The sequence below is a fragment of the Coregonus lavaretus genome (assembly GCF_964263955.1).
Source record: "Coregonus lavaretus genome assembly, chromosome: 2".
NCBI classification, from domain to species: domain Eukaryota; kingdom Metazoa; phylum Chordata; class Actinopteri; order Salmoniformes; family Salmonidae; genus Coregonus; species Coregonus lavaretus.
Window position 1 is genome coordinate 49,652,162 of NC_139989.1, and position 72,089 is coordinate 49,724,250.

The 72,089-nt window shown below is 42.6% G+C and overlaps 2 protein-coding genes across 2 annotated transcripts; both read right to left on the reverse strand.

The window, feature by feature from the left end:
- Positions 1 to 22,245: 22,245 nt before the first annotated feature.
- On the reverse strand, positions 22,246 to 45,838 carry LOC311150107 (forkhead box protein K2-like). The gene is made up of 9 exons (XM_084187393.1): positions 45,351 to 45,838; positions 39,631 to 39,819; positions 35,609 to 35,759; positions 30,753 to 30,899; positions 28,820 to 29,013; positions 26,244 to 26,440; positions 25,826 to 26,125; positions 24,339 to 24,536; positions 22,246 to 23,196 (listed from the first exon to the last, which is right to left on the reverse strand). The coding sequence occupies exons 1-9, from the start codon at positions 45,641 to 45,643 to the stop codon at positions 22,979 to 22,981; spliced, it is 1,887 nt and encodes a 628-aa protein (XP_084043519.1). The 5' UTR covers positions 45,644 to 45,838; the 3' UTR covers positions 22,246 to 22,978.
- Positions 45,839 to 61,608: 15,770 nt separating this feature from the next.
- LOC311146804 (phosphoinositide-interacting protein-like) lies at positions 61,609 to 62,013 on the reverse strand (the record flags this gene model as incomplete). Its single annotated transcript, XM_084183402.1, has 1 exon — positions 61,609 to 62,013. One exon carries the CDS (start codon positions 62,011 to 62,013, stop codon positions 61,609 to 61,611), a length of 405 nt encoding a protein of 134 aa, XP_084039528.1.
- Positions 62,014 to 72,089: the final 10,076 nt, after the last annotated feature.

Here is a 72,089-nt window from a genome sequence, read left to right on the forward strand (position 1 = left end):
ACAAGCAATCAATTTGAGATCAAAGGACAGTTCAAGCTGTCACTCCACTGTGCATCGACCTAGTTCCGTTATGTTGTCACATCACCCACTGCTTCCTTCACAGTGGATCACCTACTAATTAGTTTGCTTCTCCTCTGGCTTCCCTAGATGGAAGGCTGCTCTGACCCCGCATCTCCTTCTGAGGGATATTAGCCATGGCAACAGTCTGAATCTACGCTCTACATCCAGCTGAACCTCCAGTTTAACCCACAGTAGTCTTCTCACATTATTCATTAGGCTAACACTAGAAAAAAGGAAAATATGAGTGTTGTGGAACTTATCATTGATTCGCCATTGTTTTGGGGGGGGATTTCTGTTGTGGCACAAGGCTCAAAGGGGCATCGTTTGTACAGTAGCCTATAGTGCATCTCGTTAGTGTCTCTTTAAGGGCTGAGTGGAGGACCCAGGGCACACAGCAGATGGCGGCTGGCTGCAGGTTCAGAGCTATGCCCAGGTTTAACCTAGTGACATGTCAGCACTGTATGCCTGCCTGCCTGCAGTACAGTACAACACACGCTGCAGTGAAGTGTTGTTGGTGGTGGTGGTAGTGGGCCCATCACGTCCCTTTGCTATGTCTACAGTACAGAGACAGGGTGACAGTATGGGCCATGATGACCTCTGTGAATGATATGTGTGACAAAACAACGTTTGTAGTCATGGATGATATGGTTTATGTACATACACTGCTCAAAAAAATAAAGGGAACACTAAAATAACACATCCTAGATCTGAATGAATGAAATAATCTTATTAAATACTTTTTTCTTTACATAGTTGAATGTGCTGACAACAAAACCACACAAAAATTATCAATGGAAATCAAATGTATCAACCCATGGAGGTCTGGATTTGGAGTCACCCTCAAAATTAAAGTGGAAAACCACACTACAGGCTGATCCAACTTTGATGTAATGTCCTTAAAACAAGTCAAAATGAGGCTCAGTAGTGTGTGTGGCCTCCACGTGCCTGTATGACCTCCCTACAACGCCTGGGCATGCTCCTGATGAGGTGGCAGATGGTCTCCTGAGGGATCTCCTCCCAGACCTGGACTAAAGCATCTGCCAACTCCTGGACAGTCTGTGGTGCAACGTGGCGTTGGTGGATGGAGCGAGACATGATGTCCCAGATGTGCTCAATTGGATTCAGGTCTGGGGAACGGGCGGGCCAGTCCATAGCATCAATGTCTTCCTCTTGCAGGAACTGCTGACACACTCCAGCCACATGAGGTCTAGCATTGTCTTGCATTAGGAGGAACCCAGGGCCAACCGCACCAGCATATGGTCTCACAAGGGGTCTGAGGATCTCATCTCGGTACCTAATGGCAGTCAGGCTACCTCTGGCGAGCACATGGAGGGCTGTGCGGCCCCCCAAAGAAATGCCACCCCACACCATGACTGACCCACCGCCAAACCGGTCATGCTGGAGGATGTTGCAGGCAGCAGAACGTTCTCCACGGCGTCTCCAGACTCTGTCACGTCTGTCACATGTGCTCAGTGTGAACCTGCTTTCATCTGTGAAGAGCACAGGGCGCCAGTGGCGAATTTGCCAATCTTGGTGTTCTCTGGCAAATGCCAAACGTCCTGCACGGTGTTGGGCTGTAAGCACAACCCCCACCTGTGGACGTCGGGCCCTCATACCACCCTCATGGAGTCTGTTTCTGACCGTTTGAGCAGACACATGCACATTTGTGGCCTGCTGGAGGTCATTTTGCAGGGCTCTGGCAGTGCTCCTCCTGCTCCACCTTGCACAAAGGCGGAGGTAGCAGTCCTGCTGCTGGGTTGTTGCCCTCCTACGGCCTCCTCCACGTCTCCTGATGTACTGGCCTGTCTCCTGGTAGCGCCTCCATGCTCTGGACACTACGCTGACAGACACAGCAAACCTTCTTGCCACAGCTCGCATTGATGTGCCATCCTGGATGAGCTGCACTACCTGAGCCACTTGTGTGGGTTGTAGACTCCGTCTCATGCTCCCACTAGAGTGAAAGCACCGCCAGCATTCAAAAGTGACCAAAACATCAGCCAGGAAGCATAGGAACTGAGAAGTGGTCTGTGGTCACCACCTGCAAAACCAGTCCTTTATTGGGGGTGTCTTGCTAATTGCCTGTAATTTCCACCTGTTGTCTATTCCATTTGCACAACAGCATGTGAAATGTATTGTCAATCAGTGTTGCTTCCTAAGTGGACAGTTTGATTTCACAGAAGTGTGATTGACTTGGAGTTACAGCTAGTAATGCAGGTGCTTCTACACCTGCATTACTAGCTGTTTGGGGTTTTAGGCTGGGTTTCTGTACAGCACTTCGAGATATTAGCTGATGTAAGAAGGGCTATATAAAATAAAATTGATTGATTGATTGATTTAAGTGTTCCCTTTATTTTTTTGAGCAGTGTATATTTAGCAAAGAATTACAGAAAATGAGTGACTGGCTCTGCAAAAAAAATAGTTAAATGTATTGAAAATGGAAGCTGGTTAGGTCATTGTAAATTCCCAGGCCATTTGCTGTTAAACTTTTTATATGTCACCAATGCTCAAAAATATAAACAATAGATTGATTTCAGAGAGATCTATGTTGAAATGGAATGTAGGTAGCGAAACTTGGAATGTTGTGTTGCCAGGAGTGCCCTCACCCTCCCACACTGCAGGATGCTAGCCTGTTCCCTGTGGAGGCAGAGGCAGCAGTGTCTATAGATAAACCCACTCCAGGCAGCAGAGAGGATGAGCGAGTGGTGGAGCATAACAAAAGCTAGAGGGGGCTGTGTAGGCAGGTGCTCCTGAGAGGGTTGGAAAGGATCAACACCCTTTTGGATCCCAAAATTTTAAAGTGTGTTTAATTTAAACTTTTGCTGTATGCTGAAAGCTATTTTTCTATTGAGAAGCTGAAGGGAGGTTGGTTGGTTGGGATATGCCATAGATGGATTTAGAGACATATAAGGTTTCCTCTTGCAAAGATAGGTTAAAAGGATGAATGATGAGTCAAAGCTGAACTAATTTCTCAAAAAACGTGGTAGGGTTTAATCAATTCTTCACTGAGAAAGGGGTTTCCAGCCTTAGCCTAGGTTCTTGGGTGTGCTATAACATGTTAAGCCTATACAACTGAGTGTTCTAAAGAAGTTCCTCTATCACATATTATGGCGAGACTTTGCCTTGTTATCACTTTATGAAAACACTACAAGCTGACCTAGGTATTATAGAAAAGGGAAGTGCATCTCAGTTGCTAACGGTGGTGAGAAAATAATCTGCCTTTACCCTATGGAAACTGGAAGTACTCAACATAACTGTCACGATCGTTTACTGATGAGACGGACCAAGGCGCAGCGTGATAAGCGTACATTTTATTAAGTACTTAACTCACGACACAAAACAACAAACAAACGAAACGTGAAGTCCTAGGTTACACAAAACAAACCTTAACGGAACAAGATCCCACACCGACTAGTGCCAAACAGGCTGCCTAAGTATGGTCCCCAATCAGAGACAACGAGATACAGCTGCCTCTGATTGGGAACCATCCTGGCCAACATAGATCAACACGATCTAGAAAACACAACATAGAAAATATGACATAGAAACTCCACACCCTGGCTCAACATTTAAGAGTCCCCAGAGCCAGGGCGTGACAATAACCACACTCTGCTGGCACCTAATTGTAATTCAAACATGTGTACTGTCCAGGAGAAGCTCCAAATAAGTCATCTCATTAAGATAAACCCAATCTCAGCTGCAGTAGTTGGAATGAGACATGACAGCCTGTTGATTGATGTTGATAAGGTGTTGACAGACAGGAACGTTGAATTGTTAATGAGGAAAGGAAAAGGTTATCAGAAAGCTGGAATGAACAGGGAAATTATATCCTCATATGCAGACCTATTCTTGGCAGCACCTTCCATGTTAAACCTGGCAGTGTGGATGTGAATGTATCATCTCCAGAGTAGATGTACCATCTAATGGAGACAGTATCAGACCAATGGTACGTCCTGATCAGATGTAGTTGATTTCAATAATCTTTCATCTATTCAAACATCAAATGATTTTAGGATCTGGTTGATCGTGATCGTGTATATCAGAAAGAAAATAGTCTCTGCATTTGTCCACCCTGAGTTGAGATATAAAAAAACATTCTACAATAGCTATATGCAAGCTGAACACTAGAGAGAGAGATTGCCATTGGTAACAAGTCTCTGGCCACATCTCCATATTTTCTGCATTGCATTCATGATATAACCTGCTCACATCAGAAGGTTATGCTACATGTGAACATGTGATGCCTGGAGGATCATTAGGATGCTTGGGTTAAAACATCTCCTGCCACTGTATTCTGCTAAAGAAGAAATAACATTGACATTTTAGTCATTTAGCAGACACTGAGCGACCTACCTGAGCAATTAGAGTTAAGTGTCTTGCTCAAGGGCACAAATAAAGAAGATTATACATTTTCAGTTTAAAATTTGACATACGGAGAGAAAAAGAGAGAGAGATAGAAAGAGAGAGAGGGGAGGAGAAAAGCTAGGGAAAGAGACGTTAAGTCAGAGATAACAGCAAAACAGCTGTTATAACACAATGTTGAAGAGTGTGTGAAAAATATGGCTAGGTTGTAGATTCGAAAGACCATTAAAATAGGGGAAAACTTAGGTGCTGGTATTAGGCCGGTAGTAACCACTACATAATGTCTGTCCAGAACAATGAGGAGTCAGAATGTCCAGGTAAGGGGGTTTAATTGACAGAAAGGATCCACAAACACACGCACACACACACACACACACACACACACACACACACACACACATACAGACACACGGCTGACATCAATGAATAACTTTAGATAGTCGTTCTTCTACAAGGGTAGAAGAGAAAGGACAAATTATAGTACACAATAACATGTAAAAGGGGTAAGGATATACATAAATACACGTTGACTTAACTGAATGATAATGCAGCATATAAGAATATGAATGACAATAGCATGATAAAGCTGCAGTCTTTACTGCTACATAATACAGATCCAATATGCTCACATAGACTGTAAAGTATAATGTTGCCCGAGAGTACACGTGACCACCGCATGGTGAGAAAACTGGGTCACTAAACCAAGTAATGGCGGACAGAGCGAGAGCGCTCACCAAACCCACTCAACATGCTACACATGGCTAATAAGCTGCTGCAGACTGTACTGTACAACACAAACTCTGCACAGAATGTAACTACTATAACAAAGCTATGACTATTATACTTATAGGCATAACGTAGCTGAAATACATTGTGTGCATGACTCAGGGAAAGGTAGCTAGTGAGTCTGGCTAACTGGCTACTTAGCTAGCAATGACGATACACATATTTATCTTACAAAGTTCTATACAAACACCCACATAAACTTTATCCCCCCGACAGAGTATAATATACATCACGCATATACAGTTGAAGTCGGAAGTTTACATACACCTTAGCCAAATACATTTAAACTCAGCTTTTCACAATTCCTGACATTTAATCCTAGTAAAAATTCCCTGTTTTAGGTCAGTTAGGATCACCACTTTATTTTGAGAATGTGAAATGTCAGAATAATAGCAGAGATAATGATTTCTTTCATCTTTTATTTCTTTCATCACATTCCCAGTGAGTCGGAAGTTTACAAACACTCAATTAGTATTTGGTAGCATTGCCTTTAAATTGTTTAACTTGGGTCAAACATTTCGGGTAGCCTTCCACAAGCTTCCCACAATAAGTTGGGTGAATTTTGGCCCATTCCTCCTGACAGAGCTGGTGTAACTGAGTCAGGTTTGTAGGCCTCCTTGCTCACACACGCTTTTCAGTTCTGCCCACAATTTTCTATAGGATTGAGGTCAGGGCTTTGTGATGGCTGCTCCAATGCCTTGACTTTGTTGTCCTTAAGCCATTTTGCCACAACTTTGGAAGTATGCTTGGGGTCATTGTCCATTTGGAAGACCCATTTGCGACCAAGCTTTAACTTCCTGACTGATGTCTTGAGATGTTGCTTCAATATATCCACATAATTTTCCTTCCTCATGATGCCATCTATTTTGATAAGTGCACCAGTCCCTCCTGCAGCAAAGCACCCCCACAGCATGATGTTGCCACCCCAGTGCTTCACAGTTGGGATGGTGTTCTTCGGCTTGCAAGCAGCCCCCTTTTTCCTCCAAACATAACGATGGTCATTCTGGCCAAACAGTTCTATTTTTATTTCATCAGACCAGAGGACATTTCTCAAAAAAGTACGATCTTTGTCCCCATGTGCAGTTGCAAACCGTAGTCTGGCTTTTTTATGGCAGTTTTGGAGCAATGGCTTCTTCCTTGCTGAGCGGCCTTTCAGGTTATGTCGATATAGGACTCGTTTTACTGTAGATATAGATATTTTTGTACCTGTTTCCTCCTGCTAATTAACAAGGTCCTTCGCTGTTGTTCTGGGATTTATTTGCACTTTTCGCACCAAAGTACGTTCATCTCTAGGAGACAGAACGCATCTCCTTCCTGAGTGGTATGACGGCTGCGTGGTCCCATGGTGTTTATACTTGCGTACTATTGTTTGTACAGATGAATGTGGTACCTTCAGGCGTTTGGAAATTGCTCCCAAGGATGAACCAGACTTGTGGAGGTAAAAAAAGAAAATCCTGAGGTCTTGGCTGATTTCTTTTGATTTTCCCATGATGTCAAGCAAAGAGGAACTGAGTTTGAAGGCAGGCCTTGAAATACATCCACAGGTACACCTCCAATTGACTCACATGATGTCAATTGGCCTATCAGAAGCTTCTAAAGCCATGACATCATTTTCTGAAATTTTCCAAGCTGTTTAAAGGCACAGTCAATTTAGTGCATGTAAACTTCTGACCCACTGGAATTGTGATACAGTGAATTATAAGTGAAATAATCTGTCTGTAAACAATTGTTGGAAAAATGACTTTGTGTCATGCACAAAGTAGATGTCCTAACCAACTTGCCAAAACCATAGTTTGTTAACAAGACATTTGTGGAGTGGTTGAAAAACAAGTTTTAATGACTCCAACCTAAGTGCATGTAAACTTCCGACTTCAACTGTAATACTCACTTCTTATATGCACGCACGAATACAGCTAAACATGGTGCAACTTGTAACTTGTCTTCAGAGGAGAACTCACGAACTGTCCACTTGTCTTCACCGCAACACACTGGCTGGAGGCGGGACTTACAACGAGCAAGTGATAGAGAATGTCTCTTATTGGTAAGAAACGCAAGGGTGATTGACTGAGGAGCTGTCAGGGATTCTAACTAATGGGACAAACTAAGGGTGCATAGAGACATACCATAACTGACTGTGTGGACGTTTATTTTACAGTTTGAACGTTACAGAGAGGTGAAGACACTGGGTGTAAAGACATCCAGATGTGTGAAAGCTACCATAGGGAACCTGTAGCACGCTGTGGTCACTCTTTGAATGGGTGGAAACAGGATTCTTACGGATGTCTCTGAATCAGTAACAGGTTATTGCATATCATTCTGTTTTATTACGCACAAAGCCTGGCCAACAAATCAATTGTATCACTTGCTGACCAACTACAAAGGGACATTGCTGTGTCGTTCTCCAACAGTTAACATCAATAGTAGCTACCTACTGAGCTCTGTTTAGACCGGAGGGAGACATCATGTTTAAAGGGGAAAAACACACTGGTCATGACAAGTTTGTTCCATGGTTGTTGATCTGATCACAAGTGAAGGCCCACAATGACTCATGTTCAACCAGAAACAGCCAGACCACAGACAGATGCTGATGGAGCAGCCAGTGCAGTAACTGTTTCTGGTGGAGCCATGCCAAAGGGCCTGTCACGATAAAGCCCTAAACCAGAGTTAATCTGGGGACCTTCAAGTTGTGTAATACCTTTCCAATCGAGGATGATAGCAGGGCCAATTGGCACTGTTCACTGCAATGTAAATGCATGCACGCGCACGCACGCGCACGCACACACGCACACACACACACACACACACACACACACACACACACACACACACACACACACACACACACACACACACACACACACACACACACACACACACACACACACAAAGTACACACAAAGTACACACACAAAGTACACACAAAGTACACACCCATTGTTTTATTGATGTTCAGCATCCAATGCAGAGATGAACTTGATGTGACACCTGACCTTTTCTTTGTACTACAACGTGTGTGGTTGACTCTGTGAAACAGTTCCCTTTTCATATCCTCCTTTCCTGTGAACACATCGAGATGACATGACCCCTGCTTAGCCGCTGTGACTGTTCAGTTCACCACCTCAGCAAAGAACAGAACATTGCTCCCAATTATCTATCATATCTTTATTTCTTCTCATTTAGGATGCATCTAATTTTGCTCTTCTGACACATTTTATTTTATTTTATCCAGTAGCCCAAAGTGAATGTTTGTTTGTTTCTGTTCTGTGTACATACCCCATTCCCACAATAATATTTCAGCCCCTCTTCCTGTTTCCCTCCCATCAACAGAGGCCTGTATTATACATCATGGGAGGAGAGGAACATGAGGCAATTACACATTAGAACATAGTGGGGAGGGCCTGGCAGGCTGAAGGGCAGGAGGTCACATCAGGGTACGGCCAAGTTGTTTATAGCAGGGAAACAGAGTGAGGCCGCTCTAACACCAAATGTCAACCATTATATTAGCAGCCCGGTGAGCTGTCAGAGGCCCTAATGAGCCACCAGGTTGCTGTCTCCTTCTCGCAGCCCTGTACACACACCACAGCCTGGCCTGGCCACACCTCACCCAGATCACAGGCTGGAGCATGGAGCACTTGCTGCTCAATCATTCCAGTTGCTGAATAATACAAAGCAAACAGTGACCTACTTTTTCAAGCAGGGAACATGAGAGAGAGAAAACACGGAGCGGAGTCTGGGGCAAGGAGCTGAATTGAGGAAGTGGAGAGAGGACCTAGAGGGAGAGGGCAGGTTTGCTGTGTTGGCGCTGACAGGCTGGTTCAGTAGAGGGTGTGAAAGGCTTAGTATACACCCTCTGTCTAAATTGAGCCCACCAGGCGGGGTCTACACCAGGAGCTCCCCTGAGAAGTGTGACTCCGGTCCAGAAGGCTGTTGTGACCAAGCCACAGCTTGTTGGCTTCTGTAATGTGATTAAACACACAGGCACAATAATACCACAACTAGCCCCTATCCTGGAAGCCTCCAGGCACAAGAAATGCAGTTCATAGAAAGAGGGCCTCACACATCACATCATCAATCTGGTCAATGTAGGCCAACGCCTTCTGATCCTACTCTTTCGCAGAATGTTCTATCTGTTTTCCCTTTTGTTTTTGTTTCATTTGACCCCTGTTTTGTGGTCTTCAGTTGTCTTCTATTTTCCACTTGTTGCCAGGGTGTACACTGTGACGTGAAATGACAAGCAGATGCATGTCAAAGTGTTCCAACAAAGATACCTGGTAACTATAACCACACAGATACACACACATCATGCACGCTCTCACACAAACTCATACAGGAAATCTCAAAACCAAACATGGCATGGTTGTTGTTAAACAACAAACAGATTTGAAAAGGATATAACAAGCAAATCAAGAGCTCATGACTGGAGCTATTTAGAAATCTTGAGTATTTATTGCCGAGTGGTAAGGTATGAATCAAGGTTTTACTCATACATCACTGTAAAGCCCATGATTTATTTTTCCGCACTTGATCTTCATTTTATGCTCTCTCCCACTCAGTTCGACTTAAGTGGCTTGTGGAAACTAGACATGAAAAATGCACATTTAGCATAACTAAATGTAGGCCAGACCATGTCCCTGCTGTTGTGATCCCTGTTCTGAGGTCTCACTCGGTATAAAAATACAGTGAATGTACACACTGAATGTGGAGTGGGTGAACTGTGAAAGGCCACTGTGCCATCGGTCAAATCCCCCTGCTACTGTCCTCATAGTAAAGGGAAACCCGAGTAGGCCTATCCCTAACCTCCTCAAATGTAATACTATATCAGGGTCGGGAGTTTTTCCTGTTCTTGACTCATGTCACATACGAGAGATACTGTATCTGCTAGAGATACTGTAACTGGTATAATAAGTAGGCTAAAAATCATTTGATCCTGTACAAATCATTTGATCACAAAAAGGTAGATCCTGTACAAATGTATGTTCTGACCTGACGAAGAACAGTCCTCAGACATCTTCCCAGGTGGTATTACAAACGTTACAGTGTGCCAGCTTTTTTGTCTTACAAAGATCTAAGACACCTCAGACTATAGACTGGAGATGATCCTCTGAACTCACTAACTAAGGGACCAGCTGCTGAATAAGATGACCACCGGACTAGGTCTGAACCATTGAGGAATAGGGCCTAGTGTGTCACTGAGGGAAACACAAGTCAAGGAAACAGGGTGTGTGGTGGGAGCTCAAGGGCTAAGTGGGGCAGACTGTGAATATCATTCAAATACACTCAGAGTGGAATGCTCCCCAATGATGAAAGGGGTGCATGAGTGAAAAGGTTTGGGAACCACTGACCTAACGCACTGTAACGTTAATTAACATAATTGCACAAATTGAAGCAAAGTGCATGGTACAAAGCACAAGTTCTAAGAAGTCCACTCAACACTGTGCACACCTGCTGTTCAGTGCTGTTCATTCACATCCCTGGTGGCAAACACATTGATCCTGATACATTGCCACATGTAATCTCATTATGGGATTTTATAATGCACCCAAAGTGAATATTGCAAGGTTCTCTGATAAGGCTATTGAGAGGGTAACATTATTCAATGGCACCTGGTTGTTTACAGTTAGGCACAGCCAGGTGTGGTCTAAACTCTCCTGCTATAAAAGGTGCAGTGATATTATATGGCTTTACTGAGATAAGGGTGGGTAGCCCTGGAGACATGATGGAGTGCGACCATGTCACCTTGGAGTGAACAAGTCAACTGAGGAAAAATAGGACGTATTCTGTGTGGGAAAAGCCTCTACCTTCTCCATGCAGTGTTCTGAATCAGTTCATGGCGGGCATTGATTCTACACTGAACAAAAATATAAATGCAACATGCAACAATTTTGAAGATTTTACTGAGTTACAGTTCATAGAAGGAAATCAGTCAATTGAAATAAATAAATTAGGTGCTAATCTATGGATTTCACATGACTGGAAATATAGATATGCATCTGTTGGTCACAGATTTCTTTTTTTTTTAAAGGCAGGGGCGTGGATCAGAAAACCTGTCAATATCTGGTGTGACCACCATTTGCCTCATGCAGCGTGACACATCTCCTTCGCATAGAGTTGATCAGGCTGTTGATTGTGGCCTGTGGAATGTTGTCCCACTCCTCTTCAATGGCTGTGCGAAGTTGCTGGCGGGAACTGGAACACGCTGTCGTACATGTCGATCCAGAGCATCGCAAACATACTCAATGGGTGACATGTCTGGTGAGTATGCAGGCCATGGAAGAACTGGGACATTTTCAGCTTCTAGGAATTGTGTACACACCATTGAGACATGGGGCTGTGCATTATCATGCTGAAACGAGGTGATGGTGGCGGATGAATGACACGACAATGGGCCTCAAGATCTCGTCACGGTATTTCTGTGCATTTAAATTGCCATCGATAAAATGCAATTGTGTTGGTTGTCCGTAGCTTATGCCTGCACATACCATAACCCCACTGCCACCATGGGGCACTCTGTTCACAATGTTGACATCAGCAAACCGCTTGCCCACACAACGCCATATACACTATCTACCATCTGCCCGGTACAGTTAAAACCGGGATTTATCCGTGAAGAGCACACTTATCCAGCATGCTAGTGGACATCGAAGGTGAGCATTTGCCTACTGAAGTCGGTTACGACGTTGAACTGCAGTCAGGTCAAGACCCTGGTGAGGACGACCAGCACGCAGATGAGCTTCCCTGAGACGGTTTCTGACAGTTTGTGCAGAAATTGTTTGGTTGTGCAAACCCACAGTTTCATCAGCTGTCCGGGTGGCTGGTCTCAGATGATCCCGCAGGTGAAGAAGCTGGATGTGGAGGTCCTGGGCTGGCGTGGTTACAAGTGGTCTGCAGTTATCAGGCCGGTCGGACATATTGCCAAATTCTCTAAAACGACATTGGAGGCGGCTTATGTTAGAGAAATTAACATGAAATTATCTGGCAACAGCTCTGGTGGACATTCCTGCAGATTTGGGATTTTCTTTGGAGAGAAATACGCTTTTTGTGCATATGGAACATTTCGGGGAACTTTTATTTCAGAGTTTATATTTTTGTTCAGTATATTTGCTATCTGGCAGATTGTTATCAATATCATTCACCAACCAGCTAGAGTGTAGAACAACGGTTTTTCCAGCTCCACCTCATCTACAGTGTGAAACATGGGAGACTAAGAGTGCTACCTTGGCGTTAGCTCCAAGAGGCTGTTGCAGTGTAAAATAGGTCTTACTGTTTCCTTGGGAACAGTAGACAGGCTTTCCATCTGTAAGGCCTGTCAGGAGCAGAGTGGTGGGGGAATAAAACTGATGACCAATTAGAACACTGGAGGACTGGTGGCTTTATGCCTCTCAGACGCCCTGCGCAAATTACCCAGCAGAGCCTTTTCAATCACTTCACTGAAGAATGCAATTAAAACGCATGTAGAGAATTAGACAGGAAATATTAACCATTGGAGCTTTTGACAGCTTTTATCATGCACAAGCATATCCAAATATTTCAGTACCACTTTCTTTGAACCACCTGTGCATAATGAATGCTTTAGTGTATTCTATCACCTCATGCATACTTGCCATAATAATTCACTGCAACTCATGGCTCCTTGAACCAGCCTCTATGAAGGGGATGCAACAACTGCAGTACATTTACCCACAGGTTGAGTTGAACATTACAAAACTCGCTATGAGCATACGTAACAGTTTATAATCGCATTTTATTTTATTTTATTTTTATTTCACCTTTATTTAACCAGGTAAACCAGTTGAGAACAAGTTCTCATTTACAACTGCGACCTGGCCAAGATAAAGCAAAGCAGTGCGATAAAAACAACAACAGAGAGTTACATATGGGGTAAAACAAAACAAAGTCAAAAATACAACAGAAATACATATAATATACAGTGTGTGCAAATTTAGCAAGTTATGGAGGTAAGGCAATAAAATAGGCTATAGTGCAAAATAATTACAATTAGTATTAACACTGGAATGATAGATGTGCAAGAGATGATGTGCAAATAGAGATACTGGGGTACAAATGAGCAAAATAAATAACAATATAGGGATGAGGTAGTTGGGCGGGCTAATTTCAGATGGGCTGTGTACAGGTGCAGTGATCGGTAAGGTGCTCTGACAACTGATGCTTAAAGTTAGTGAGGGAGATAAGTGTCTCCAGCTTCAGAGATTTTTGCAATTTGTTCCAGTCATTGGCAGCAGAGAACTGGAAGGAATTGCGGCCAAAGGAGGTGTTGGCTTTGGGGATGACCAGTGAGATATACCCGCTGGAGCGCAGACTACGGGTGGGTGTTGCTATGGTGACCAATGAGCTAAGATAAGGCGGGGATTTGCCTAGCAGTGATTTATAGATGGCCTGGAGCCAGTGGGTTTGGCGACGAATATGTAGTGAGGACCAGCCAACAAGAGCGTACAGGTCACAGTGGTGGGTATTATATGGGGCTTTGGAGACAAAACGGCATTACACACAGGTGGCTCATAAAACAGCTACCAATATTTCTCTAGTCTACAGAGACACAATTTGCATGTCCAGGTAAAACAATACTAAAAGTACAATGACGTATTTTGGAAATATTCTAATGAGAGTAGCTACTGTAGTTGAAAGATAGCCTAACAAACAACACAGAGACAGTTATGAGACAGTTCTGAAAGCATCTTCCAGCAATTAACCCATCAGGAAACAGCTCTCACACAGGAGTGGAGGCACAATCAGCAATATCTCCTACTGCTCTTTTTGTGTTGTGTGTCTTTATGTCGTTTTAACCAGAAGCAATTACAGCTAATGAGATCTGGCATCCCCTTCCACCAAACAGTCAGTCTTTCATTGAGTCATTAGAAAAAGCATCCACAAATATCCAACTGTATTTTGGTCAGGTTCTTGATTTGAAGTGAAATACATTCGATGGATCAGGATGCATGGGCAAATTCTTCAACATTACTGACAATACAAAAACTGACTAGCAGGAACCTCTTGTTAACTTTGGCATAACGTGTCTCTACCTGCATGGTGAGACATTGCTGTCCTCAGTGCACCAACACAGGCTTTCACCCACAGCACCTTGCACCTTGCACCTGCAGCAACTGTCAGGAGTCATTTACTCTGTCAAAACACCACCTCCTAACCTTGGTATACACTGTACTGTTCTGATGGTACAGATGCCAGCCTGTTCTTGTGCATGGGCAAATACACTGAGTGTACAAAATATGAAGGACACCTGCTCTTTCCATGACATAGACTGACCAGGTGAATCCAGGTAAAAGCTATGATCTCTTTTTGAAGTCACTTGTTAAATCTGTGTAAATGAAGAGGAGGACAATTGAGACATGCATTGTGTATATGTACCATTCAGAGGGTGAATGGGCAAGACAAAAGTTTTAAGTGTCTTTGAATGCGGTATGGTAGTAGGTGCCAGGTGCACTGGATTGTGTCAAGAACTGCAACTCTGCTGGGTTCTTCACACTCTACAGTTTGCCGTGTGTTTCAAGAATGGTCCACCACACAAAGGACATCCAGCCAACTTGACACAACTGTGGAAAGCATTGGTATCAACATGGGCCAGCATCCCTGTGGAACGCATTCAAAACCTTGTAGAGTCCATGCCCTGACGAATTGAGGCTTTTCTGAGGGCAAAAGGGGGGTTGCAAATCAATATTAGGAAGGTGTTTTGTACACTCAGTGTATTTGTGAATGGGCCAAGACATGGGGTGCTGCTAGTTAGTGGTCAGTTTTGATGTTATGAAAGGGATATTTCTGGCCGCAGGGGACCATGTGTCCCCTCCCTCCAACATTCCTCTTTGGCTGTTGCCTGTAGTTCTCATGCCGTGCCTAGAGGAGTGGACACAGACCCTATGCTTCTGCCCGACCCAGAGATGTAAGCTCCAGGCCTTTCTGCAGTATACACACACTGAGGGCTTGGTGTGCATGTGTGTGTGTGTGTGTGTGTATGTGGTGGTGAGACATGTGTAAGGAGCTAACATGACTGAGAGTAGTGAGAAACTAAATGGTGGGGAATAGCAGGGATTAAGGCATTCTAAACCACTTCCTCACCCATGACACGGTTCTTTCTCTCTAAAAGAAAACTAATATTTTAAAAGGGTTTTGTGTGACATAGTGCTATAATTCAAATTACTCAAAACAAACGGAGTAGTGATACTTTGAATTGACATGGTTATGGTTCACAAAAGTAAATAGAAAAAGGATGTTTTATTCTCACATACACGGGATAGGTACAGAGACATTTGTTGTTTTACAGGGTCAGCCATAGTAGTACGGCGCCCCTGGAGTAAATTAGGGGACACTGGAAAACCTTTCACAAGGTAATTATACTGAACAAAAATATAAACGCAACATGTAAAGTGTTGGTCCCATGTTTCATGAGGTGAAATAAAAGATCCCAGAAATGTTCCATACGTACCCAAAAAATATAATAATTTTGTGCACACATTCGTTTACATCCCTGTTAGTGAGCATTTCTCCTTTGCCAAGATAATCCATCCACCTGACAGATGTGGCATATCAAGAAGCTGATTAGACAGCATGTACACAATTCCTGGAAGCCATCACCTCATGTTTCAGCATGATAATGCACGGCCCCATGTCGCAGTGATCTGTACACAATTCCTGGAAGCTGAAAATGTCCTAGTTCTTCCATGGCCTGCATACTCACCAGACATGTCACCCATTGAGCATGTTTGGGATGCTCTGGATTGACGTGTACGAAAGTGTGTTCCAGTTCCCACCAATATCCAGCAACTTCGCACAGCCATTGAAGAGGAATGGGATAAGATTCCACAGGCCACAATCAATAGCCTGATGAACTGTATGCGAAGGAGATGTGTCGCACTGCATGAGGCAAATGGTGGTCACATCAGATACTGACTGGTTTTCTGATCCACGCCCCTACCTTTTTTTAAAGGTATCTGTGACCAACAGATGCATATCTGTATTCCCAGTCATGTGAAATCTATAGATTAGTGTCTAAGTAATTTATTTCAATTGACTGATTTCCTGATATGAACTCTAACTCAATAAAATCTTTGAAATTGTTGCATGTTGTATACATTAGGTGGAACCAAATAGACTGTAGGAGGTTGTTCTGTGTTTTACACAGTGGTGCCTTTTTCACAGTTAGAGTATTCACTGTTTCTCATTGTTGTCACTCCAATAGTCACAGACCCAATGCATTCCGGAGCATTACAAAAGAGCTACGAAGCATCACAAAATGTTACAAGAGCCTGACTCATGCGGTCTAACATGAAGGCCCAAGTGGAGCTCATGTGATGATTTCAGACCACTCCGTGATGACCCAGAGGCACTGCTTGACCCACAGCCTTCCAGTAGAGTGCAGGATGCTGCAGAGCGCATGTCAGAACCCACTCAACCCTGCTCTCCATTACTGAGAGAGGACCAGAATGACTCAGCCAGTAAAGCACTACAATATGGAGTCAGTCAAATCATGGTAACAAACCTCCTCATACTTCACATTTTCTAGTGTAAAGGGCTCCACTATAACATGGTTGGTCTAATACAGTGTATACACTGAATACATTATTCAAGGCCCTTAGGCTCATTGAGGGATGGTCATTGAGTTCTCTTAGTGTCCATCTCTGGGTGTTGTGAGGGCGTATTTAAGCTCAGAGATTTATGAAATCCTGCATCTAGGGCTTTGGGATTCTGTCCAGGTCAGTTGGAGAGCCGCCTTTTTATCCAGGGTCCACATGACAAGATCAGAAACAGCCATCTACGGTAATCTCCAAACCGGTTTCCGGCAGGGTGCTTCAGAGGTCTTGATGGTCGAGCGTGCCCATACAAACTCCCCATCTCTCCACTGCATCTCTAACCACTCACCGATCTCTCTTTCTTTCTGTTTCTCTTGGGTGAAAGACGTGTATTGAGTATCTAAATGCAATTTTGAGATTAGGCTGAGATACGTGTTCTTGCCACTTTCACTGTGGTGTTGTGTTCTAAGCACTGTCTGTATGCTGTCATTCGGGTGTATGTGAGTGTGTGTGCATGGGTTTGAGAAAGACAGAGTGCACACAGCGTGATAGATATTGTCAATCTCTGCACATGGATTTAGGTCAGACAGGCATTTTGTGTGCCTTGCTCTGCACTGCCACGATGTGGTACAGGGAGGAACTGCAACCCAATCGACCCTGTGCTGTGAGGTTGCCCTCAAATCAGGGAGAATCCACTATCAAAATCCAACAAGTGGTTCCAAAGAAAGTACACTTCTCTAATGAAATACAGGAAAAAACTGAAAACAAAACCAGTTAGCATCAACTTATCCTCATAATAGCTTAAATCTGTTATGTAATGTGATCTCAACAACATCCATTTGAACAATTTACCAGTCTTGACCAGTTGGTTCTCTGATCTTGGAGCTCTCTGAATGCTGTCTCTCGTTGTAAATTCCAGAGAATTACATGGCGCTCAAAAAATAGATTATTGTTCTGCATTCGTTATTTCACAACAAGGACCCCAAGTGATAACCGAATAATTGGATTGTACTATTAAAATAGCAGGCTGATAGATTTGTGTAACACACGACTTTGTCTGGGACTGGTTTCTATTTTGGGATGGTAGAACCACTAACAGTAAATCATTAGTCTGATCACTGGATGTGATTATTTGTTTAATTAATCCTATCACACTTTGATTATTGTGATCCTGAGCACTCAGACAAACCACTGTGCATACCATGGTTTTCAATAGAAATCCACAGAGCTGTTCATTATGGAGCAGGATGAGAAGGTATCAGAGGATTGGAATCCTAATATAGTTCCATTCTTAGAGAAAAAATGTCAGGCAACCTCATGACCCGAAACACAAGAGTACCTGGTCATGTGTCAGTCAGGCTTAAATGGTTGTTGGTGTCAGTGATCTTTTTTACTGGCTAACTTGTTCTGACAGAAATGCTCATATGTATGTTGGCTTTTTTAGGAAATGTTTGCTCTCTTTTTGAAACACAAAAATACTTTAATAATATCCATGAAAATAAATCAGACTGTCAGGATCACACATTCAATAAAGCAATTTCTCCATGCCCCTGGTTTCTATGGAAACACCACCTACACTATAGGTTGTGGCAACAGAGATGTGTTCATTAAGCTATAACTCTGTTGCTTTGAATGTCCTTGGTGCCTACCTGTCTCTGCACTAACCGTTTTTACCAACACTGCCAACCTATAGTGCTAATTAAAAAAGGAGCAGTCAGATGATTATCACCATAGACAATAATATATAGACTATTACACCTGATTGGATTTCATTTGAATTGCTGGGGCAGCTCTGTGTCAATGACATTCATAATTGCACTCCACCGATTAGTCTGCATATTTGTGAATTACCTCTTTCCTTAGGAGGTAGAACCAGAGGGCGTGATCTCTGGTCTGGTGCTCATGCTCATTAAACAACCTAGCAAAACTAGGACAAGCCTGTAGTATAACATTTGTTTCCGACGTCGTTATAAAATTATCAAGTCACTTTCAGTGTAAATACTTTCTTGAATAGAGATATTACTCTCCTTAAAAATATATATATATATTATGGAGTTATTATTATGACCACGGTATCTTCAAGACAAACCTACTTTTTTGACCACGGTATCTTCAAGACAAACCTATTTTTCTGACCACGGTATCTTCAAGACAAACCTCTTTTTCTGACCACGGTATCTTCAAGACAAACCTACTTTTTTGACCACGGTATCTTCAAGACAAACCTATTTTTCTGACCACGGTATCTTCAAGACAAACCTACTTCTTTGACCACGGTATCTTCAAGACAAACCACTTTTTTTGACCACGGTATCTTCAAGACAAACCTATTTTTTTGACCACGGTATCTTCAAGACAAACCTATTTTTCTGACCATGGTATCTTCAAGACAAACCAATTTTTCTGACCACGGTATCTTCAAGACAAACCTATTTTTCTGACCATGGTATCTTCAATCAAACATACTTCTTTGACCACGGTATCTTCAAGACAAACCTTTTTTTTTTTATCACAGTATCTTCAAGACAAACCTACTTTTTTTGACCACGGTATCTTCAAGACAAACCTCTTTTTTTGACCACATTATCTTCAAGACAAACCTACTTTTTTGACCACGGTATCTTACAGACAAACCTATTTTTCTGACCACGGTATCTTCAAGAGAAAAAAAAAAAATTGGGACCACGGTATCGTAAAGACAAACCAATTTTTTGGACCACGGTATCTTCAAGACAAACCTACCTTTTTGACCACGGTATCTTCAAGACAAACCTACATTTTTGACCATGGTATCTTCAAGACAAACCTTTTTTTTTTTGCGGCAGCTAATTATTCGAGAATTGTAGTGCTATTTGTGTGAAAACGTGAGTAGCTAGTCAAGGTTCACTCGCCTTGTTGAACTAACTATCCCTTTCAGTGTGTTTTACCATAAATAAGATCAGTCGGTTTGTGCTCTTACCAACTACATTGCTGACATTGTAAAGCCAAAGTTTGGCATGACAATGAGTGACAAGGAGTTATAATATTAACACAAATAGACTGGCACTCAGGCTACAGTAGTGTAATGTAAACAGTAACAGTCTTCTAGAATCCCTGTGGTGTTCTATGTGGAATCATCTATAGAATCATCTTCACTTGTCTCTGTTGTATCATTTCTTCAGTTTTATCATGGAGGTCACTACTATAAACTGTTTTACACAGTACCTATGCTGGGGTGGTGTGTTGCAGGTGGAGGGATTTGCTAGACCAACCTCAGGCAAACAAGGAACATCTCATCTCTGCCTACAGGCTAAGTCACGGTTGAATCACCGGTTAAAGGAATCTGGTTATTTTTAGTTCCTGCAAAGAGAAACTCGACAGTATAAAGCATTAACATCACGAAGACAGTTTATTTCCAACATGACAGCAGATACAACATAGACTGTTCCAAGCGGAGTCCATCTGCACCCGCTCAAAGGTAGCACACTTGAATACCCTGGCCAACAACCAATGAGGGCCTGCCAATTAAGCTAAGCGCATCCAATCAGATACATATTTCCAATATCACTCACTGAACACGTCCATACCATTTTAAATCAGATGGCAGGCCTGAATTGTTAGATACTACTGCACTGTTGGAGCTAGGAACACAAGCATTTCGCTACACCCGCAATAACATCTGCTAACTATGTGTATGTGACCAATAAAATTTGATTTGAGATTTTCTTAATACCAAGCTACAATTAGAACAAACCTCTGCTATGACAATGCAACAATGTCAAACCAAATAGAGAATGACATTAGAATGCTGCTGGGTTTTTCATGCTCAACAGTCTCCCACGTGTATCAACAATGGTCTGCCACCCAAAGGACATCCAGCCAACTTGACACGTGTATGAAGCATTGGAGTCCACATGGGCCAGCATCCTTGAAACGCTTTTGACACCTTGTAGAGTCCATGGGGGATGCAACTCGATATTAGGAAGGAGATCTTAATGTTTTGTACACAGTGTATGTGATGTGAAGGCAGGTTTGGCTTACCATGCCAATACTGCTGCTCTGTGGTCAATCGGGGCACTGTCAAAATCCTAATTCACACAATGATCAACACAATAAAGGGGTTTAAAAGAAAGAATGTCTAATTTTGCAGATCTTGAATTTCCCTACGGAAGCTGTCAAAATGCAATAAAATAACTTTTCAATCACAAGTCAATGTTTTGTGTGCTAAATCCTCAGCAAAAGAGGCTATGGCGTGTCATTCTGTAGTTGTGCTGTGTGAGAGAGAAAGGAACACCAGAACGGCTAAAAGGAACGGGTGGCCGTGGTCTGTTAATCACCTGCTAGGTGTTGATGAACGGCAGTGATTCAACATGTAGAATTGATTGACAATATTCTGGTCAGAGGCAACAGAATGGCCACGCGCTGCTTCTAAGTACACTTGGCCGTCAGCTGCTCTGGTGTGTTTCTGAAACATCTGCGAATGAAAAGCGTACTGGGAGCAGAACATCTGTTCACTGTTGTGGTGAAACCTTTGGACAAGTAAAATAGAGACCGTGAAAGGTTTTAAATTAATTTATATAAAATAAAAAAAAGCATTTATCCACTGAAGCAGAACAAATATCCATCACTTGTATTTTCTTTAGTTTGGAACATATACAATCTGAAGACAGACTTGTCAGGTTGCCGGAACAGAATAAAATAATCAAGCAAAGGGTCTGTCCACACCACAAAGTCACCACAGCCAAGGATAACAAGGGAGAAAGAAAACAAAAAAGGAGGAAAAAAACGAACATTTTACCAAGTGCAGATCTGGTCTGGTTTTAAGCAGCTCTTTTCTTCTGTTAAATGTACAGTTAAAGCTAGAATCCTTAGTTGCTACATCCATTTTTTGACTTTTAAATGAATGATATATACCCATCGATTCTTGAATAATAACTTATAAATGTCTCATGAGCTTAGTTCAACTCTCGTACCCCATCAGAATCCAGAATATAAACTTGTTCTACGCCAATGTTTGTAAACAATGTAAATGTAAAGCACAGTATAGCTTCAAAACATGGTTAAAACCATAATTTTGATATCATGGATGGTCAGTCCTTGCATCCATAGCTCAGTCTGAATTTGAGAGTGGTTCCATTTATCCAGGCCCATCCCTCAGCTTCTTACCAAAAACAGAGGCAGGGTGGCCACTTTGTTAATGTTTCAACTAAGGACTCAAGCGTTAACGGCTCAGGTACTTTTCTCTAGTCTGTTACATGCAAGCTCAACGAGGAGGCATCTGATAAACTACACATGGAATGAATATGTTTATATCTTACTGGTTATCTGTGCAAAACGAAAATATGTAAGTGTAACAAAGCAAATTGATTTGGATATGATTTGACAGGAAAAAAACACTCCATTGATAGAATTGTAAAAAGAAACTACACTTAGTTTCACTGAACAGAAAAGAAGTTCACATACAAACAAACAGCGAGATTTTTGAAGTTCAGGTGGATTGATTGAAATGTCATTGACCCCACTGCTGTATGCTTTCTTTATTGAAATGATTGTTATGACTTTTGTACCTATATAAATGAAAATGCATACAAAACAGATCCAACGGTCCACATATGAACAACCAAATACTGCTCATCTACTTACAGCAGCAATAAGGGTAGGTCAGTATATGAAAGGCTAGCTGCCAAAGGTCCAGGAATTGGCTCAGAGTGTTTTGATCCCTTTTGCTGAATGCACTCGTTGACATGTCATGTTTGCATCAAATGCTGCTAGTTGGTCACTTCGTCCAGTCGTCCCATGGGTCCGTTGAGTGGTGCCCTTGGCCGTGGCCCCCAATCTGCACTGAGGTAGTTGAGACAGAGGTGCCGCGCGACCGCCGGGCTAACATGGGCCTCATTCAGACCGCTTGCTGCAGGTGGTCAAAGTTCAGCTCATCACGTTGAAGGTTAATTGTTGTTAAGGCTTCCTGTGGTCTTGGGAGTAGTCATCATCCTCCTCCAGCTCCTCCTCCTCCTCAGTGGCGATGTCTCACAGGAGTACCTTTAAATTAGAGTTCTTCCTTGTCCTACTTTTTTCAATCTCAACTCATTTTCTTTTTAGTCTTTTCTTTTTAAAGGGGTGGTCATATTTTCCAATCCTCTACAATGGTTAAACCCAACTGAAAATCTTCTCCTTTTGGCACCTTGGGAGTCAATGGAAGAACGGGGAAATAAAAGGAAGGAAAGGAAAAAACTAGATGGTGGTGTTGTTGGAGAAGACTAGTTGTGGTGGCTGCCTTGGTCACCGGCTGCCAACGAGTCACTGTCTGCTGCGAGGGTTGCGGTGGTGGTGGCGCTGTCCCCTTCCTCTGTTTTGATGCGCTTAGCGTTGGGCTGATCGCTGGCCGCCTGGGCTCCGTTCTGTCGTTTGGTCGGGAGAGAAGCAGAAGCTGAAGCGTGAGTGGCCAGCAAGTGGAGAGGACTCGCAACAGCTGTGGCTGAACATATGGAGGAAGATGAGGGGAAAAAAAAAAATATTTCAGTGCCGGAATTGATGGAATACTCTGCTAAGTAAGCTAACGGCTTAGAACATATGCAAATAAATTTTAAAAAAACGTACTTTTCCAAACATTGTAGGAAACTCCAGCCAGACATTGTTGATTAATGAAGGCAGATTAACAGAGGGATTCATATGGCCCTTAGAGATACACAAACACACTGCAGAGAGCAGCACTGACAAGTATGCTGCATGAATTCTAGCAAATTAAACAAACAGGGACTACTCAGAGCAGTGGCAGACTAGAGATGGGGTCAGAGCAGTGGCAGACTAGAGATGGGGTCAGAGCAGTGGCAGACTAGAGATGGGGTCAGAGCAGTGCCAGACTAGAGATGGGGTCAGAGCAGTGGCAGACTAGAGATGGGGTCAGAGCAGTGGCAGACTAGAGATGGGGTCAGAGCAGTGGCAGACTAGAGATGGGGTCAGAGCAGTGCCAGACTAGAGATGGGGTCAGAGCAGTGGCAGACTAGAGATGGGGTCAGAGCAGTGGCAGACTAGAGATGGGGTCAGAGCAGTGGCAGACTAGAGATGGGGTCAGAGCAGTGCCAGACTAGAGATGGGGTCAGAGCAGTGGCAGACTAGAGATGGGGTCAGAGCAGTGGCAGACTAGAGATGGGGTCAGAGCAGTGGCAGACTAGAGATGGGGTCAGTGCAGTGGCAGACTAGAGACGGGGTCAGAGCAGTGGCAGACTAGAGATGGGGTCAGTGCAGTGGCAGACTAGAGACGGGGTCAGAGCAGTGGCAGACTAGAGACGGGGTCAGAGCAGTGGCAGACTAGAGATGGGGTCAGTGCAGTGGCAGACTAGAGACGGGGTCAGAGCAGTGGCAGACTAGAGACGGGGTCAGAGCAGTGGCAGACTAGAGACGGGGTCAGAGCAGTGGCAGACTAGAGATGGGGTCAGAGCAGTGGCAGACTAGAGATGGGGTCAGTGCAGTGGCAGACTAGAGACGGGGTCAGAGCAGTGGCAGACTAGAGACGGGGTCAGAGCAGTGGCAGACTAGAGACGGGGTCAGAACAGTGGTAGACTAGAGATGGGGATAAAGTGCTTTGACATGATCCATTTTAATGAGTCACTGTCTCACCTGCAGCGGCCTGCATGGGCATCAGGTGGGTGCCGTTCTGTGTGATGGTCTTTATGGGGAGCTGGTGAAGGCCCAGGGGCGGCTGCTGCTGCACTAAGGTTACCGTCTGTAAGGGCGTGGCCGACTGGGTATTCTGGATGATGCGACTGCCACCGCCTATAGAGGCATGGGTGATGGTTGGAACCGATTCTACTTTTACTAGAGACAAACATAGGAAAAAGGAAGGGTAATGTCAATGACCTCTAATAATACAACTAACACCAAACAGGCACTACAATAACTGATCAACATGACATACATTTCACATTTACTAAGAAAACGTATATATACAGTGCTGTGAAAAAGTATTTGCCCCCTTTCAAATTTTCTCTACTTTTGCATATTTGTGATACTGAATGTTATCAGATCTTCAACCAAGCATGAACTACTCGTTTCAAGTCCTGCCACAACATCTCAATTGGGATTAGGTCTGGACTTTGACTAGGCCATTCCAAAACTTCCATCACACCACCACCACTATGCTTGACCTTTGGTATGACGTTCTTACTGTGGAATGCAGAGTTTGGTTTTCGGCAGACATTACTGAAACCATGTCGTCCAAAAGTCTGTCCATAGAACGTTCTTCCAAGAGTCTTGATGATCATCCAGGTGCTTTTTGGCAAACTTGAGTCAACTTTTTGGACGAGATGGGTCCCATTATGTCTGGCGAAAACCAAACTCTACATTCCACAGTAAGACCATCATACCAAAGGTCAAGCATGGTGGTGGTGGTGTGATGGTTTGGGGATGCTTTGCTGCCTCAGGACCTGGACGACTTGCCTTAATAGAAGGAACCATGAATTCTGCTCTGTATCAGAGAATTCTACAGGAGAATGTCAGACCATCCGTCTGTGAGCTGAAGCTGAAGCGCAGCTGGGTCATGCAGCAAGACAGTGATCCAAAACACACAATCAAGTCTACATGAAAATTGCTAAAAAGCAACAAATTGGAAGTTTTGGAATGGCCTAGTCAAAGTCCAGACCTAATCCTAATTGAGATGTTGTGGCAGGACTTGAAACGAGCAGTTCATGCTTGAAAACAGCGATGTGAGAGACTGATCAACAACTACAGGAAGCATTTGGTTGGAGTCATTGCAGCTAAAGGTGGCACAACCAGTTATTGAGTGTAAGGGGGCAATTACTTTTTCACACAGGGGAATTGGGTGTTGCATAACTTTGTTTATGAAATAAATATGTAATTGTTGTGTTATTTGTTCACTTATGTTCCCTTTATCTAATATTAGGTTTTGGTTGAAGATCTGATAACATTCAGTATCACAAATATGCAAAAGTAGAGAAAATTAGAAAGGGGGCAAATACTTTTTCACAGCACTGTAGGTGCATTGCTCAAGGGTAAAACCTATGTAAACCTGGCTAAAACCACTACTACCTTGAGTCAACACAATCTGTCCATCTACACACTACATCATCCTTCTTCCCTGCCCTCACCTTTGGCCTCTGAGTAGTCTCCGTTCTCCTGGGGCTCAGTCTTGAGGGTGACCATGGCGGACTGGGTGACCATGGCGGGGGTGGCCACTGTGTAGGTGTTGGCGGCACTGAGCCCGGCCACACTGGTGACAGACATGGCAGGGATCTGGTGGACGACGTGCACCGTCTGCATGACGGGCTGCTGGTTCTGGTTGGTGCTGGTAGTCACAGGTGTGGCAACGGCGTAGGTCACCGGCTTTATCGTCTGAGGTAACTGACGCTGAACCGTGATGAGCACCGGCTGGCTGTTGAGAGGGGAGCCTGGACAAACAATAGCTTTCTTTAATGGAGGATCCACACGTGACGACTGCACATTTGTACATAGGATTGGAGAAGACTCAAACAATGTGGTTATTGGACAAAAATGGGCGTCTCTCACCTGGTGCACTCTGTGCAAAGCGGGCCTCCTGGATGACAGCTAGTTTGGGCTGGACTGCTGTGGCAGGGGGCGGGGCCGGAGCAGGCTCTGGTTCCATGGGGACAGGGGAACCCTCTCGGGATAGGCTGTCAGGGGTCTGCACCCCACTCGAGTGGGCCGAGAGGACTCCAGAGTGATTAGGGGAGACTGGGGCACTCCTGTGAGAGGGAAAAGCAGATTGGTTTTAAAAATGCTCAGAGCCCTGGATTTACATATGCATTGAAATTGATCACATTTCACGCCAGAGCACCGTGGTCGCTCAACCATGGTTACTCAACCTATTCACATTTTCCCAATGGGAATATACTGTATGAACATGTATGCACTCACTAACTGTAAGTCGCTCTGGACAAGAGCGTCTGCTAAATGACTAAAATGTCAAAATGTAAATATTGTAGTGACCATATATGGCCACAAGGCGGTGGCACAAACATGCCAATCTAACAGTAAAGCAGGGGTCTCCAACCTTTTCTATCATGAGAGCTACTTTAAATTATGAAACATATCACAAATTACTATTTTTTCCCTAGCTTCAAATACACTGCATTTTCCCGAATTCAGTTCTCTGTTTTATTTTTCCTGGTTTGGGATTTTTGTTTGAGTGTCTATTAACAGAATGCTAACAACATTTACACAAGTAATAGCGAATTACCATGGAGGCAGCTAACTAAATACACTAATGAGCGCAAATGAATATAAACTAATTGCAAAGACAGGCAATCCAGCTCATAAGTTATACATATATAGGTAGGAGCTACCGAATGTCATTTTTGACGAGTTTGGACATTTACAAGCAAATGTGAACGAGAGACATTGTGCAAATGAACAAAGTTTTGATGCGTGCTTGTCTGAAGGAAGAACAGTACTGGCTCTGGAGCAGCATGTGTACATGCTGTGTCTGTGTGGAGTCTGGAGTCGCTAGGGCAACGGGCCTGGGGAGGAGAAGACGGGGAGAGACCGGAGAGGAGAAAAGGAAATCAAGATAGCGGCATCTGTACAAATAACTCATCCAAAGGGCTTTGACTTCTCAAACACGGCAGAAAGCTAACACAATAGGATGCCCCGTCACCTTATTAATTCAGCCACTTACTTAGATAACTAGCAAGTTAAACTTAGGGGTCGCTTTACGCGGGAAAAAAAGATAGAACACAATAATTATCTTGCTGCGTTTTGTAAACACAGGTGTAAAATGCTTCTTATTGTAATTTCTGCTCTGCATCAGATTTTGTGCTTCAGTTGCACTCCACTCGGATGAGAATTCACGAACAGGCTTTCTTTCAGCAGACAGCACTCTGACTGATGTGGAGCTACTTTTCTCCGGTACTTTTTAGTGTAGCCTACTTTTCTCCAGTAAAATGCAAGATTAACTTTAAGTATAACATTAGGAAATGTAGCTGACTACATTCTTTCTATGATAAACATAAAAAATATGATGGCCATGCATCGTTTTTGCAAAAAAGACCTTGCTTTTCCATTGTAAGCTCATTTGCTTGCCAAATAGCGTTGCACTTCTGTTGTCATATGATGAAAATGAAGCTATTTTCTGCAGAACGTGTTGCACTAATGTATTTTCTGTGAAGGAAAACTATAGTTGCACGTCCCTGATCACTCTATTGAAGCAAAAAAACACGACTTTCAATATAAAACACAACACCTGTCAATACACAGCTGGACTCAACTGCTCACGCGCTCTCCCGTTGTGCTATTTACAAACAAACATGACTGGCTCAAGTGTTTTTCTGTTTCTGAGCGCCGACGAGGATGGCGGCCTCGCGACTAGCTCTTAGGAAACTTTGCTGTATTTTGTTTTTTATGTATTATTTTTTACATTATTACAAGCATTTCGCTACACCCGCAATAACATCTGCTAAGCACGTGTATGTGACAAATAAATGTTTGATTTGTTCTGGGAACTACGGTAAGCTTCATAATGTTGAATAATGTGACAGGTGAAATGAAGAACGCGATTTGCTTTATCTCCTAACATATTGCACAAGCTGACTGCAGGTGTTTACTTAAAAAGTAACGACAAATATAAAAATGTATTGAAAAACTTCAAATAGTTTAAATGATATTGACGGTATTGAAAAACCATCCTGTAGCTATTTCCAAATATCCCGGTATACAGTATGCCGCCCAAGCCTTCTGTATACCCAGAAGACAGTTATCATTATCTCTAACTGGCTACACAAAGTGAATGGAAGAGAACCGCGTGCACCACACAGAAATACAGGGGCAATATTGCTGGTACATATTGTGTTAGATTTGGCCAATTGTGGTTAACTAGGAATGGGATAATGTCAATGTGGATTTGATTGGATAGGAGCTTGAGGTGTCTGATACTTGTGAGATTCGTTTAAGCCAATTTGCGGTGGAACACGTAAAATACATGCACTTTGAGAATGGTTTGGTGAGCTACTCATAGATTGGCTGTGAGCTACTGGTAGCTCGGGATCGACCCGATGGAGACCCCTGCAGTAAAGCATGCAGCGAGCTCATCGTGTGACTGAAACCTGAGAGAGTAAGTAGGTCCATACCTGGAGGAGAGGGGTCCGAGGGGGGTCCTGAAGCAGGGCACACCCCGCGGCCTTCGTTTCCTGAAGGCCTGCTCCATGAGCTTGCCCTCTGAGGACGGGTCTATCCTCCAGAACGAGCCCTTTCCCGGTTCCTCCTGCGATCTGGCCACTTTAATAAAGTAGCGGTTCAGAGACAGATTGTGACGGATCGAGTTCTACAACAGAATACGCCGTCGTGTTAGTATGAACACACTGCAGCCAAGGCTGTTATTCACATCACAGTTCATCAATGGCACATGCTCAAAAACAACATGGAAACAGATGGGAGAAGTCATGTACCGCCCTTCAGTTTGAAGCCAAAGTGAATGTGTACTTGAACAAGGTTGCGTATTAGTCAAAGCACATCTTAATATACAGTGCCTTCAGAAAGTATTCATACCCCTTTACTTATTCCACATTGTTGTGTTACAGCCTGAATTCAAAATCAATTAAATAGATTATCTCACCCATCTACACACAATAATGACGAAGTCAAAATCTGTTTTTAGAAATGTTTGCTAATTGATTGAAAATTAAACTGAAATCTCATTTACATAAGTATTCACACCCCCCGAGTCAATACTTTGTAGAAGCACCTTTGGCAGCGATTACAGCTGTGAGTCTTTCTGGGTAAGTCTCTAAGAGCTTTGCACACCTGGATTGTGCAAAATTTAGATTTAGATCTGGGACACCAGGTGTGTGCAATTAATTATCAGGTAGAACTGAAAACCAGCAGGCTCTGGACCTCGAAGCATAATAGTTGAGTACCCCTGCTTTAGGATTTTGCCTGTGTTTAGCTCCATTACGTTTCTTTTTTATCCTGAAAATCTCCCCAGTCCTTAACGATTACAAGCATAGCCATAACATGATGCAGCCACCACTATTCTTGAAAATATGGAGAATGGTACTCAGTAATGTGTTGTATTGGATTTGCCCCAAACATAACACTGTATTCATGACAAAAAGTTCATTGCTTTGCCAAGTAGTGCCTTGTTGCAAACAGGATGCATGTTTTGGTATATTTTTATTCTGTACAGACACTTCTTTTCACTCTGTCAATTAAGTTAGTATGGTGGTAACTACAATGTTGTTGAGCCATCCTCAATTCTCTCACAGCCATTAAACTATGTACCTGTTTTAAAGTCACCACTGGCCTTATGGTGAAATCCCTGAGCGGACGCCTGTATCTTTGTAATGACTGGGTGTATTGATACACCATCCAAAGTGTAATAACTTCACCATGCTCAAAGGGATATTCAATGTCTGTTTTTTTCATCTACCAATAGGTGCTCTTCTTGGCGAGGCATTGGAAACCCTCCCTGGTCTTTGTGGTTGAATCTGTGTTTGAAATTCACTGCTCGACTGAGGGACTTTACAGATAATTGTATATGTGGGGTACAGAGATGAGGCAGTCATGCAAAAATCATGTTAAACACTATTATTGCACACAGAGTGAGTCCATTCAACTTATGTGACTTGTTAAGCACATTTTTACTCCTGAACTTATTTAGGCTTGCCATAACAAAGGGGTTGAATACTTATTGACCCAAGACATTCCAGCTTTTCATTTTTAATGAATTTGTAAAAAAGATTCTACAAACATAATTCCACTTTGACATTATGGGGTATTGTGTGTAGGCCAGTGACACACACACAAAAAAATCACAATTTAATCAATTTTAAATTCACGCTGTAACACAACTGTGGAAAGAATCAAGGGGTGTGAATACTTTCTGAAGGCTCTGTAATTACTTATGCTCCCTTGGCTATGACAACTATGCTCTGTGGTTTTTGAGATATTTCAAATATAACAATGTGGTTGAATCCTAATGCTATTCAAGACAGTTTTGGATCTTTTTCATAACATACAAAGAATTTCAGTAAAAATGGTGCATTGAAAGATGCCATTTCTCACCTGCCAGCCTTTGTCTGCAGTCCTATAGTAGGGGTAGTTTTTGGTGATGTGAGTGTATATTCCGTTTAGTGTGAGCTGCTTGTCCTGTGCCATTGTAATGGCTTGGACTATCAGTTGTGCATATGAGTATGGAGGTTTGGAATCATCCTAAAGGGAAGAAGAAGAGGAAGGAAGAAACGGCATGTAATTTACTAGGTAGCACAGTTCCATTTTGTGAGCAATGGCGCTGGAGGGAATAGCAGCCATTTTACGAGCTCCTGGCCAATTATGCTATTTTGTGTACATTCTTGCGTTGATCTTAACTTTTTTTGTACATAATGTTTACCCCCTCATTTCCTATGACCAAAAAGAGCTTCTGGAAACCAGAACAGCTATCACCAACCTCGATTTGGATGAGGACTTCTACTTCGGAGGCAAAGGCCATATTGACTATCCCAGACCAGGCCCAAATCCCCGACACTTGGAGAAGAAGGAGGTGGCGCGATTGGCGAACGTGCAATCACTGGAGAATAAACTGGACAAGCTCCGTTTGAGACTATCCCATCAACGTGATCTGAAGAACTGTAATATCCTATGTTTCTCTGAGTCGTGGCTGAACAAGGAAAATATAAATCTAGCTGTTTTTTCTGGACAGAATGTCAGTGTTAGGGAAGCTCAGGGGAGGGGGTGTGTGTCTCTTCGAGGTTGTACTCGCCTGAGTTAGAATACCTTATGATAAGCTGTAGACCATACTATTTACCAAGAGAGTTTTCATTATATTTTTTAGTAGATGTTCATTTACCACCATAAACCGATGCTGGCAATAAGACTGCACTCAGCGAGCTGTATTGGGCCATAAGCGAACAAGAAAATGCTCTCCCAGAGGTGGTCCTCCTAGTGGCCGTGATTTTAACGCAGGAAAACTGAAATCTGTTTTACCTAATTTCTACCAGTATGTCACCTGTGCAACTAGAGGCAAAAAAAACTCTAGATCACCTTTACTCCACACACAGAGATGCATACAAATCTCTCCCTCCATTTAGCAAATCTGACCATAACTCTATCCTCTTGATTCCTGCTTACAAGCAAAAACTAAAACAGAAAGTACCAGTGACGCACGCACTCAATACGGAAGTGGTCCGATGAAGCGGATGCCAAGCTACAGGACTGTTTTTCTAGCACAGACTGGAATATGTTCCGGGATTCATCCGATGGCAGTCACTGGCTTCATTAATAAGTGCATTGATGATGTCCCCACAGTGACGTACGTATATATCCCAACCAGAAGCCATGGATTACAGGAAACATCCGCACTGAGCTAAAGGCTAGAGCTGCTGCTTTCAGGGAGCGGGACACTAACCGGAACGCTTATAAGAAATCTCACTACACCCTCCGACGAACCATCAAACAGGCAAAGCATCAATACAGGACTAAGATCGAATCCTACTACACCGGCTCTGACGCACGTCGGATGTGGCAGGGCTTGCAAACTATCACAGATTACAAAGGGAAACCCAGCCACGAGCTGCCCACTGATATGAGCCTACCAGACGAGCTAAATGCCTTCTATGCTCACTTTGAGGCAAGAAACACTGAACCATGCGTGAGAGCACCAGCTGTTCCGAACGACTGTGTGATCACACTTTCCATAGCCGATGTGAGTAAGACCTTTAAACAGGTAAACATTCACAAGGCAGCAGGGCCAGGCGGATTACCAGGACGCATCCTCAGAGCATGTGTTGACCAGCAGGAAAGGGTCTTTACTGACCCAGTCTGTTATACCTACATGTTTCAAGCAGACCACCATGGTCCCTGTGCCCAAGAATGCCAAGGTAACCTGTTTAAATTACGATCGCCCTGTAGCACTCACATCTGTAGCCATGAAATGCTTTGAAAGACTGGTCATGGCTAACAACACCATCATCCCAGACACTCTAGACCCACTCCAATTCACATACCACCCCAACAGATCCACATCCTCTATTGCACTCCACACTGCCCTTTCCCACATGGACAAAAGGAACACCTACATGAGAATGTGTTCATTGACTACAGCTCAGCGTTCAACACCATAGTGCCCTCAAAGCTCATCACTAAGCTAAGGTCCCTGGAACTGAACACCTCCCTCTGCAACTGGATCTGGACTTCCCGATGGCCTGCCCCCAGGTGGTGAAGGTAGGCAACAACACATCCGTCATGCTGACCCTCAACACTGGGGCCCCTCAGGAGTGCGTGCTTAGTCCCCTCCTGTACTAGTCCCCTCACCCACGACTGCGTGGTTGCGCACAACTCCAACACCATCAATAAGTTTGCCAACAAAATAACGGTGGTAGGCCTGATCACCGACGACAACAAGACAGCCTATAGGGAGGAGGTCAGAGACCTGGCAGTGTGGTGCCAGGACAACAACAACCTCTCCCTCAACGTCTGTAAGACAAATGAGCTGATTGTGGACTACAGGAAACGGAGGGCCGAGCACGCCCCCATTCACGTCGACAGTGCTGTAGTGGAGCGGGTCGAGAGGTTCAAATTCCTCTGTGTCCACATCACTAAGGATCTATCATGGTCCAAACACACCAACAGTCGAGAAGAGGGTACAACAACGCCTCTTCCCCCTAGGAAGCTGAAAAGATTTGGCATGGGCCCTCAGATCCTCCAAACGTTCTACAGCTGCTCCATCGAGAGCATCTTGACTCGCTTGGTATGGCAACTGCTTGGCATCCGACCGCAAGGCGCTTCAGAGGGTAGTGCGTACGGCCCAGTACATCGCTGGGGCCGAGCTCCCTGCCATCCAGGGTCTCTATACCAGGCGGAGTCAGAGGAAGGCCCAAAACATTGTTCAAGACACCAGCCACCCAAGCCAGACTGTTCTCTCTGCTACCGCATGGCAAGCGGTACCAATGCACCAAGTCTGAAATCAACAGGACCCCGAACCCCTTCTACCCCCAAGCCATAAGATATCTAAACAAGACTGCTAAATAGCTAATCAAATGGCTACCCGGACTACCTGCATTGACCCTTTTTTTACACATACGCTGCTGCTAACATTTAACATTTTAGTAATTTAGTAGACGCTCTTATCCAGAGCGACTTACAGTTAATGAGTGCATACATTTTCATACTGGCCCCCCGTGGGAAACGAACCCACAACCTTGGCGTTGCAAGCGCCATGCTCTACCAACTGAGCTACTGTCCATCCTGTTGCCTAGTCACTTTACCCCTAACTATATGTACAGTACATAGCTACCTCAATAACCTCGTACCCCTGCACGTCGACTCAGTACGGGTACTCCCTATATATAGCCATGTTATTTTTACTCATTTCTATTTGTTATTCACTGTGTATTTATTCATTGTGACACTATTTCAATTTTGTATATACATTTTTTATCTAATCTTTAACTCTGCAATGTTGGAAAATAATCTGTAAGTAAGCATTTCAGTTAGTCTACACTTGTTGTCTATGAAGCATGTGACAAATTAAATTTGATAACAACAAATCATGGGTTTGTTTTGTCACATGCATCAGTTCAAATGACAAAACAGACAGACAGACACTACCTTTCCTCTCCAATTAATTTAAGTGTGCACTTATTTAAAGGGAAATCTTCAGTTGCTACATCCATTTAAATAAATGATATGTACCCATTGATTCTTAAAGAATATAACATCCTAAATGCCTCATGAGCTTAGTTCAACTGTCGTATCCCATCCGAACCCAAAATAAGCTTGTTTTACTCCAATGTTTGTAAACAAAGTAGTGCTGAGCGATTAACTGAAATTTCAGATATTTTTTGTTTTTTAAAACAACTAATTGACCAATAGAGATAAATCAGATCTAGCCCAAACTGTTATGATAGTAGAGAGTTGTAGTTTCCAACAGGCCAATATTCTACATAGTTTAGCGCAGAAAACGTGGTAATTAACCAACATGACCATATTCCATTTTGCGCCTACTTGTCCGGTCTGTGTGGGCGCACTGAGAGGGAGAGAAGAGACAGAAGATGTGCGATCGAGAGGGATAGAGAGCAGTAGCTTCGGGAGGCATCTCTACCTGAAAATACATGATCTAAGTGATTAATAGTTGGTATTCAGCAGTCATAAAAGTATGTCTTATTTACTTTGAAGAACTACTAAAAATAGTGATTTTGTCAGACAGCATAGGCAGCAGCTCTATATAGATGAGATGATGACTTGGAATGAAATAATAAAGTAATCTAATAAAACAAAATGTAATATACACAATTTAAATATTTTAAAGTAAATAGTAATGTAAATAAATGATGGTTAATAAGTGATAAGCAGTAATGGGCAGTCACTAACATCCTGGGACTTTTGTTATTTGTTTTATTCTGTGTTTTTACAGCATTCAATCCACATAATGTATAGTGCATTTAATGACAAAAATTAAATAATCGAAACCGAAAAATGTGATTTTTTAAAACTTTTATAATCGAACCAAAACCGAACCAACCCCAAAAAGCACTAATCGCTCAGCACTAAAACAAAGTAAATGTAAACAAACACTCTAAACCCTCATAACATTTGGATATCATGGTTGGTCAATTCTTGCATCCATAGCTGTCTATGAATTTGAGAGTGGTTACATTTCTCCAGCCCCATCCCTCAGCTTTTTACCATAAACATTGGTGGGGATAACACAGTGGTTGTCCCACTGGCTTTCATAAGTTTAATGCACCAATTTGTAAGTTGCTCTGGATAAGAGCATCTGCTAAATGATGTAAATGTAAATGTTAGGGTTTCAACTGCTGATTGCCACTAAATTGAAAAGGCCAGTTTCGCAGAAACAGATGAATTTAAGCCTAGTCTTAGACTAAAAGCATGTTCAATGCAGATTCTCTGTAGGTGGTGCTCACCTTGGGGCTGTCCCCTCCTGAGGCCTCCTTGTCGTTCTCTGACTGGGAGTTGTCGTTTATGAGCTGTAGCTCTGCAGAGCTGACGATGCGACCCATCCTGTAGCCGGACAAGCCCGCTCCCCTGGGACTGGAGGGGCACGAGTTGGCAGCACTATTGGGAAGAAGAGGGCCAGACCGTTAGTCAGTCACCAAGTCTCTGTCAGCATGATGACCACCACAGTACATATCAAATGATCTGACCAAGAGTAATGCAATAGGCATTACATTAGACTAGCTCTACATGGCTGTCAGGGCATGGAAAACGGTGGGGAAATGACATAGGAATGGGTGAGTGGAAATAAAAATCAAACAGTACAAAATGGAAATCTTATTCTTGCCAAATGCAACACTTTTAGGCTACAAACAAAACTGCCTAATTGATCCACTGATGACCTCAGTTCCTTTTGAGAAATTAAGCAATGGTTTACAATTAGCCAAGCTATTCTGAGGAAGAGGGGGCCCCAGTAAAATAAATATCTTGGCTCAGCTTATCTGTACCCTTTACTGCAGTAGCCTGCAGTCTGCAGTCAGGCTGGCACACGCCACCTATTTTTATAGCCTCACATTATCTAACCCATATTGAAAAGAGAGCAAAATCGTTTCATGAGGCATTAAGTTGAGACTTAAAACAGCGGAAAACGTTTAATGATTTGTCATTAGCTGAAGCAAACATGAATAATCTGGAGATAAACACTGATGGGCTAGAATCAAATGAAAACATCAATATTATTTTTCCATTCTTACATTTACATTTTAGTCATTTAACTTACCTTTTTTTTTTTATGTTTATACTGGCCCCCTGTGGGAAACGAACCCACAACCCTGGCGTTGCAAATGCCATGCTCTACCAACTGAGCTACACGGGGCCTACATACTACTACACGGGGCCTATTCTTCAACGTTCCATCATCGGTGCAATGTGCCGTAGCTGATTGGCAGATGTGCTAGTAGGAATTAATGGATGGACACAGCAGAAGCTATTAGGGATGTGACAAATGGGGGGAAAAGTTCTTAATGTTTAAACAGCAAATACCATCGGTTTTCCATTCAAACAATAGGAAAAATATATAGAATTCCATGTGAATTCACAATTCAGCTGCAAGCAACGGTTTCAGATGGTTAAGCATTGCACCTGTACTACCATTACTGTACCTCAATTCCACCTCGCAAAATGTGCATTTCCTTCTCATTTAACTTCTCAAAGCATTGCCATACAGAACTTCACTGCTGTCGCCATTTTCCCAACTGTTAACGACGATGATGCTGTGGTGGAGAGTTGATGCCAAAATAATTAACTCAGACTTGAGCGTCAACTCCCTATTTCTGGAGTGTTAAGATTCGATTCCGCTAGGAATTTTGGAATGGTGGAGACTGATTACAGTGCTCTACGCCAACTTTTTTTATTTATTGAATTTTTTACAAGAAGCACGTGTGTGCCTAAGTTGAAAGATGTAGGCGCACACAAATACATTTCAGATATTAAAGCTAGAATGCTTAAAATGTTCTAGGCGCACTGGTGCTCCTAAATAAAAATGTCCAGGTCGCACAGAAAAATATTTAAGTGCATATACGAGTAAAATAGTCGCTAGAGTCCTGGATTAGTTACCGTACTTCCGAGAACAAACACTCGCATATTTCATAGCGAGCTAGCGAGGGACTGAGAGAGAGGGGAGGGGCACAGTATAGGCAAGTCGGCCACCAGGCCTATCAGCAATTAAAAGCTGCATCTCGCAATGGAATGCTTCATCACGCAATTTCTTGGCTTGCAATGTCTCGCAACTTCAGTAACGCAGGGCCTATCATCAATGAATAGGCCAGGATATTAAGATGAGTGGCCTCACACAATATCTGCACTGGTTCGTGTCACGCTGTTCACAGCGTGGTTGCCAGAGCACCAAAACAGCGGAGAAGTTGAGCCTTAAACACTAAGATGTTGCGGAAATTGACCCACTATGTGGTTTACTTTCTGCATCCAAGTCATATCGCCGAGTCTACCTTTACAGCCTATCGTCTAGTTAGGCTATAACACAGAAAATAATGTTGTGATAACTGCACTGTGAATGTTTAAAAAATTATAACGTTAAGGATCCCAATTACGTTGAACCATTCACACCACTAGAAGCCAGTGTTCAATTTGGTCAACAATAACTATAACGAAAAATACTAATCAACAACCTATTTTTCCTGTCTAAGACTATTATGATAACGAGATGCACTGGAAAAAAACAAACTATTACAATTTACTTTTCATTTTAGTCAACGAAAATGTGACGAGGGGAGAATTCCACGTGAGACTAATGGACATTTAATTTGACATTTAGCTCCTTTTCAACTGTTTGTCCAATCCCAAACATGCATGCATGCAGAATATTTCATGAAATCCTCTCATTACATATTTGAGCTGCACGGTCTGATTGAGCTGATCTGCCAGGCTCTCCCACACAGTTCCCAGGTGGTCACTTCAGTCACAATTCAATCTTTTAAACTGATGCGAAGCCAGGACACTGGGCATAGGCGGTATCCAGATGTTCATGTCGTCATACCGTCCTTCTCTCATTCCAGGATTTACAGTATTACTGGCATAGCACACAAGACGGCGCTACAAACAAGAAAAGCCAATTTGGCCTCTATTACCAGAATGCTAACAAACTTAGCGAAAACTAATTGCGAAATCACAGACGGTTAGCTAAATGCCATCGGGTAAAAACAAACTAATTACAAAGACAGGCAAATACAGCTCATAAAGTTACACAAGCATAGCTAGCAGCTACCGAATATCATTTTTGGTGAGTGTTGACATTTACAAGCGAAAGTGAACAAGAGAAATTGTGCAAATGAACAAAGTTGTAATGCATGCTTTTCTGAAGGAAGAGCAGCATGTGTACATGGACCAGATGGGAGAGAAATGGAGAGAAAAAAACACTAGTAGGAAGCAAAGGGGGAAAAATGGCAGCGTTCAGAACTCATCTAGAGCTCTTTGACTTCTAGCAGAAAGCCATTATAAGATATCTGATGGCAAACATTTAGAAGTGAATTGCATACAAGTGAATTGCGCACAACAGAGACTCACCGATATAGAATGCTATGGACTCACCAGCTCGCTTTCTCCAATTGTGCTATTTACAAACTAGTGACTAGCTCAACTGTTCTGGGGAACTATGGTAAGCTTCATAATGTAAAATAATGTGACAGGTGAAATGAAGAACGCAATCTGCTATATCTCCTAACGTATCGCACAAGTTGACTGCAGGTATTAACTTAAAAAGTAGCTACAAATATTAAAATGTACTGAAACTTCAAAGAAATAGGTTTGACGGTATTGAAAAATCATCCCATAGCTTCTTCCAAATACCCCATTATATGATATATACGGTATACCACCCAAGCCTACAGGACACTTGACTTGTAACTAACCTCTCCTATGGGAAAAAAGTAATGCTATTTGTTGAATATTAGGAGTACAGTAATACTCCTGGCATTGTTGGAAAGCTGAAATTCTCCCCTTATCAAGGAAGGTGCACATGATGGAAGTCAGAGGTAGCCTAAATATTCATTATCAAATAAATGCACTGACTATGTGACTAAAATGGCTGTGACTAAAACTAGACAAACTGCCAAGAGTTTTAGTTGACTAATAACTAAAACAGGATGAAACGACTAAAATATGACAGACAAAGGTATTAAGACTAAAATAGCTGTCAAAATTAACACTGCTAGAAGCTATGTTTTTTCAGTCAACACGCACATAGCAGCCAAGTAAAGACTGCCAATGGCTACACACAGACTAGGCTTAACACGTACACACAATAAAGCTGTGTTGGACAGATTGTGTAGGTTAGGAGGTGACCTAAGCAACAAGCTGAGCCTGGTTCACAACATCCCCTAGAGTTCAGTAAACTAACCATAAGCCGCCAGGCCAGTATGATCATAGGTTATCTCAAGGTTAGCTGAGGCCCAGGCCTACTGTTCCTCTGTTACTGTACCTGATGGTGCCGGTGGGCGAGGGCAGGGGGCTCATGAGGTGGGCGATGTTGTCTGGAATGTTTATGGTGAGCGGGGAGATCTGGACTGGTTTTACTGGAGACTCGGGCGCCTCGCGCTTCTCCCTCTTCCCATTGGACAGGGCTGTGAATGTAATCTTGATGTTTGTGCTGGGAAACCTGAAAGTGCACCTGCAGAGAAAAGAGACAAAAAAGTTAAAAATTCACCTACCACTCAATGTAATGCAACCTTCCAGTCCATGTAGCCTCTATGAGCATCCACACACTAAATGTTCATGTTTTTAAATGTATGTAAATTGTGAAGTCTTTTGTCTGTAATGTATTTTTCGTTGTACACCGCATGACCAAAAGTATGTGGACTCCTGCTTGTCAAACATCTCATTCCAAAATCATGGCCATTAATATAGAGTTGCCCCCCCCCCCTTTGCTGCTACAACAGCATCCACTCTTCTGGGAAGGCTTTCCACTAGATGTTGGAACATTGCTGCGGGGACTTCCATTCAGCCACAAGAACATTAGTGAGGTCGGGCACTGATGTTGGCCAATTAGGCCTGGCTCGCAGTCGGCGTTCCAATTCATACCAAAGGTGTTCAATGGGATTGTGGCCAGGGCTCTGTGCAGGCCAGTCAAGTTCTTCCACACCGATCTCGACAAACCAATTCTGTATGGACCTCGCTTTGTGCACGGGGCATTGTCCAAACTGTTGCCACAAAGTTGGAAGCACAGAATCGTCTAGAAAGTCATTGTATGCTGTAGCATTAAGATTTCCCTTCACTGGATCTAAGGGGCCTAGCCCAAACCATGAAAAACAGTCCCAGACCACCAAACTTTACAGTTGGCACTATGCATTGGGGCAGGTAGTGTTCTCCTGGCATCCGCCAAACCCAGATTCTTCCGTCGGACTGCCAGATGGTGAAGTGTGATTCATCACTCCAGAGAACGAGTTTCCACTACTCCAGATTCCAATAATGGCGAGCTTTACACCACTCCAGCCGATGCTTGGCATTGCGCATGGTGATCTGAGGCTTGTGTGCAGCTGCTCGGCCATGGAAACCCATTTCATGAAGCTCCCGACAAACAGTTATTGCCCTGACGTTGCTTCCAGAGACAGTTTGGAACTCGGTAGTGAGTGTTGCAACCGAAGACATACGATTTTTACGCGCTCCGCGTTTCAGCACTGGGCAGTCTCATTCTCTGAGCTTGTGTGGCCTACCATTTCGCAGCTGAGCCGTTGTTGCTCCAAGACTTTTCCACTTCACAATAACAGCACTTACAGTTGACCGGAGCAGCTCTAGCAGGGCTGAAATTTGACGAGCAGACTTGTTGTAAAGGTGGCATCCTATGACGGTGCCACATTGAAAGTCACTGAGCTCTTCAGTAAGGCCATTCTACTGCCAATGTTGGTCTACGGAGATTGCATGGCTGTGTGCTCGATTTTATACACCTATCAGCAACGGGTTTGGCTGAAATAGTCGAATCCACTCATTTGAAGGGGTGTCCACATACATTTGTATATATAGTGCATGTCGGACCACAGTAATAGTAGCGGTCGCCATTGGCGTCGGCCAACGGGGATCCTAATCAATCAAATCAAGTCCTAACATACCTGCTTTAAACTATTTGTGAGAGTGGAGCAAAGCTACCTCTAGGGGGAACAGGGAGACTCTCGGGGCTCAGGCTAAATATAGGCTCTCACACACACACAGAGAGAACACACACTCTCACTGTGGGGTAAACAACAAGCAGTGTGCATGCCTAGAATGGGGATGTCCATATATGCTGAGGTTCAATCAGGCTCCATCATCACACTCCAGAGAGAGACTGAGGCCCAGATTGTTATGCCAGCCCTGCTTCCCTTTGGTCCGGATGCCAGGCGCTGCTGCACTTGTTGCCAAGCCCTGACAGAGCTGGCAAAGAGCACATGCAGAGAGAACAGTGTCCCTGACACCCAAGTCTCAAATTAGTATTGCTACTCAGAGGGTGAAAAACGGCTGGGAGCCAGCCTGGTGAAGGCAGACACTTAAATTATGCATATGCACTCCAACCCTTTCAGGGCCAATGTAATACCCCTGTCAACAAAGAGCATTGGAAACTCCATTATTTGAAATAGGGGGATGTTGATGACCTCATTATGCAGACCACACATAGCTACTAGCTAGTGTCTAGGGGGAAAACATGTTTTTCCAAAACTAGATACCAAGCATGGTAGAGGCATGTCACAATATTCAATAGGCCTAATGATGCCTTTGGGTCATTCCAACTCAAAAAGCACAAGAAAGAGGTTTGACACCCACCATCTCAGATTGTTCTGAAATCGTTTCTGTTGTTAGAAACAGATAAGAATAGCCTTCCTGCAACATCATTTTGTTTAAATATACATTTGATCTCTAAGAAATTAAGCTAATTGATTGCACCCAAATTGGCCATTTTAATTTATAGGATTCATTAAATATTTATTAAATATAGTTCTCCATGTTTGACAAGTAGTATGGAGCTGAGGATCGGAGTATTGTTTCTTCATCCTATGTAATGTATTCTCAGTGAATTTGGTGATGTTCAGAGAAATTAGTCATTGAAGTTGTTGGGTTTATGTCCCATCCTACATCCTGATATTACCAGATTCTGACCACTGATTGTGCTGTTCCTGCTATTGGGGGAAATCACCTAATAGCAGGAACAGCACCATCAACATTGTGCTCAGCAGCACAGTCGCATGGCAACCACCAGGGCGTCTTTGATACAGGAATGCTGAGCTCTGAAATGTCACATTCCTCACAGTGCTGCATGTGACTACAAAGGCAACACACATTGCTTTTACAACCTTGGGTTTGTGTGTGTGTTGGGGGCTCACTGATCCTCAGTCAGTCAGGCACAGATGCATACAAACAGCAAACAGAATTCCTTTTGCCACCCAACCCTCACACACTACTACCTGGGGTACAGAGAATTCCATTAGACCACAAAACCCACCCCCCTACCAGACAATTCATGTTATTATATAGTCTACCATCTGCTTCAATTACATCATACTTAAAATGTTTTCAACAACAAAAGAAGATTGGTTAAGCGGATAAGCTTGAATGGAAAGCCCAAGTCATTTTGCAAAGAGCTGAGTTTTCCCACAGCCTCACTGCATTTTAACATTGAGGCTCCTAGCCAATTTCCCTATTTTCTCAATGAGACCAAACATTTTCTAAAAGCAAATGCACAGTTGCTATGTTATGCCAGGAGGTAGAACACAATTGAGCTTAAACTGATACAAAAGTAACCAAGCTCAGGGCAGCAGAGACAAGAAGACTTCTCTATTCTTTTCACTTTTTTGACCAAGATCATTATCCCGGCAGATTATCCTCAAAACACACAAAATCCCTATAAGACAAAACAATGAGCATCAAACTAATACATCTGCTTTCCACAGATTTAGTTAGGATGTAAACAGTCAAGAAGGCCAGGGAGTAATTATGTAGGCGTGGGAGAGCAACAACATGGAGGGCTGGGCAGCATTGACTGTTTCATTCTGGCAACTTCCGTCATTCAGTTGGAATCCAGGGGACATAAAGAAGCCCAGGCCAGAGCTCTCCAAGCCAAGACTGTCTGTCCACTTCCCTGATCATGCTTTGCCTCAGGTTGGGTGGGCTACTATAGTCATCATACCCATAATGCACAATTCCAAAATAAGGATATCACAACAAGTTTTTCTTGAAGCAGTAGATGTGAGCGTATAAAACACACCCCTGATTAAAAGCTCTTTAGTTACGTCAACCTGATCGATGAGGGAATTTGAGCCCACTGTGCTTCTTAGTTAGGAATCAACATCTCTTCAGTCTAAAGTGCTGTGATACTGTGTATGAATGGGTAAGAAGACTGGATGGTCAGTTGAAGGGGCAATCAACATCCATTTTTGGACTTTAATTAATTATATGTACCCATTGATTCTTGAAGAATATAACTTATGTCTCATGTCTACCCCATCACAACCTAAAATATAAACATGTTTTACTCCAATGTTTGTCAAAGTAAATGCAAACAAACACTATATAGGGTGCGTTGGTAAATTCACTCTGGCTATCTACCCTGATTTCAGAGCACTCTCGTCTGAGTGTACCAGAGTGCAGAATAACTGATTAATTTATGAATGGCGCAACACCGGTTGAATATGACCGGTGTCAGTAATCGACAGCAAAAGTAATTAAATTGTTGCCAGCAGCATAGTTACAGTCACCAACGCTCTAGATAATATGAATAGCCTAAACAGCTCTGCGATAAAAATGGTCAGAGTGAGGTGTGCTCTCATTTGTGTCTGGAAGTAGCTAGCAAGCCAGCCAACTTTAGCCAGTTAGCTTGGGTGCTTGACTGATGTTGTGAGGTCAGAACGCTTGGATCAACCCTACTCCTCCGCCAGAGGGTCCAGTGTGCGCTTACAACGCTCTGAATTTATGAACGCCCAGAGCGCACTCTGGCACTCCAGAGTGAATATACGAACACACCCATTGCCTCAAAACATGGTTAAAACTATAATTTTGGATGGTCAGTCCTTGCATCCATAGCTCTATATATGCATTTGAGAGTGGTTACATTTCTCCAGCCGCATCCCTTAGCTTTTTAATGAAACAGGGTTGGGGAGGTCGCTTTGTTACTGTTTCTACTGCTGCTTTAAGAATGCAGCTTTGTTTTTGTATGTCACAGAGGCAACTGACCAATGAATGAGCCCCAGCAGCCTACAAAATTTTATTGTGAATTATAATGCATCAAATATCAACATTCAAAAGTGGATTATGGCGCAATAGTGACTTTTCCTAATTAAATACAGGGTTGTCTTCAGTTGTAATGGTTGAGTTGGACAACAAAGTGTTGGATTGGAGTGTATTTTGGAAGTTACTTGCAAGTTTCTTTAGAATAAAAATGGGGCAAATCTGACAAAACAAACTATGTAAACCGGGAATTTGGCATAGAAATTAAATCTCATTCTAGTTTTATGGAATTCAAATCTGTCTAAGAGAATAGAGTAATGTTACACTGAAGGCAAGAGGAAAATAATGTTGAATTTTGAGAAGACTATTTTCAATGTATAGTAACGTTAGCTTTGGCATTTGTGACCTGCCTTGATCATTTTGTGAATGGAGCAAACTGAACCAAAACAAAAACGTATATGTTCCGAGTTGTGCAAAGCTGACCCATATCGTATCAGAAATGTTCAATTGAGTGATGGCCTAGTGATGCACATTACACGTTTCAAAGATACAGGCCTACAAGTAACGTAGCCATCCACAAACCTAAATATAAACAAATCCTCGATCATATCCATTTGATTATCAAAACACATGCACAGAACTATATGACATTGTTTACCTGTATGACCATGTACACAGTTAGCCAACTAGCTAACTTAGCTAGTTACAATAATAACCCACTATGTGATAGCAAATCAACTGAAAGCTGGTCGAATCTCTCTACATTTGTCTGTCTTAATTCAGAAGATATTTTATAACAACGGAGGGCAGTTCATAACGTGTAGCTACTAGTATCTGACAAAAACTGTCAAGTTGACGTTAACTAGCTAGCTAAGATTAGCCTACATTGCATTGGCAAACACCACCCCTTAGTGTTGCTGCAACAGCACGTGCTTTGTGGTAATTCAAAACAAAAACACTATGATAGCTATCTAGTTAGTTATTATAAACACAGAAACATGTTGAACTTACATTCGTGGTAGTTGCAGAGGAGGGGCACCCCGTCTGAGGAACACTCCGTCCACGAACACCCCATTTTTGCCGAGGCATCGCAAGTAGAAGTCTCCACCACCAGTGCTATCATCACTAACAGTGAATATTTCAAGATGTCTTCGAGAAATGAAACTGGAATGACCCATGCTCACATCCACGGAGCCCTGAGACGAGTTCCTCCCGATAGTCACCGAGCGCTTTTTCATCAAGTATTCGAATTCACGGCCCTCAAGCCGGGCAACCGGCCCAGACGACCCGCTTAACACCGCCATTTTACAGGATAAAGGGTATATTTGACAAATACTTATTTTTTTTTAAACACCGGTATGGAAACGCCTGTGTATGTATTTTAAATGCCGTCGCAAATTGTAGAATCTAAAAAAGGGGCATCAAATTTAACACAAAAATGTAGGGGAACGTGCCAGACCAGGGACAGCGGCTCCAACCCTGCACGGCGACACAGAGAGAAAGGGTAGGAAAATGATCCAACCAAACAACGCAGCATGTGGATATGCCATGATTGACAATCCAATAACCCAATAAAAAATGAACATGCACTTGACGCTACACGGAGAAGACCAATCAGACACAAGAAACAGCTGATCATTGACTCAAGGTTGGTTGAACTGTAGTGTACGCGCTTGTGTTGTCACTAGTTACCACAGCCACAAAGTCAAAATGGGCTATATCTTAAATGCATGACAAACAAAAAAGTGCTTTTTGGTCTTAATTTAAGGTTAGGCATACGGTTAACAGTGTGGCTAAGGTTAGGGTTAGGTATAAAATCACATTTTAAAAAGAGAAATGTTTGAAATGGGCGGGGTTTATGACTTTGTGGCTGTGGTATGTAGTGACGACTGGCATTGATATTTTTACATTAACCTTCAAACATTGCCATTGCCAAGATCATAACGATTTCATGCTTTATGAGTGTTATTTTTGTTACAATAGAATTGAGCAATGTGTGGATTATTCGTGAAACTGCATTTATGTTGATGATGACGTTATGATTGTGCACTGCATGTTTCCATATTCAAAGCAACATGTCCCATAAAACCGAGAGTATGAACAAGTTTGCAATTTTGGATGAACAAATTGCCAATCGGAAGAATGGCTGGTATAGGTTGAGAATAAAGACTGAGACAATTTCCACAATAGTCATCATCCGACGCCTATACATTATGATCCACCACCCGGACTACTACGGACTCCATGCCTGGTATTGGATAGGACACCGTTTGAAGCAGCTTGCCGGTTTGTGTTATGGTACCCAGAATGCCCCGAGACTCCTCTCGTAAATGATGGAGGTCATAGTAGTCTGATAGCTTTTAAATCATTTTAGAAACATTCGTTACGAAAATATAATATATATTTTCGACCCCACCACCTGGTGTGGAGACTGGACCGAATGGTCGTTTATTTTACTGCAATAACCAACGTCTTTTGGGACTCGCTGTGGCCTTGCAGCATGCAAACATGTGCTTTTCACGATGACGTCACCAGTTGGCATCAATGCCCCGCCCAGTCCAGGGTTGTTTGTAAACAGAGGATGGTGGCTGTGGAGGGGAGGGTGATACATCGAACACCTCTTTGCAAGAGGACCATGATCACACCTCTAGTGACAAGTACTGATAGTGGCATTCATTTGAACAGGGTATGCCAGTATGGCTTTGGGTTACTACCTTGTCCTTCACCAGTCCAAATTATATTTTTCATGAAGCATCAGTTTACATCAGAAATTATGTTTGATTTGTCAGACAACACTACACACAATTTCTTGGCTCTTTGTACAGATGAATGGGAGGGGGAGGGGGAGGGGGGGGGGGGGGGGGGGCATTATTATTTTTTGATTAAAAAATAAAACACTCCTGGCCACTCTTGAACATCTAAAACTATATAGAAAGTATGTAGAAATTATAATGGACCTATATATTTTCAAATAGGCCTAACTGCCCTTTTTCTGGCCCTCAAATTGCTTTTGACGAACAAATGGGTCAGAAAAAAAATCTGTGCGGCCTTCCGCTAAATTTTGAACTCCCGTTGTGGCCCTCGAGCCAAAAATATTGCCCACCCCTGCTTTATACTGTTTTATACCTAGTGTAACATATATCTTTCTTAAAGGGCATTGTACATGATCATTTTACATTTACATTTACGTCATTTAGCATACGCTCTTATCCAGAGCGACTTACAAATAGGTGCATTCACCTTATAGCCAGTGGGATAACCACTTTACAATGTTTATTTTTTTATATATATATTTTTTATTTAAAAAAATTTGGGTTTGGGTTGGGGTAAGGGGGGGTAGAAGGATTACTTTATCCTATCCCAGGTATTCCTTAAAGAGGTGGGGTTTCAAATGTCTCCGGAAGGTGGTGAGTGACTCCGCTGTCCTGGCGTCGTGAGGGAGCTTGTTCCACCATTGGGGTGCCAGAGCAGCGAACAGTTTTGACTGGGCTGAGCGGGAACTATGCTTCCGCAGAGGTAGGGGAGCCAGCAGGCCAGAGGTGGATGAACGCAATGCCCTCGTTTGGGTGTAGGGACTGATCAGAGCCTGAAGGTACGGAGGTGCCGTTCCCCTCACAGCTCCGTAGGCAAGCACCATGGTCTTGTAGCAGATGCGAGCTTCAACTGGAAGCCAGTGGAGTGTGCGGAGGAGCGGGGTGATGTGAGAGAACTTGGGAAGGTTGAACACCAGACGGGCTGCGGCATTCTGGATGAGTTGTAGGGGTTTAATGGCACAGGCAGGGAGCCCAGCCAACAGCGAGTTGCAGTAATCCAGACGGGAGATGACAAGTGCCTGGATTAGGACCTGTGCCGCTTCCTGTGTAAGGCAGGGTCGTACTCTCCGAATGTTGTAGAGCATGAACCTACAGGATCGGGTCACCGCCTTGATGTTAGCGGAGAATGACAGGGTGTTGTCCAGGGTCACGCCAAGGCTCTTCGCACTCTGGGAGGAGGACACAACGGAGTTGTCAACCGTGATGGCGAGATCATGGAACAGGCAGTCCTTCCCCGGGAGGAAGAGCAGCTCCGAGGTTGCCAAGGTTCAGCTTGAGGTGGTGATCCGTCATCCATACTGATATGTCTGCCAGACATGCAGAGATGCGATTCGCCACCTGGTTATCAGAAGGGGGAAAGGAGAAGATTAGTTGTGTGTCGTCAGTGTAGCAATGATAGGAGAGGCCATGTGAGGATATGACAGAGCCAAGTGACTTGGTGTATAGGGAGAATAGGAGAGGGCCTAGAACTGAGCCCTGGGGGACACCAGTGGTGAGAGCACGTGGTGCGGAGACAGCTTCTCGCCACGCCACTTGGTAGGAGCGACCGGTCAGGTAGGACGCAATCCAAGAGTGAGCCGCGCTGGAGATGCCCAGCTCGGAGAGGGTGGAGAGGAGGATCTGATGGTTCACAGTATCAAAGGCAGCAGACAGGTCTAGAAGGACAAGAGCAGAGGAGAGAGAGTTAGCTTTAGCAGTGCGGAGAGCCTCCGTGACAAAGAGAAGAGCAGTCTCAGTTGAATGACCAGTTTTGAAACCTGACTGGTTTGGATCAAGAAGGTCATTCTGAGAGACATAGCAAGAGAGTTGACTAAAGACGGCACGCTCAATAGTTTTGGAGAGAAAAGAAAGAAGGGATACTGGTCTGTAGTTGTTGACATCAGAGGGATTGAGTGTTGGTTTTTTGAGAAGGGGTGCAACTCTCGCTCTCTTGAAGACGGAAGGGACATAGCCAGCGGTCAAGGATGAGTTGATCAGCGAGGTGAGGTAAGGGAGAAGATCAACGAAGATGGTCTGGAGAAGAGAGGAGGGGATAGGGTCAAGCGGGCAGGTTGTTGGGCGGCCTGCCGTCACAAGTCGCAAGATTTTATCTGGAGAGAGAGGGGAGAAAGAAGTCAAAGCATAGGGTAGGGCAGTGTGAGCAGGACCAGCAGTGTCATTTGACTTAACAAACGAGGATCGGATGTCGTCAACCTTCTTTTCAAAATGGTTGACGAAGTCATCCACAGAGAGGGGGGGGGGGAGGAGGATTCAGCAGGGAGGAGAATGTGGCAAAGAGCTTCCTAGGGTTAGAGGCAGATGCTTGGAATTTAGAGTGGTAGAAAGTGGCCTTAGCAGCAGAAACAGATGAAGAAAATGTAGAGAGGAGGGAGTGAAAAGATGCCAGGTCCGCAGGGAGTCTAATTTTCTTCAATTTCCGCTCAGCTGCCCGGAGCTCTGTTCTGTGAGCTCGCAATGAGTCATCAAGCCACGGAGCTGGAGGGGAGGACCGAGCCGGCCGGGAGGATAGGGGACATAGAGAGTCAAAGGATGCAGAAAGGGAGGAGAGGAGGGTTGAGGAGGCAGAATCAGGAGATTGGAGGGAGAAGGATTGAGCAGAGGGAAGAGATGATAGGATGGAAGAGGAGAGAGTAGCGGGAGAGAGAGAGCGAATGTTGCGACGGTGCATTACCATCTGTGTAGGGGCAGAGTGAGTAGTGTTGGAGGAGAGCGAGAGAGAAAAGGATGCAAAGTAGTGGTCGGAGACTTGGAGGGGAGTTGCAGTGAGATTAGTAGAAGAACAGCATCTAGTAAAGATGAGGTCAAGCGTATTGCCTGCCTTGTGAGTAGGGGGGGACGGTGAGAGGGTGAGGTCAAAAGAGGAGAGGAGTGGAAAGAAGGAGGCAGAGAGAAATGAGTCAAATGTAGACGTAGGGAGGTTGAAATCCCCCAGAACTGTGAGGGGTGAGCCATCCTCAGGAAAGGAACTTATCAAGGCGTCAAGCTCATTGATGAACTCTCCAAGGGAACCTGGAGGGCGCTAGATGACAAGGATATTAAGCTTAAATGGGCTAGTGACTGTGACAGCATGGAATTCAAATGAGGAGATAGACAGATGGGTCAGGGGAAAAATTGAGAATATCCACTTGGGAGAGATGAGGATTCCTGTGCCACCACCCCGCTGACCAGATGCTCTCGGGGTATGCGAGAACACATGGTCAGACGAGGAGAGAGCAGTAGGAGTAGCAGTGTTTTCAGTGGTAATCCATGTTTCCGTCAGCGCCAAGAAGTCGAGGGACTGGAGGGTAGCATAGGCTGAGATGAACTCTGCCTTGTTGGCAGCAGAACAGCAGTTCCAGAGGCTGCCTGAGATCACCTTGGAACACCATACCTGGGGTCTATCTGAGTATCCAAAAATGGCATTCCTCTCCTCATCTCTCCTCTCCTTAATTGTTCAAAATATAGGATAAGTGGAAGCAATATGGCAGAGACCCACCCAGGGGATTCGCTTTCCCCTGTGGTTCTTCAAGATCAATGCACACCAAAGGCAAAGACGATTTGCCTCTTCCTCTCTGCTAAAGGTGAGGAATAAGGCTAGGAGGCCTAGGTCTGGTCCAAAAACAACCCTAATGTGATTTTAGGCACATGTAGATCTGAGTGGACAGGATTGTGCGCCTACCCAATCACAGGGAAGGGTGGTAATAATACCATATTTGATTGATTGATAAATTTTATTAGCCAGTTAAAAAATACATATACACACAGTACATACATTTAAAAACATGTCAGGGATAGCACAATATAGTGAGTGACTTATTCCCATTGTGGTCCCTAAAGTGCATTGTGCAAAAACATTACAAAGAAACAGACATACAAACATTCTTACATAGATACAGACATTAAGATGGTTCTATTGTTCAATCATCAGCCAGTTTTTGACTTTCTTTTTAAACTAAGTTATGGTCGGTATGGCTTTAAGTTGTTGTGGTAGTTTGTTCCACAACATGCCGCCGTATATAGAAAGGTGTTCTTACGTATAGACTCTTACATTTTAAACAATCAATATCAGAGGCTCTGGGTTAAGAACAATTCTCACATGCTTGTTTTGGCTGGTCTGTAGCTTATTCTTTAGATGTTTGGGGCTGCTGGTGAACCATGATGTGCATGCATAATTAAGGTGACACTGAACCAGCACACGTGCCAGAGTCTTTAGGGTGTCACTATAAAGACCTTTTTAGGTCTGAGCTAGGAATGTACTTTTTTGGTTTATCTTTGTTAAAGCCTTCAGGGCCATAGTATCACCAGTCAGGCACCTATCCAACTCACACCCGTGGTAGCAGACCATGAGTTGCCCCCTTTGACACTAAAACCAGGGGTCCTTGCAAGCTTTACTCTGGAACCAAATCAGATGGATTCTGTTTTTCCAAGATGCAGAGAAAGTCTGTTATTTTACAAATGCCTAAATTCCTTAAGAGCTACACAAGTGCCTAGGGATAGGGGTGAGGGGTTGTTTCTGGACAGAGCACTACAGAAACGAGTCTTTCGAGATTCATGCATCAATAAACTACATTAATATCCAGCTACCACTGGAGGGAGGCATGCACCTTCCTTTACAATATTCACAAGATGGGAGAACTGCAGCAGAATGCTTGTAAACTGTACCAGAGGTATATAGGAATAATGCATATCCTGGCATAATAACTGATTTGATAAATCATGTTCAGACATTTCATAACATTATTTATGACCATGAAATGCTTTCAAGACTTATGTTACTGGTTTTGTAACATGAAAAACACAACAGTATTGCATCACCTAGTGTTTTGCTAAAACCAGTTTGTTTAGCAGGCCATAGAATGTAACGTGCACTCTCCATTTTAACTGCTTGTGTTCGAGGCAGAAGCTTAATGAACCATATGAACAATGTGGATCATTACAACACATGTTTATTTCTCCCATATGGATATCTTACATGCTGGCAACATACAGTAGACAGTAACCCTTTCAATAGATTTGGCAATCATACAATTGAAATGACTTAATATTTCATGGTACAAGAGCAACTATTTGTCAAAGGATTATTCTGTTTTGCTATGGTTCGTATGTAACAGCTTGTACCTATTTGTATACAAACTGCTTGTGTACCAAAGAGTGATACGCAGGTGTATTAAAAGACTGCTTCACCTGTGTGAGAATGCGCCAGAGTAAATATTTGTGAAAGGTTGATGGACAAACCCATAATTGTAAACAATGTGTAAAACAGGCAACATAAGTCTTGCCTCACCTCTCAAACTTGTCAACGGCAAGGCCTTATAATATTCTGCCACTGGAGTGTGAAGTGATAATGTGCTACTGATGTTTATGACTCACGCTGCCATGACAACCTGAAATCCAGCATTAGCAGGAAATCCAGGGTCCCGCGAGGGTCTGAGCAGCGTGGTTTCCATACCACTGCTCCTAGGGAGAAGCTGCTCTAATGCTTCTCCTCCATTTCCTCTGGCAGGGGCCACAGCCAAATGGACACATTAATAACACTCTCCATGAGGGCGTCAGATAGAGCTAATGCTGCCCAAAGTGCTGATTAGGGCAAGGGGAATCCCAGGGGGCCAGAGGCAGAGGATAGGCATAATGAAAACTTCCTCTCCTCAGTCATACTTCAACTCAGAGTGAATAAAAGGAACACACACTGTATGCACACGTACAACAACTAACGCAAGCACACACGCACACACACATACACACTATAGGCCTAAAACTGAATTGTTTCTTGTTTGAGTTTGACTGAATCAATATACCGAATGTTTGTATACTGTCTAGTGTGCACAATAGTCTGTACTTACAATAGATGCTACTAATTATGAGGTAATAAGTTTGACTATAACACTATTTTGTGTTCTCTGTCATATGTCACACAAATATAATTTTATGTCACTAAGAACAGTGCACACTAGGGTTGAAATATATGTCGAACGATTCTGTAGTCTCCCTGCTTTATTAAGATAGACTTGTCTCTGTCGCCGTCCTTTTAGAAATCCTTAGTCATTGCTGGAGAATGATGTGTGAATTGTTTACTCTTTGTGTTTGTCTCTTGGTTGGGTGGATCTACTGTCACATCCTAAAGCAGAACCTACATTGCTAGTGGGACTAGTTTCAGGCAGCCTCACTAATAATACACTCCCCTACGTATTACAGTGAAGTTAAAACTTTTAATTTGGTTGTATACTCCAGCATTTTGGATTTGAGATCAAATGTTTTAAAGGAGGTGACAGAACAGAATGTCACCTTTTATTTGAGGGTATTTTCATACATATCTGTTTTACTGTTTAGAAATGAAAGCTTTATGTGTCTAGTCCCCCCATTAGAAGGTGTCATAAGTACTTGGACAAATTCATGTATAGCAGGGGTTGGCAACAGACCAAACCGTCCCTCAAGTGATTTATTTTGGCCCCCAAAGTTTTTTGTAAAAATGTTAATAAATTTAAAAAGACTGTAAAATCACCAGGAATTCAGCTAAAAATGTGTTTAAAGTGTTTAAATTAGGAAATCTGTTTCAAATTATTCCCACAAATAAAAAGAGAGACATATGTGATCATGTCTCAATGTAATCAAGATATGAAATTATTGTTATTTTCAAATACAATATTTTTTTGGGCTTCCTTGTAGTCAATTTGAATTTTACCAATTATTATATTTATGTTTTGGCCCCCCGACTGACAAAAATGGACCCGCTGCTGAATCTAGTTGTCTACCCCTGACTTATAGTGTTTTACATTTAGTCAAACATTTTGTATTTGGTCCCATATTCCTAGCACACAATGACTACATCAAGCTTGTGACTCTACAAAGTTGTTGGATGCATTTGCAGGTTGTTTTGGTTGTGTTTTGGATAATGTTGTGCCCAATAGAAATGAATGGTAAATAATGTATTGTCTCATTTTGGAGTCACTTTTATTGTAAATAGCAATATATACTGAACAAAAATATAAACGCAACATGTAGTGTTGGTCCCATGTTTCATGAGCTGAAATAAAAGATCCCAGAAATTGTCCAAACACACAAAAAGCTTATTTCTCTCAAATTCTGAGCAAACATTTGTTTACACCTGACAGGTGTGGCATATCAAGAAGCTGATTAAACAGCATGATCATTACACAGGTGCACCTTGTGCTGGGGACAATAAAAGGCCACTCTAAAATGTGCCGTTTTGTCACACAACACAATAACACAGATGTCTCATGTTTTGAGGGAGCATGCAATTGGCATGCTGACTGCTGGAATGTCCACCAGAGCTGTTGCCAGATCATTTAATGTTAGATTATCTATCATAAGCCGCCTCCAATGTCGTTTTAGAGAATTTGGCAATACGTCCTGCCTCACACGTGGTCTGCCTCACAACCACAGACCACGTGTAACCACGCCAGCCCAGGACCTCCACATCTGGCTTCTTCACCTGTAGGATCGTTTGAGGGGGTGCGGAGGCCTATTTCTGTCTTTATAAAGTCCTTTTGTGGGGAAAAATTAATTCTGATTGGATGGGCCCGGCTCCCCATTGGGTGGGCCTGGCTCCCAAGTGGGTGGGCCTATGCCCTCTGTCACACCCTGGCTAATGGACTCTATTTGTTGAGCCAGAGTGTGTTTGTTCTATGTGGTTATGTCTATGTTGGGGGTTCTAGTTAGTCTGTTTCTATGTTTGACTGAGTGACTCCCAATCAGAGGCAACGAGTGTCAGCTGTGTGCTGGTTGTCTCTGATTGGGAGCCATATTTAACTGTCTGTGTTTCACTTTGTGTTTGTGGGTTTTTGTTCCGTGTCGGTATTGTTAACCGTGGACTTCACGAGTCGTGTATTTGTTTTGTTTAGTGTGCTTTTTATCACTGTCGATAATAAAGATCACCATGTTCGTGCAACACGCTGCGTATTGGTCTACTTCGCTTCCAGACGATCGTGACACCCTCCCAGGCCCACCTATGGCTGCGCCCTTGCCCAGTCATGTGCAATCCATAGATTAGGGCCTAATGAATTTATTTCAATTGAATGATTTCCTTATATGAACTGTAACTCAGTAAAATCTTTGAAATGTTGTGTTTATATTTTTCTTCAGTATAATATGTATTTTGAACACTTTTATATTGTTGTGTTTATATTTTTGTTCAGTATAATATGTTTTTTGAACACTTTTACATTCATGTGGACGTTACCATGATTACAGATAATCATGAACGAATCGTGAATAATGATGAATGAGAAAGTTACGGAGGCATAAATATCATACCCCCCCAAAAATGCTAATTTCCTGTTATTGGTAATGGTCAGAGGTTAGCATGATTTGGGGGTATGATATTAATGCCTCTGTAACTTTCTTACTCATCATTATTCACAATTCAAGGATTATCTGTAATCATGGTAGCATCCACATTAATGTAGAAGTGTTTAGAAACATATTCTATTCTTATTTACAATAAAAGTGAATCCAAAATGACACAATACATTATTTAGCATTCATTTCTATTGGGCACAACATAATCTGAAACACAACCAAAACAAACTGAAAATGCATCCAACAAGTTTGTAGAGTAGTCATTGCGTGCTGGGAATATGGGACCGAATACTAAACTTTTGATTAAATTTAACACTATAAGTAAATTTGTCCAAATACTTGACACCTTCAAATGGGGTTACTAGATACATAAAGTGCTTTCATTTCTACATGGTAAAACAGATATGTATAACAATATCCTCGAATATAAGGTGACATTCTGTACTGTCACCTCATATAAAACATTTGATCCAAAATGCTGGAGTATAAAGCCAAAATAAAAGTTTGAACTTCAATGTATAAATATGTAGGGGAGGATACATTTAACACTCATCTTCTTCAATGAGTCCTTCAAAATGTTGAGTCTCTCACATTTTGAAGCTTATTATTATTTTTGAGGATAAAACTAAAAAACTAAAATAAACAAATATTTATTAGCATTACACACACTATAAAAGGAGTTAAATATATGTTCTGATGCAGTCTTTAAAGGATGGACCCAAGTGCTTTAGAGCTGTTAGGAGTTCATGTCCCACTTCAACCCAGCATAGATTAAATCATGGTTGTCCATACATGACAACTTGTCATTCTACATCATAGAGGTACAATATGGTGCATGTCATTCTTCACTTCCAACAGGAATTTTTCCAGAGTCCAACAGGTTCCTGGACAGAGGAAAGTATATATATATTTGAAACAACAGCCATGCCCTCTCTTCATCGTTATTCATCATCATCAGAAATGGACACACACTGCTTGAACTAAAGCTCAAACCTTGTTTAAAGAAAACAAGGGCCTCTGGTTCACAGTCCAATGAGAAACATGGTCAAACACTCAGAATCCTGTCAACTCCTTAAAGTTGTGAGGGTCAAGCTATCAGTCCAGGGGGACCAGCCATTTGTCAGGTGGGTCACCTTTGACCATGTTTGGGTGTCACTTTGGCAAGATGAACTCCTCGTAGGGCACGGTGAGGCTCCCCAGGTACCAGAATATCCAGAAGACCAGGCTGAGGAAGATGAGCAGGGGCCCCGACAGCACAAAGAAGTCCCAGAAACTCCACGGAGCAAAGATCCCCAGGAAAAATAGGATCAGACCGACAATGTCAAAAACCAAAGCCAGGATGAGAAAGAGAACACAGCGAGCCTTAGAAGATTTATCCATAGCAGGGACATGGACGCTGTCTAGGGTGCTGTCAGCTGAGGACTTGACAAGAATGAGGAGAGGCCTTTCCAGCCACAACCTTTTAAAAACTCAGTCGCATTCTTCTGATTTTCAGCACGCCTTCCATTGTAGGACACAGCAGCGGCAAGACTGGTATCCAACCACATCAACAGGTTGTACAACTTTGAACGATCCATTAAAACTTTAAGCCAAATGGTCCAACCTCATTCCTTAGCAATCCCTGCCTTGCAACTAGTTATCGCATTCTCTGGAGTGATGAATCACGCTTCACCATCTGGCAGTCCGACAAACTAATCTGGGTTTGGCGGATGCCAGGAGAACGCTACCTGTCCCAATGCATAGTGCCATCTGTAAAGTTTGATGGAGGAGGAATAATGGTCTGGGGCTGTTTTTCATGGTTCAGGCTAGGCCCTTTAGTTCCAGTGAAGGGAAATATTAATGCTACAGCATACAATGACATTCTAGACGATTCTGTGCTTCCAACTTTGTGGCAACATTTTGGGGAAGGCCCTTTCCTGTTTCAGCATGACAATGCCCCTGTGCACAAAGCGAGAGGTCCATACAGAAACGCTTTGTCGAGATTCGGTGTGGAAGAACTTGACTGGCCTGCACAGAGCCCTGACCTCAACCCCATTCAACACCTTTGGGATGAATTGGAACGCAGACTTTGAGCCAGGCCTAATTGCCCAACATCACTGCCTGACCTCACATCTAGTGGAAAGCCTTCCCAGAAGAGTGGAGGCTGTTATAGCAACAAAGGGGGGGACCAACTCCATATTAATGGCCATGATTTTGGAATGAGATGTTTGACAAGCAGGTGTCCACATACTTTTGACCATGTAGTGTATGTATAACATCTAACATTATGAACAGTGTGTGAAAAGTGATTGTATGTTGAAAATGAAGATGAAGATATATTTAATTGATTTTATCAGCAGTTTACATTTAGCCTGCAGTAGGCCTACTGGACGCATTCCACTGAGATTATTTACTATTTCATGTTTCATGCATCATGACAGAAAGAGGAACTAGAGTGAAAAACCTCTCCCTTTAAGTACCTTGTTTGACCAGTCAGACAGCCGTGGGAGGTTGGTTTAGCTCTGTGCATTAGCATACAGACAGGCAATGTCCTGAGTCCAATGACTTGACATACACACTCATTATCAGTAATGTTAGACACAACATATATGTTGGTAAGGCAACTGAAATCTAAAGAATATGAAGAAATAAAATATCATATAAATCACAACATTTAAAAAAATGTAGTCTGGTGCAATTTACATTTTAGAAGCTTGCGCACATGAATAAAAACAAAATCAGCCTACTCAGTGAACAGTTAAAAGAGTATAGCCCAAATGTCCATGTAATGTCAACATGCAGGTGAAACCAAGCTCAGTGCCCCAGGCCAAACAATGTTTTGTTGAGGGTTTAAGGCCTGCTTTGGCAATGCAATTGTTGTGGCACAGGCAAACCTGCCTGACTGCTGTTTATATGTTGTGTCAACAATTGTAAATGCAGGTGATTGCATTTCTGGGTCTGGCTTGGAGAGAGTCTGTGTTCAATTACCTGCCGTTCAGACAGGGGCCCTCTAGGATTTCTGTCTGAGACTTTTCTAGAAAATGGCTACGATGGACCTCAACATGTAGATAGGTTACATTTTGTCATATAAACATTTCTACATAATATTGATCCTAGAACATAAAAAAGTTCACATAACATCACATGGCAAATATATTAATAATGTATATGTAAATAAAAAACGAAAACAATATAATATAATATGCATTCAGAGCAATATCTTCAGTAGGCCTGTATCCCTAAGACTTTTGGTAATTTCACCCCATAATGATGAAAGCCTTTGTTGTCCAGAACTGATGTCCAGACCAGTCCTGATTAATGTCCTTAATTGTCTGTAGTCCCATTCCGTGAAGCGTACAGTGTTGAAGGTAGTCTTGGGATCAGAAAGTCCTACGGAGAATCTTGAAATACAAATGAGAAAAGACCAAATCAATAGACTGAAAACGTTTCATCCTGAATGCAGATACAATTTATAAATGTTCCAGATTATCATTTTACTTTACATTTTACAATTAGGCAATGCAGTCCCCTAATACAGGGTTTCCCAAACTCGGTCTTGCACCCTGGGGCCCCAGGACCGAGTTTGGGAACCCCTGCCCTAATGTGAGTTACCTATGGTGAAACTAATACTGGTTACCTAGGCCTACCTGTTTTGTAATGTTCTTAGAGCAAAACAGCTGAATGAGGTCAGGATGTTCATCAGAGAGGACTTATTTTTCATTAGTGAAAATTCAATATTGTTTATTTTCCTGAAATTATGCACAATTTATTAGAATACTATATCTTATCCCAAAACTTACAATCAGAACAGTCTTTCAACATTACCCCTAGCGACGATCTGTACATCCAAGTTCGGTATAACTGGTATATTTTTTTCCTTCTCCATCGAAAAGGAGTCCAAGCTGGAGTCATAGCCGCCGTTCTGATAACCGAAAGATTTCCCCCAGGTTATTCGAGAGGCGACGTGAACAGGTGTAGGCGTCCCAGCTTTAACCTTGTTTTCCTCGTCATACTGTGTGATTACATCTTCATGTGTGCATTTTTTGGAAAGCCTCTCTGACAACTTTCTGGCCAACTGTACAAAACTCTGTTTCTTTTTCAGTAAACTTGTTCCAAAGCTGTCTTCTGAGACCTGTATATTGCCCACGTACCACATAATCCACCAAGCCAAACTTATGAAAAGGATAATTGAACCACTGTAAATCAAGAAATCGCCATAAAACCTGCCATCGATACGCAAATTGGCCAAAATTCCAATGAACAGGATAATGAAACCAATAACATCAAAAGCAATAGCCAGAAAAAATAACGGCACACACCCGCCTATGCATCTAAGATCCATCATTGTGTCGATACACCCTGAAAATAACAGAAGGTGCGTCTATTCTGTTCCTTCTGTTCTTCTCGCACCCAGAGGGCACACCTGTTGTGAGAGCCGCCCCAACGTGACGTGTTCAGAGCGAAAGGTAGAGAGTACACCATTTATTTTCTTCTTCTTTAAAAAAAACGTAATTTGTCACGATAACAGACTATAATTTAATTTATCAACAAACACATTTTAGACCTATAAAATAGACAAACAAAAAGAGCTATACTTTCTAATGGCGCACTTATTTTACAGTAGCCTATTCACCAGAAGTGGTTGTCTCGCATAGGGTGTTGTTGCTTGATGCAAATGATGCAGCTTGTGTGCAGGCCAACTCAGGTCTTTCGACCTAATGTAATTTGCCAGTCAAATTAGTATTCACCTATAAGTGAAAATGCAGAAGGGAATGTCGTTGAAATAATAGTCTGCCTACCCTATACATCAGCAAAACTGACCACGTTGATATCATTTGCCATATTTAGACAAACCTTGTCAATCACATAGGGCATCCTGAACAGAAACAGAAACATCATAATTCTAATAGTATTTTATAGTCACTCTAAAATTGAGTTTTTTTTGTGAAATCAACGTTTCAGTCCAGTCACCGAGAAGGACATTCAAATGCTATGAAAAGTGTGATGTTCTTCACTTACACTTGGCACTACAAACTTTCAATTTGTTGGGTCAGTCAAGTGTCACACTGCCTGTGACGACCCTCCCACTCTGTCTGCCTTATTCTCTCTTTGCTCTTGTTTCCTTATTAGGATGCCGGTGGGCGGAGTTGGGAGGGTCGTCAACTACATGGGAAACACCTGGGCCGGGTGTGTCCCAGTAAGGTGTTTCCCAGTATAAATGGACCTCTTCCACATTCATTGAGAAGACTCTCTCCAGGCAGATACTTTGACTGATTTTGGTTGTGGTATTTTTGTGGCTTTTTGGTTGTTTGCTTTGGCACCTTTCAACACCTTGCATTATTACATTTATGCATGCAAACACTCACTTACACTACTGATTACTGATTACACACACCATTGTTATTTGATTTAGTTTACTTTAGCTAATAAATATATATTTTGGGTATTCCTTGTCTCCACGTTTCTCCCTTTTGTTACGAACTTGAGCCGGTTCGTGACACTGCCCTTCACAGAGATTACATCTAACACACACACACACACACACACACACACACACACACACACACACACACACACACACATCCATGTCACTGGAAGTCTGTAATGGCTGTGAATGTGATGAATATAGGCTACAACTGAAAAGAAAATGCATCCATCACCAAATAAGCACTTATGTTATTTATTTAATTATTCATGAATCAGTAGCCTACCACAAAGGTATTCTGTCAATACTCAATCCTGCTCTCATCAATATGCATGCACACATCTTTCTTCTCAATATGCTTGTTGTCACTCATTCTAATAATTGTGCATAAAGGCAGTAGACTATATTGTGTGATTTGGCAGCATGGTAATTTTCTAGTGCCTTCAAATGCTTAAGAACAAATGTCAAAGAACCACCTGTAACTTGGTTATAATGTATACTTTGTCATGCAGATATTAAAATACTGTATGTATACATCCGTAGTGGTGGAAGAAAATAGAACGAATCATGTCCCCCTACAAGTTAATTGTCTTTAGAGCAAACATTCATCGTGTGAATGTGTAGCCATGCTCAGCAGAGAAGTATCCAATCCTCAATTGTGCTTTTGGGAAACTAAATGGTCTAATAATCAGACTTTGAGCCTGAGGACTATCCAGGACCACAGCATACAAGACAGGGATGCCCCGCCCGGCCCACCTCATAATTTAAAGACCGGTTGCCTGTAGTAACTGAAGGGCTTCTTCATGGCGGGCTGCTTCCTGTTCTCCTTAGTGATGGGGATCAGCACCACGCCCACCACCAGCACCATCAGGCCAATGGACACCAGGGCCGGGCCCAGGATGTTGGTGGCCTTCCTGCAGTAGCCAGCGAAATACAGGCCACTCAAGATGAAGCCGCAGGCAAAGATGCTGCCCCCTGTGGACATGAGGTGGAATGGGAACCAGTAGATCTCACATGTGCTGCGGACCGACTCATTGGTCCAGAGGGACTCGCTGCGGGACAGGCTGAACACAGTACTTTCTGTCTGGGGAGTGAGCTGCTCCTGGGACTGGGAGTGAAGGGTGCGCTCCCCAAGGGGGATGCTCTCTGGTAGTCCAGGCATAGCCTTTAGCCTTACCCCTCCCCACCTGGGAGTCAGATATGTGGAGGAAGGTGGAAAAAAGAAGGTTCAACAATGACCCATACATCCCTATCTCTTTCAGACTATTTTCACCTGAACTTAGGTTTGATTGAGTGGAAATAATTATTACATAAAGGAAATGGGATCCAGGTTGGAATAGCTTCTACTCCAAAGAATAAAATGTATACCGGTGTCATATTTTAGAAGTCATGTAACTGTCTGCATTTCAAGTTACATTCCTTGTTGTTTCAAATAAAAGGAATGTAAAAAAAACGAATAAAAATGTGAACGGCACTATTGCGTTACAATGATTTCCAATAAGAGGAAATTGCTTCTTGTGCTTCTTGGACACACCCTATTTGATCTTGGATCTCTCCTCTCTGTGAGTACAACATGAAGCCGATATCGTATCACCTCAGTGATACACATCAGTGTACCATATCACTTTCACTTAATACTTCAATGTCATGATAAAGGAGCGATATAATACTATACAACAGATTGGAAATCCAAGTTTGCGCCTTATTTTCCAAGCCATAAATAAAACACAGAGTATATTACCAACTTTTAGAATGTATTTGCTCTTGGCAAGTCTTGAGAAAATACAACTCAAGGCCAAAATCTAAAGAGATCAGATTAAGACCTACCTTTGAGATGCTGAGTAACTTGCTGCTTTGATGTTATCCCTGCGGTGGTAACAGTATCTCAGTGATCTTAGAGACCATTCCAAAAGACAGAGAAAAAAAAATGGAATAAAAAGCTTTTGGTGTGGATGTTTGTGGACTGCAAGCCCAGTGTGTCCAGCTGAATGCACTGCAGATAACCAGATAACCCCCCCCCCCCCCCCCTATTCATGCTCACCCCCACAGCATCTGCCTTGGCTGGTATTAAATTAGTACTGATGATGCTTCCTGCCTGGGCTAGGGGCTTGCCTTGCTGTCCCTGGAGAGCTTTCGTCCAGTCTCCCAAGTATTGAGTTGAGCCTTCAGAATTCATGTGAAAATGCCTGTCGTGGTTAGAGAAACCTCTTCCCCAGATCCACAGGGTAGTGTTTGTTGATCTGAACATCTGAGAGCCTTTATAACTGACCAGAAGAGAGAGAGAGAGAGAATAAATCAATGTACAGGAAGACAATTAGAGATGAGATGGGAAAGCAGGGCAGGGCACTGGAAATGGCTGACATCACCCACCACTGTCACTTCCCAATGCTTCTGTATGGAAACCATCTAGTCTTTCTTATTTTATTCTATTTAACCAGGAAAATACCCTTGAGGTTAAAAACCTATTTTGCAAGGGGGACCTGGCAAGAGGTCAGCAGAAAGTAGTCAGCGTGTACACTCAACACAAGAGCACAATACCAGCGGCAAACCGTGACTATTGGGCCTTAAGTGGGGGAAACAATCTTCCAAAACGTTGTACCAAACATCTTTATTTAGAAAAACACCGAAACAGCAACCACACTAACATTACCAGCCACAACAACCACACTGCTTACACAACCTATGGTAACCTAACGCCATCACTATCACACACCAAAAACAACAACAGTGACACATCAAAGGATGCGAGTTTGACAGGCTTGTAATGCTGAAAGGGCAGCGACCGTAATACCAGCACACACCATGTAGGAGAGCGCATTTTTTGTAAAACACATAGGCCAATAGAAAGACAGCAGTCACACACAGCATGATGTTAAAGAATAAGCAGGCCATTCACTTGGCATTAATACGCCAGTAAGTCCCAATCATAAGAATACAAAAACACAAACATTAGGCTAAGCATTTCCAAATCTAAATGTACAACCATTACTTCCCATTGCAAACATCGTTATCATGTTCAGCACACAAATTAACCAGTGATCTGAAGTTTAAATGCAACAATGTTTCACACGCATAACACATTATTTTCAAAGAGATAGCTAACAACAGCAAGTGAGCTATAATAATAATATTATAATATTATTGAGAGTCGAAATAGAAATTAAAACGACATTTATATTTAAAAAATACAACAATTATTTTATAAGTCCTTGGCCTACTCTGAAGGTGTAAAAGGCATTGACATATAAAAGAACTGACGCCCTTGTTTTAAACTTAATCTACTCGCATTCGCATACCCCGTTTCGTGGTTGCTGCCATCTGCTTTACAAAGCCGATTTTTTTTTCAGACTTCTCTATGGGGCCAACAATGGGAATGTCCTTTTGGGCTCGGCTTCAGCTAAACTGCAGTACCGAAAGTGCCCTCTGAGCACAGTGGAAAGTGTGCTTCTAGACCGGAACCCTGGCCCCCTGGTAGAAGGCCTTGACGGTTCCCCACTGCACAATACAATATATTCACAATGGTCAACAACATTTTCCTCTATCAGACCTTTAAACTCAGCAAGAAATACCCTCTCCTGCAGTTTTAAAGCATTTTGCAGCTCGTTCCAAGACCAAGGAGTATTGTAGGAAAATGACATTTTTCCCATTTCAGTCCTGGCCTTAGGAACCGTGAAAGATAGTAGCAGCTGAGAACAGGTTGGAGACTATAAATGAGTTAGGAGCACAGATACTGTAAGTAGGCAATAGTCCAAGCACTGCTTTTTACAGTACCAGTGCTTCAGACTTTTCGTAGGAAGGGAGGGCCACTTCACCATGTCGTATAGATCACAGTGATGGGTGAGTGGTCTTGCATTTGTTATAAATCTAAGCGCCCCATGATACACAGTGTCCAATATCTTAAGGGTGCTGGCTGAGGCTTGCATGTAAACAATATCCATATATTGGAGGATGTAAATATTGTTCAGGGAAAAAGGATCAATTAAATATATTATCAGACTGGAGAAAGTGCCCTAAGACTCAGCAGATGCATCAAAAGGAGCAAAAATATCTGTTATCTCTACTACTTTCAGTGTTGTTTTAATTAAAGGTACACTGTAAAGTGGTTGCCATGAATTTGACAGTAACTTACAGGCAGCTCGGTGGCAAGTAAAATTCTGTATTTCATATTACAGTACACCTGCTGTAATATAAATACGGTATCAAAGCAAGTACTGTGTAATGACACAGTATGATACTGTAAAATTGACTGTATAATACTGTACAAAAGTAAATGCTACCGTAATCGGAACGAATGAATGGATAAATGAAATTCATTGAGCGGAGGGGTTTGTATTTCAGAGTATTTTACTGTGATTACAAGGGATTGGTGCAAGCAGGTTAGCTGCTAGGTAAAGTGTTTACACATTACAGCATATCAATTAATATTTTGTGTTTTATATAACTTGCACTTCTAGAGGCCTTAAGAAAGGCTTCCAAACTGGTTGCGATTAAAGGGGCAAAACCGACCAAAAGGACATGGTAAAATGCTCAACCATTTAAGGTTTAAGACTTGCTGACACTCCAATCTGTCTCCTAAACATTTTTACATTGATGGGCATTATAACCACATACGAGTTAAATTGGTACAGCATTCTCAGCCACAGGTGCAACAAATATAGCCTCTTACAAGACACACCTCAGAATATGGTAATGAGCCAGAAACAACAATACCAAACGTTTTTTGCCGCTCTAAAAATATGTTACTGTACTCTATTCTGTGGGGTGGAATTACAATACCATTTTAAATACAGTAACATTCCCACAATGCACCATAATTTACAGTATGATGCAGTAAAATGTTTCATTTTTTTTTTTACTGTCAATAATAACTAAAATTACAGTATAAATTACAATTTTCTGTTACAGTGTAGGCAATGTTATTTTCAATACTTGATCATTGTCTAAACACCAACTCTTTGTAATGCACCCATCTATAGCTAATAATTGGCTTTAGTTAGTCAATATACATTCTTTCCTCATGGGTGTTCTGTTGAAGTGCCCTGTTGTGATCTCATCGCTTACAGTTAGTTTAGCTTGGCGCATTGTATGTTGATTTGGGAAAAAAGTTGGTGACAATTGGTAACGATTGATCTTTGCAACATGATCCCTTTGTTTAATTCAATCAGGATCCGCAAAGAGCTCCTTGGCAGGGAAAATGGCTAATTCGAATTGGCTAGAGTTTGATATAGAAAAACAACATTTGCATAAGTGCTCTCTATTGAATTATTATCATGTTTCTCTGTCATGACTCATGACTGCACCATGTGAATAACTTGTGCTCCCTGACTGGGTGTGTTCTTACAATGTTGAGCAAAAATTCCATATTGTGTAGTCAGATATTGACTTGTGGTGCAGTAGGCAATATTACCCACTAGAAGGCAATGCTGGTCTTTACTAGGTTTTGCTATGTAGGCTCTGCATTTGAGATTTTGCACCAGGATTCATACTTGGGTCCTCTACCTACCAGAATTAATTCTCAGAATGTAACAGTTTTGTGCACCGCTATATGTGAGAAATGAATTAGCGGTTGCCTCTATGTGCCAGCTTGTGCTTATGATGTGTTAAATCTATCTTAAATGGTTCATTTACTTTGGTCGTAGACACCTAGCATAGTCACACACTGACATGACTGTATTATTACCTCAAATTCTCTCAATAAACTAGTTAAATGGAAGAAGAGAAATAAGACATGACTGTTGACTGGTCAATTGTAGTGTGTATACTATTTGCAGACATGTGCATCAAAGATACATGGTAAGGGAAAAATAAAGGGAGAAAGCCATTTTTTAAATTTCAAAGAATAGTAACTTTCCAAGCAGTGTGGTGCTGAATGTGGTGAATGATTAATGAATACCCTGTGAGAACTTCAAACAGTGTTCATGAATATGTTGCCAGTACAGAACCTGCTATTGTTTAGGAACTGGGAGGATAACAGAGCAGGAAGGTTGGAAGTATAAAGCTTCATCCTTCTTCAACCCATGGCATCCCATATGCTTCAATATGCAACTATACGTATCTCTATATGCTAAAAGTGACCACAGAATGTTCAGTAAAACACAAATTAGTTCTAAACTTGTATAAAGCCATGCTGCGTTGCAATTATTAGGTATGAGTTAGCACTGTAGTGTTACGTATTATTTACAGAAGATTAGGCCTACTGAAGTGAGGGGCCTGGAATGAGTACTAGACACAGTATCCTGGCTTTGTTAGTTTGTGAGTGATGAGAGGGAAAATAGTATTAGGAGAGGATTATATTGAATTGTGGACTTTGAGGTGCAGTGCACACACCCTCTGGTGCAAGCCACCAGAACTAACACATCAAGCAACTGTAAGACTCCCTGTTTTTGGGACGAGAGGATGAAAGAGAAAAATACATTAGGACGAATAAAGTCACACTGACACTTGCTCCTAAACAGCTCATCATTAAATATCGATGAACCCTCCAGAGTCAGCTACATCCACTCAGCCTCAGACATAAATAGCATTCAGAAAAATACAACGATCTGTCTCACTATCACTGCAGACCCAAGTGACCTTGAGACTAATTATTCTCTATGGCAAGTTTGCATAATTTGCTAGAAAGGCCCACCGGAGGAGCCATGCTCCCAGGTTGATGGCAAACAACAGCCGCAGCATTAATTCAACTTATCCACTCGACTGCAGAGAGAGGCTGCATGGGATGAGACCCTTCAGGTTTTGAAGATTAATTTTCCTCTTATTCACAACCTACACCTATACTTGTTTGATCCAAACCCTGAGTTTCCCCTCTGTCTCACCTTCTCCTCAAAGGAAGTATTACATTTATTTGGTAGGCTGGATTTACTTGTACTCTATTACTCTCCCATATCCTTTGACAAGGTCTCCTTATTTATTTATCGTTACTGAAGAGAAACACGTAGCACACCACTCAACAACCTGGTCTCGTATTATTCTGTATGTAAATCCGGCACAATCCATTTAGTATGATATGTTATGTTTGGTATGGTTACATAAGACAGATGGTTACTTAAGGCAAAAACCAAAGGAGGGTGGCTGGTCGGGGTGGATGGGTAAGTGTATAACACGAACGTCTAGCAACTCAAAGGTTGCGAGTTAAAATCTCATCATGGACAACTTTAGCATTTTAGCTAATTAGCCACTTTTCAACTACTTACACTTTTTTTGTTACTTTGCAACTACTTAGCATGTTAGCTAACACTTCCCCTAACTCTAACCCTAACCTTAACCCTAACCTTAACCCTTTTAGCTAACCTTTCGCCTAACATTAACCCTTTTAGCTAACCTTTCCCCTAACCCTTTAACCTAACTCATAAACTTAACCCTAACCTTAACCCTAACCCCTAACCCTAGTTAACGTTAGTGAGCTAGCTAGCTAAGTTTAGCAAATTTGTAACATATTGTACATTTTGCAAATTCGTAACATATAATACGAATTGTAATTCATAACATATCATACGAAATGGGTGATGGACATCCACAAATGAATACATACCATACGAAATGTAACATATCATACTAAATGGATTGTCACGGATTTACGTACAGAATAAAACGAAATGCTCTGAGACCAGGTTGCACTCAAAGGAGAGGCATATGTTGTCTCCTGATGTTGCTTGTTCCTGGCTCCCCTGCTTTGTGAAGTCAATGTCTTGCGCTGTGCCACCCCTGCTAAAGCGTGTCAGGGAGATAGATAGACAGAGACAGAGAAAGAGAGAGAAAGAAAGAGAGGAGGGAATAAGAGAGAGAGAAACAGAGAGGGAGAGAGCACTAATGCATGCAGTGGGAAAGGTGTGGATTGTATAAACAGATCAATAGCTCAGGCAGGTCTAATTTCTGACAGATTTGTTTTCCCAGTCTGGTAATTGGCAGGGATGGAGCCCGCCACACTCCCTGGTTGATCTCAAGGTGCTCTGTTTGCCTTCTTTGCTGATGTCTACCTTGGATTGTTCATTGAAGGTTGTTGATGGCTTCCGATTGAACTGAGACTGGCCACATGGTTTGGCTCTATATTAAAGTGTGGGGGCTCACTGAGGATTAAGTTTAAGGAAGCTGTCTTTCATCCTCTTTGAATCTTTAAATCTCTTACGAGCTGGCCTTATCTATTAGTAACGGTAAGGATCAGACCCATCTCTACATTTTCAGTTAGTGCATTTTTTAAACTTCTCTAGCTGAGTGGTTACAATCATGGGTAAAACCAAACCCTTCGGGTTATGTCTCTCGGAATACATTTTCTCAATGGATCTTCAACAGAGGAGATAAGAATCATTATGCAAACAAAGTTATGAAAAAGGTTTGATTTCAGGTCATAGTCAGTTTTGAGTTCCAGGAATCCTAAATACCCTTTTGGTAAGTGAGTTTCTTAGGTAACTGTTTGGGACGTGCCCTGTAGGTGTCATCTCAGTTTAAACTCTGTCACTGCTGTTCTGCATGAGTGCAGTTCTTTCAATGATAAATACAACCATTCAGGCAGAACAGAATACTTTCTTTATGGCAGAGGCTATGTCCGTATGGCACCATCAGAGTCCTAGATGAACTCACTCCGGAAGATTCTAAAGTTGGACGATTTGAAATATTTTCTTTTAATTAGTCGTTGGTGACTCGACATCTTCCATAGTGGTTGAGCTGAGCCATGGATATACTCCCACTGTCACTGGGAACACTTGGCCCCAGTGTTGGTGGATATGTGGATGAGGCTGAGAAGCTCCAGACAGGCCAACTTACATTACTACTGTCAGCATCCCCTAGATATCATTTGAGGTCAAGACGCTTTCAAGAGTGCCGATGCACTGTTCTCTGCAGCCTTACACTTGAAAATGAAAGTGAATCTAGCAAAGACAATACGATTTTAGAGGATTGCCGTACATCCAACTCCCATTCACACAGACCTCAGTCCACTCGGAGTCCCAAACAAAAAGATTGAATGGCCTTTGGCGGTTAACAAACTTTTATTGTCTGCCATCCTTCCTCCTCTATATAATCCCCTTAAAAGCAATAAAGCCGGAATGGTGTCAGCACCAAAGTGGGGTTGAGAGAGTTTCATTCGGAGGTTGCAAGCTGTCCACGTCGGGTAAAGCAATATACTGCAAGTTATGATTGTGCTTCATGAGAATCCGACCTCTAATTCCAGGTATTAAGAAAAAGGCTAACGGTATCAAAGGGTCTGACCATCCTGAGCCATGGGAAATAAGAGCAATCGATAAGGGGTCAAAGAGATAAACGAGGTGCAGGCAACCCAGAAGTACGTATCTCTGCCTGTAAATATCGCTGTGCTCTGACCAACAACACTTTATCAGGCCAGTGCTGTAAATTGATACTCTTGAAGGACGCCCATGAAGTGGGGAAAGGTCTGCCTGTGACACTAGAGGTCAAAGGGTACAGTATATTACCAACTGTGTGGGGAGGAGGGTTTGTTTGTCTCGACACTGCCAAACTATGGCGTAGGATGTGTCTCCCTTTGACAGCGACCCCCTGCGGCGGACGTAACCTCCTAGCCGTAACTATAGAAGCTTTTGAAATGTTAATCCCCCTGTGAGCGGTGGGTCCAGTCGATGGTATTGATCCAACATGCCCATCAGCAGTGTGAAGAAGGTCCCTCGTTCTCATGGGAAAGTGATCTACCATCCCTCCTCATTCTTACAGACCTCGATAACTTGTTTGTACCGAAAGGGGCACGGAGTGCTCAGAGTATAGTCAGGGCTAACCTTCAACGACAGCTTGATGGCTAAGGCAGTGCAGATGTTGAAGCCTAATAAAGACAAAGGAGGCCTATTTTGCCTCATGCTAAAAATCCAATATGGCAGCTAGACTGTTACCTGTTAGTATTCTCTGTGGGGTATGTAGCCTTGCAGACTTTAAATTAACGGGGAACTGTTTTTAGAAAAATACCTATGTTAGTAAGTAGAAAGTAAGTATAACGTTTTCACTCTAAAGTATTGCTTTTAAGGGGAATTTGCAACATTTTGGTATATATTGAACACATGGCCTCTGTCACAATGGCTTCTCTGAATAGATGTGTGAGTGGATGTATTTTTATCTTCAAATGCTGTTGAATATCAGTCTGAGGAGAAGGTTCATCCTTGTGTCTGAGTGCAACATCCTCCATTTTGAAGTGAGAGGCAACATGGCAGTTGGTTATTACACTGCCCAGACAGAAACCCTGGAGACTGGCTTTCAATAACAATAAGAGGTGGCTAGCTGATGTGGCTCTCTGTCCCCTCAAACCAATGTGTGTCCTCATGAGGTGAATTCATTACATTGTTTCACAGCTTGTTAGATTATGCTGGACTTCCCATTCAGCAAAGTCTAACTATAACTGTCAGCATCTACTCATCCTTGAAATGTGTAGGTTTCTGACATTCAACGTTTTTTGCAGATCGTTTTCACAACCATTTACAAAGTGTTTAGCTCGCACCAATAGCCTCAATAATTAAAAGCCCTACAAATAGCAACAAGTGGTTCTAAGACAACAAGTGAATGTTGTTCATGTCAAAACTGGTAACTATCAAACTCTTTCAAGATATATAGCCTAATTGTGGATGTTGTCAGGCAAGTCGTTTATTGGACATCACCATGAAATGTATACACTGAGAATACAAAACATTAAGAACACCTGCTCACTCCTGGAGATAGACTGACCAGGTGAATCCAGGTGAAAACTATGATCCCTTATTGATGTCACTTGTTTAATCCACTTCAATCAGTGTACATGAAGGGGATGAGACAGGTTAAAGAAGGAATTTTAAGCCTTGAGACAGTTGAGACATGGATTGTATATGTGTGCCATTCAGAGGGTGAATATTTAAGTGCCTTTGAAGGGGGTATGGTAGTAGGTGCCAGGCGCACCGGTTTGTGTCAAGAACTGCAACTCTGCTAGGTTTTTTCACGCTCAACAGTGTCCCGTGTATCAAGAATGGTCCAATGTTTGATATACTCAGTGTATACGTTTCATTGAACCTTTTGGGTAATATTTCACATCGATCAATTCCTTTGGCAGTGGAAGACTCACATTTTAGTTTAAAGACTTTGTTGTTCTGTTCAGGCCCCAATTGTGATCTGTCCAGACAAAGGAACACTTAGCCCCAGGATTATGTCATAACAATGATTTTGTCTATTATTTTCATTATTTTTTTGAGAAAATAAGGAGTTTTTTCTTTCCTCACCAAAAAGGGATTGAAAATGTCATCACAGTAGCTCCTCAAG

Coding starts and splice junctions, on each gene's coding strand:
- LOC311150107 (XM_084187393.1), bottom strand. CDS start 45,643: ATGGCGGTGTTAAGCGGGTCGTCTGGGCCGGTTGCCCGGCTTGAGGGC. Junction 26,126..26,243: donor CTTTGCACAGAGTGCACCAG/GTGAGAGACGCC, acceptor TTGTTTGTCCAG/GCTCCCCTCTCAACAGCCAG. Junction 23,197..24,338: donor GCCCATGCAGGCCGCTGCAG/GTGAGACAGTGA, acceptor CCATATGTTCAG/CCACAGCTGTTGCGAGTCCT.